This window comes from Rhyacophila brunnea, unplaced genomic scaffold (genome assembly GCF_057557595.1).
Source record: "Rhyacophila brunnea isolate RB1 unplaced genomic scaffold, BYU_Rbru_1.0 scaffold_9, whole genome shotgun sequence".
Taxonomy (NCBI): domain Eukaryota; kingdom Metazoa; phylum Arthropoda; class Insecta; order Trichoptera; family Rhyacophilidae; genus Rhyacophila; species Rhyacophila brunnea.
Genome location: NW_028233361.1, coordinates 10,233,655 through 10,305,743, shown reverse-complemented (window position 1 = coordinate 10,305,743; position 72,089 = coordinate 10,233,655). Strand labels below are relative to the sequence as shown.

General features: G+C 35.1%; 2 protein-coding genes and 1 long non-coding RNA gene across 5 annotated transcripts; 1 reads left to right on the top strand and 2 right to left on the bottom strand.

Moving 5' to 3' along the window:
- Window positions 1-22,884: 22,884 nt before the first annotated feature.
- Window positions 22,885-25,399, bottom strand: LOC147063254 (uncharacterized). The gene is made up of 3 exons (XR_015072147.1): window positions 25,201-25,399; window positions 23,692-23,799; window positions 22,885-22,961 (listed from the first exon to the last, which is right to left on the bottom strand). It is a non-coding gene; the product is annotated as an uncharacterized LOC147063254 (long non-coding RNA).
- A 275-nt stretch (window positions 25,400-25,674) lies between these two features.
- Alr (Evr1_Alr domain-containing protein Alr) lies at window positions 25,675-34,256 on the top strand. Of its 3 annotated transcripts, XR_015072121.1 has the most exons (6): window positions 25,773-26,162; window positions 27,094-27,281; window positions 28,296-28,786; window positions 31,231-31,766; window positions 32,116-32,209; window positions 32,248-34,256. XR_015072121.1 is itself a non-coding variant. In XM_085959778.1 (3 exons), the coding sequence occupies exons 1-3, from the start codon at window positions 26,004-26,006 to the stop codon at window positions 28,456-28,458; spliced, it is 510 nt and encodes a 169-aa protein (XP_085815904.1). In that variant the 5' UTR covers window positions 25,675-26,003; the 3' UTR covers window positions 28,459-29,026. The 3 variants fall into 3 exon arrangements, 1 of the variants encoding a protein (XP_085815904.1); XR_015072120.1 differs by having other exon boundaries at window positions 25,675-26,162; window positions 31,231-32,209; XM_085959778.1 differs by lacking the exons at window positions 31,231-31,766; window positions 32,116-32,209; window positions 32,248-34,256 and having other exon boundaries at window positions 25,675-26,162; window positions 28,296-29,026.
- Window positions 34,248-71,651, bottom strand: E(z) (histone-lysine N-methyltransferase E(z)). Its single transcript, XM_085959777.1, has 15 exons — window positions 71,347-71,651; window positions 68,612-68,870; window positions 62,356-62,559; window positions 61,300-61,663; window positions 60,429-60,592; window positions 55,756-55,856; window positions 52,927-53,083; window positions 48,704-48,790; window positions 46,851-46,981; window positions 46,202-46,359; window positions 46,008-46,114; window positions 45,077-45,251; window positions 42,649-42,839; window positions 41,650-41,815; window positions 34,248-36,555 (listed from the first exon to the last, which is right to left on the bottom strand). The coding sequence occupies exons 1-15, from the start codon at window positions 71,419-71,421 to the stop codon at window positions 36,495-36,497; spliced, it is 2,400 nt and encodes a 799-aa protein (XP_085815903.1). The 5' UTR covers window positions 71,422-71,651; the 3' UTR covers window positions 34,248-36,494.
- Between the last annotated feature and the right edge of the window lie 438 nt (window positions 71,652-72,089).

Sequence of the window (72,089 nt, the reverse complement as noted above, 5' to 3'; positions counted from 1 at the left end):
AAAGCTTTTTGCTTCAATATATCCTTCAATATAATGGTATACGAAATCGTTACCTGGACGTCAATGGAACGAATCATCGATATATTGGAAATTTTCGAGATGCGGTTAAAACGGGCTGTTAGACAACCAAATCAACCATATCATGATCCTCAGTCATGAGAAGAATAAGAAGTACGATCCGAAAACCATCCCCTTAACTACGCGTATACTGCAGCTCATATAATCCAGGCAAATATAATGGACAACAGAGGCGATGTTGATCTGATATGACTGGCTTATAAATGGTTGGGTCAATTATGGTGGCCCTCATTTCTTTCTTCCCATCTACCTCAAATCCCCAAATATCCTAATCTGTTCAAACTATGTTGCGCCAAATCTGATACGGTTTGAGCTAACGTCTATTATCCATCCTAAACTTGTCATCATCATTCATCCCAAAATAACAGTGAAACCGAGAGAGTGACATTCCGAACCGTCCGTTTACTAGTGCGTGAATACCGAACCAGCCCCAGCGCGCACCAGCCCTCTCAACACAAAAGTTCAGTATATGGCACCTGTTTACACCTCCCCCCTAGATCGTTATCCACCAGCATCTTCAAATTACAGTCTACTGCACAAAGCACAACCATAAAATTTAGTGGAAGTTCAACCTTTAATAGAAGATGGCACCAAGAGGGTTATTAAGGTCTATATTTCGCTTAGGTTCACTTCCTGCTGCCATATTTTGTAATCTAACCCTTGGTGTTCTAGTATGTTTCAATCAGGTAGGGTTTCTCGAGGATTTTATAAAATATCGCAATGGTTCCACTAATAATTTTAAAAAAAATGGGAATTTCTGGTTTAGTTTAAAAGTTATAAAAAAGTTTGCATGCGTTTTGTAAAGCCTAAAATTATATAAAAAAAAACACAATAACATGATAATTGGATAACCATACTGGATATCACGTCCTATGGACTTCCAACAACGTTTTAAAACATTTTTTCCTCCAAAAATATATAATTTGACACGTAACTTTTTATTATAATATATAAGTATATTAAAATAATTTAAATTTTATGGGTGGTAATTTGGAAAAAATAGCGGCCAATTTGATGAGGAGATAAATTTCAAGTGGCTTTCCTTCCCGTTTAAAATATGTGTAAACACGGTGTATGTCAAGTTTGGTGCTCTCCTCAAAGGGTGAAACTTTTTTCCATCACTCGTGTGACTACGGGAAAATATTAATGGAAACCATTAAAAAAATATACATATATTGTCTGATCATGGATGTGGTTTGGATCCCTACGTTCCATGTATATGTGCCTCTTTTTCCTCAGGCGTTTAACGTTTGGAATGATTTTAAGGCCCATTGCCAGGCATTTTGTTTTCTCTTGTTAGTTTCCAGCAAGTCGATTGTCGTCGCGATGCAAAATATGTAAATTCTAACTATACAAATGGAATGAAAATTTCCGTACAGATGAATAATTATTGTAATATTTCAAATATTATAATGAATTCAAAATACTATTTAATTCAATACTGAATGAACTCGCCTGAATGTTTTGAATGCATTTGCTAAATGGCTGGTAAGTATTTCGTTTCCATCTCATCTCCATAAGTATCAAGTGAAATGCCGGAAAATTTTATAAAACACAATTTAACGCTGTCATCTAGATGCTGCTATCTTTATGACACCATCTAGACGCTAGGACATTTGGACGATTGCCAGCTTGTCGCCGATAAATATTTATGAAATTCGTGAAGAAATTCACTATATTACAACATGAAAGACCACTTAGCGAACATAATAACATATTATATAAATAGGTATAGAGTGAGTACATAAACTCTACAAAGTGTTGTCAAGTTGTTGGACTTTTTCATAGTTTAATTTTATTGATGACGCCCTTTCTAGACGATGCAATAAAAACTGTTGTGCAATAATTTACTTTTATACGACACCACTCGGCGCTTCGAAGAATCTCGGTCACTCGCCGGACTTCTTGCATCTTCCCAGGTCTTGCCAACATCTGTAGTTCTAGCGTATATATTCAGTGGACGGTATTTAGCAGTCTACCAGGATGCTTGATGAATAGGCAAGCCAGGTTGAAATCCAGCCGACCTAAGTCCAGCGTCCAATCTTCTTCACTTTCAGTACGATGAGAGGCTGAATGCTTAGTATATAGTTATACCACAGTACCCTCAGTAAACATCCGTTCATGAAGCTGAGTATACTGTTGCTCTAAGCCTTTCTAAAGTGGCATGACCGGCTACCGTAAAACAACACCGTCAGAAGACTGGCGTTGAATAGGCGGCATTTGTTTTTTTAACCAAGAGTCCCAGACATTCTGCATCGAATTGAATATTGCTCTACCCATCCCCATTAGGATAACGAGCTTTCTTATCAAAGTGCCATTTCCCGCGATGTGTACGCCCAGATATTTAAAGCTGTCGACACTTGGAAAACTTGGATCTGGGCAGGTGCTATTACACACTTCTAGTATTAACAGGATATATCCATTTACTCAGTGGCGAAGGATGGAAGTAGGCTTTTAAGATCCATCATAGATAGTACAGACTAAACTTTGTCAGTCATACGTATTTGCTTCCATTGACCAAGCAATAATAAAATATTAGTCAAAAAAACTCATCTATAAATAAAATATATAAAATTATGCCATTAAATCATACATATTTTTTGATATTTAATTGATATAATAATATTTATAACTACTATGGTTTGGTTTAGGCAGGGTTTAATGAATTATAAAAAAACTAACTAACAATATGTGTAATAATATGTATTCTTAATTCAATAAAACAAAATAAGTGTGAATGAAAAAGTGTGCACTATTTTGTCGAATCACCCATAATATGCCAAAACTATTATGGTTTGGTTTAGGCAAGGTTTATTTGATTTTTAATAACTAACCACCATCAGTAAATTGTAGTCTTAGTTCAATAAAAACAAATACGAATGACTGACAAAGTTTAATGTGCACTATTTAGGTATGTTGGATTTAACTGCATGCCCTCCACCCTTCGCCACTACTGCCATTGTTCATGGTAATCAACAACTTCAGCATGGTGAAGGCAACCGATTTACAATAGTAGATAACACCTAATAGCATAGTTTCCGAATATTCCGTCGTATCGATTCAGTGCATGTTATCCAAAACACACATAAGAGTAGGTACACCCCGCTAAGTGTTGTACCAGTTAACCCCTAAGGAAAATACATTTTACATGTTATCGCATGAACCGCCATTTCCTTAATGTAGATGTTATACCCTAACACGGTTTTCTAATAGAATTTTGGCAATAATAGTATTCCATTAGACCACAAATTCTCAACCATTTTCAAATCACGACCTCTTTTTATAATAGCCAAGTACCTACCCTATTACTATAGCGTGTCTGAAAAATTGTACATAATATGCAGTTAACTATATCGCACTTCAACATGACATGTTGTATCTAAAACTGATGACCGTTTATAATTAAGATTGAATTCAAGTATAAATAAAATACGTAATAAAAACCACCGGAATACAAGGAAAGACAGAAAAATAGATACGTAAGTAAATTAGAAATACAATCATATCGTATATATTTATACACGTATATGTTTTTTTCTCGGTCAGGTCGGTCGGCCAGAAGAATTGCCATATTTCACAGTTTAAAAAAAATTTCTTCATGACAAAAAAAATTATATGAAAAATAGAAATGCACTCTGGGTGTCGAGACCCATGTGTTGGGGACCAATACATTCGACTATATCCACCACATGACCAAAATTGAAGTAGTTAGATAATAGTTTGGTTTTCTTTTGTAATATAATATTAGAGGCATTTTCTTATATTATAAAACAATCCAAGGACGTATTTATACAATGTTTTCCAAAAAATACAATAATTTTATAAACCTGTTTCTACTAATTTAATTGCTAAAAATAATGTAAATAATTAATTGTTGTTTTATTATTCCATTCGTAAGTTTAGTAGTGATATTACAATATGATAAACTAGTACTTATAGTATAAATAATTACAAGATAAAAAGAACTTTTCATATACCACGTTTTTAAATTTTCAGTTGAATCATGTAAACTTGACAATGCTATGTATTAATAAATACTTTTTTTGTAATTGATCGAAATACTGAATAAATATATAATACTTAAATGTCATTTTGAGATTTCATATTGATTTTCATAGTAACTCACGTATATATTAATAATTTAGTTGCTAGGACCCACTTAGCAACCAATAATAGTGTGTAGTAAATATTACTTTTAACGCATTTTTTTCCGAAACATACAAAACAGAATTAACTGAAAATGAATTCAATTCTGCTTAAGGATGGCCAAAAGTATTACAAGAATGCATTGCCGTCGTGTTCTGATATATTTTAAAAGTTTCAAATGTCTAGCTAGTCGGGAAGTTAGTAAAAAAAATTGTACTGCACAAGAAAAAACCTGTACCGGACAAAGAAGAATACGAGCTAATATAAACGTGATAAAATACATAATTTTGAAAACCTTATACATATTAGAAAAATTCATAGAAAAAAAAATGGACCGTGTGAGACTTAAACTCACATATTTTACTTTCCGGGTGTTAATAATAATTTCCAGAATCAAAAGGCGCTCATCTTTGTTTATTTTTAACAGGGCACGACGTTTACGCGTTTACTGTACGCGTGGTAAGTGCGGGGTCCATAGTGGAACCGACGAGGCACGGTAAGGTAGCAGGTGGAGTGACAATGGTGGCTTATCGCACCGGCTATCTGTAGATTTTCCGAATTCCGTTTATCAAAAACAACCTGCAAGTGCTTATTTTCTAAAAAAACAGTAGGTATCATAGTGGAGTGCGCAGATTGCGATTTCTACTAAACTGAACAAAAATTACATAAGGCTAATTTTATTATTGTTAACAGCAATCAATACAATAAAGTAGGTAAAAACTCCATTACCTACCTATCAAGTCAAGGGTATTAGGTTTTGACAATCTATTATAATATGCTTTAGAGTGTATTATTATTAATAAGATTGGGGTTTTTTTACTGACACTTCAACTATTCATAATTTTATTTGTTTGTTATATTTTTTATTTTGACTTGATATGTAGGTAATGGATTTTTACCTACTTTATTGTATTGATTGGTTATATAAGTTAATAATATTCGTGGTCGGTGTTTATTTGTCTTTTACTGAGTGTACACAGTGCCAGAGGATGCCAAAAGGCGAAACCCGGGTAGCAAAAAACGACTCAAATGGAATACCTAGTACAAAACTTAAATCCATTAGAATATAAATTCAAATTCCATCAAGTACCATCAGTCGATAGTATTAATTAATTTAATGATTATTATAATGTTTTTTTACCAAGGTATTCATTTGGGTACATTATTTTCACAAAAAAGTCCACTCTGCTGCTATATCATAATTCATTCATGATTCTTTAGCCAGCAAAACTCTTGGTTTTTTCCATAACGTTTCCAAGCTAAGATTTTACATACCATTTGCATACGCCGCCCCTACGTTGACTTTAAACCCTTATTTTATGATAATCGATTCTCTCGGTCAACTTTTGTGCCCAACAATAATATAGCGGTGAGCTGTTATTATTTTGGCTCTATGACTGTAATTACCCAGAAAGTTATCTCAAAATTGGGTAATTTTTCTTCGTGAGGTCCCTCTTCTACTAAATGTTGAATACCACCGTCGTGCAACCCCCAAAAAATGTATTTCATAATATAAATTCACCATTATTCATTTTTAATTGTTAACCAATTGAAAATATCCGTTACGCCGCGTTCTCGCATGTCGATTTTTGTTGCTCAACTTTGCGTTGAATGTTGAAAAATAAATTGATAAAAAATATTCCCATATTTCAATTTAAATTTAATCCGATAGTCGTAACGAATATGGCGTCGAGTGTATTTATTAGTTAAGTTATACTTATTCAGAATATAAAACAATAACACTTTGTGACACACGACAATCAACTATGTAATCGCATGCAAGTCGAAACAAATTTGACGTGAAGTTAACAAGGTTACGATAGGCATAAATAGGCGACTAGTTAAATCGACTAAATGTAGAAAGGTCCTCAACTTCGTTCAATTCAACTTAAAAGTTGATCAACTTCGTCGAAATATGGTTCCCATTTATCAGTTAACTTTCAACTGTCATTGAACATACAGTTGAACAACAAAAATCGTAACGTAAGACCATGGGATTAAGACGAAACCGGTATTGGGTATATTTATATATTTGGAATATAATGAAATTTATAAAAAAATTAAAGACTTTACTGGATGGTACACATAGAAAGGATTAACACGTCAGTATCAAACACTTATAAATAAATAGAATAACAATAAATGTATATTGTAACTTATAACTATAACGTTAGCAAGTTTTAAATGGTTCGACAGTAGTAAAATAAAAAGTCCGTAGTAGGTGGCAATATTTATTACTGAAAACTGAATTCTTTCATTCCTTGCTGCTACAACAATTCCCCTCCCAATTAAAACTCCTGCTACTGCAATACTATATAATATCAATATGATTTCTAATCAAGTTATATAGTATTCAAAATACCTCATTGCTTAAAAATAGTTCTTATTAAACAAAGTCTCGCGGAACCCCTGACGGAGCTCCGGTTGGGAATTACTGGCTTACATATTAGACTGCGAGGGATATATATACATTTTTTTACCATGTTCGATCCTAAGAAGACCATATTATGAACCTCCACAAAGTGGAGATTGTATTAACAGATTTTTGTTTTACACGAGATAAAGTTATTAGCTACTTCCTCAACCTATTAAGTCCATACTCTAGGTCTAAACATAGATTGAAAAATAAACATGTGAATTTTCCAAACCCGGGATTTCCACCCGGGACCCTCGACATTATAAACCAACGCGGTAACTTTACGGCTTTCGTGACCACCTCTTATTATATATTATACTTCACCTTGTTCGTCGATCCTGAGAGGATCGTGTGGGCGCCTCCCCAGAGTGGAGGTTGAGAAATAGATCCTAGCCACTATTGGTCAACCTATTAGGTCCATACTCTGACTCAAACACAAATTAAAAAATCGGTGCGTGTACTTATATACGCGCGTTAGAAGTTATACTTATTTGGCTTAACAAAACAAAAACAAAACTTGTGATAACCTAGATTCTTCGACTAGCTCTTAATTATTTTCTTAACTTGTTATTTCTCGTTGTTTTTATTTTTAAAGTAACAACTGTCACTCTGACGTTTAATGGTTTGTTTACGCAAGGAATAGCAAATGGCCGACAATAATAAATTCTTTGCCTGGAACAATTCTACTATCAAACTTTGCGTTTGTATACAGCTGACTGCTTCGCAGCTATTTTCATACTGTCGTAACGGTGTGCGCGCGCAGCTCTCAATTTCACTCTCGCCCCAAAAGAAGTATAACTTCAAAAACAGTTGAGGCACGGTCTAAAAAGATCGTGGCTAGGCGATGCGCAGATTGCGGGTCGCGGGTGCAAATGACGCATGCCAAACGAAATATAATTTGTCATATAAATCCAACATGCGTCCATTTCATGTTCTGTTTATTGTCATAGAAAGCGGCCGTGCATATCCATGGCTGTGCATATATGACGGGTGGTGGTGGGCACTTTAACGTATGTTCTATTAGTAACAATAATAATATATTCATTGACATATTTTCTTTTTCAAGTAAATGGGTAACGGTTTTAGTCATCTTTACACGATTTAAGAATTAATACCCCCGTCGCCATCACGAAACAAATTGACGTGTTCCCAGCTCGATGTTCTCTCTCCGAATGCCAGCGAGTCCAAAATTTCGTCGCGTCTATAGTTGAAAATTATTTGCCGTTTCACTGGTGTATCGTCTTAAGCCGCTCGGCCATCGTGGCATCTTATATACCGATTCATAATATACATATTTAGACTCCGTAGAGAAGGCTTACTTCGGCGTTTTTGATCGAGCCCAATTGTGGTGTTACGCGATACGACTTTTTTCATTGCCAATTTTCAGTCAGCGTGAGAAATAAAATAATGTGTTATTAAATTTACGCTGCGAAATATTTCGTTTTGTATTTAAATGTCAACGTTCAATGTACTCACGTTTCACTTTAAAAACGATTCACTTTAAACACTTAAATATTTTTTCAATGTCTTAAGAAAAACATGTACCTAGGTTCTGATCATTCATAATAGAAACTGGTACGTAAGTACAAATAATTACAAGATAAAAAGAACTATTTACAGTGGCGCACCCAGGAGGGGCAAGGGGCCTTGCCCCCCTCAAAAACATTGAAATTGAAAGCCAATAGATTAGACAAATAAAAATACGACAAAAAAATGATTTGAAATTATCCAGCACCCTCTTTCAACACAAAAATTTCGAAACACTAATGTCGGGTTTTTTTAGAAACTCAATCTCTAATGGAAATATCAAAAAATTCTCGGTGTCCACCCGAATTCCGGAGTGGTGTACACCAGTGGCGCAACCAGGGGGGGGCAAGGGGCCCTGGCACCTCCCAAACATGAAAATTATCAGAATGATTTTAAACATTGACATTGAAAGCCAATAAACTTTACCTTTGGGCTTAGACAAATAAAAACACGGCAAAAAATGATTTGTAATAATTCTCCAGCACCCTTTTTAGAAAAATTTCTTAGATTTTAATTTCTAACACAAAAATTTCGAAACACTTATGTCAGGTTTTTTTAGAAACCCTATACCTAAGGTAACTGTCAAAGTCCACCCGAATTCCGGTGTGGTGTAGTTCATGGCTGGGGAGGGCTGACAGGGCTCTAGCCTGGGGGCCCGGGCTGTGGGGGGGCCGGCGTGTCGGGTTGACCAGATAAGTGAGATAAACACACATCATAAATTAGCTTTAATAGTAAAAAAGTCACCTGCGGTGCTATTACACTTCATGGGCATGAACATTTTCAATTACTTTTATAATTGTGCAATATATTTTTTGATTATTACTTGTCGATACTCGACAGCTCCATTATTAAAGTAGATGTATTAAAAATCGCCAATAATTCACTGTATAAGTACCCTTAATTTGAACTAAAACACAATTTGAAAAAAGTTAATGTAGTGTTTCACACTGCATTTAATCTTAGCGGTAGGTAGGGGGCCCGCCAAATATCCTAGCCTGAGGGCCCGTTCCAGTATGTTGGGTCCATGGTATAGGTACACCGAGTGCAATAGACAAAAGACCGATAAACGAGAAATTAAGCTGTGAAGAAGAAAAAGAGCCTATGGGACTAATTTACATTCTCCTCCTCCCCCCCCCCCCCCCCAATATTAAATCCTGGGTGCGCCACTGACTATTTATATACAACGTTTTTAAATTTTCTGTTGAATTATTATGCTCAATATGCTCAAACTTGTACTTGATATGAAGTAAATAAAAAACAAACAAATAAACAAATATAGAATACTGAAATGTCATTTTGACATTTCATTTTGATTTCCATAGTAACGCACGTATATATTAATAATTTAGTTGTTAGGACCACTCCTTAGCAACCAATAATAGTCTTTTACTTTTTATGGATTTTTCTGAAATAACTTTCCATACAAAACAGAATTAACTGAAAATTAATTCAATTCTGCTTAAAGATGGCTAAAAGTATTAAAATAATGCATTGGCATAGTGTTCTGATATATTCTAAAAGTTTCAAATGTCTAGCTAGTCGGGAAGTTAGTTAAAAATCGATTGGAAGATTTGTACTGGACAAACAAGAATACCAGCTAATAAAAACGTTGTAAAATGACATGTGTTGGTTTAATCAATCATCGAAATTTTAATTATATCCGCCATATTGGTATTTAATAAGCTTTCAATTGAAAAATGTAAGAATTAACTTTTTAAAAAATTGTTTAATTCACTAGATATCAATAGTTATAGTTTCCCATCAAAATTTGAATTTATGGACATTTACTAAAAGAACATTAATTTATATTGCAAACAAACAGTAACATAATATTATATTACAGAGAAAAAATAATAATAATAAAAGGGTAAATAAAATAAGTGATTAAGGGTGTAAAAGTCCATATTGCACCCGCGGAATAATAGTGGCACAAGTCCAAATTTGTCATTTTTTAGTTAAGTATGCAGAAATGTTCCAAGATATCATTTCTATCCGCACAAATAGCGGCATAATTCTTTAAAATATAATGGTGGCCTTAAAAGCATTTTTTTTATTATCATATTATAATATTTTACTTGAATTCAAGCAGAAATAGTGGCACAATGATCATTGTGCCATTATTATTGCGGATAACATTCAAAATGAGATGACTCAAGTGTGCCAATTTTACGCTATTATAGAGTAAATTAAAAAAATAACTGATTTAACACACCAAAATAAAATGTTCAAACTGCTCTCCTGCAAAAACAATTTTTTCGAGTTGTGGCACTATTATTCCTCGGGTGCGTATATATATAAACCAATAAACTGATAAAACTATTGATATACTTACTAGGTTTCCCCGAGCATATAAAATACCTACTTCAGTCTTCTGGATGCCTAAACAGCGACTGCATTACCTCTTTGAATGTATATACTTATTCGCTGTCTCGGGTACCTACTCAGTTGAACGGCACTCACCTTTTTTACCAGTCAAGCGATGGCCGATGTCAGCCAGGTCTTCAAAGCAAATGGTCCTCTGGGTCCAAATGTCTCAGGGAACAGACAATTATAATTAGGTGACAGACAGTCGTATTTTTGGCTTTGTTAGACTCGGCTAAAAGAGCTACTGAATCTGACGATTGATTAAACTTCAAATTAGTATTCAGCACCATACAATACAATATGTCGATCGTGTTTAGGAAAAAGGGCGTAACCCACATAGAACAAATTTTACAGGAGAGGCAAAAAAGTTTTTTTGAATGATTTTGGTTTAATATTAATAAAAAAATAGGCACAGACATTGGGTTCATGATGATTGATGATTTGGTGTAATATATTTTCGATCTACTAATAATTAAAGAAGTTATTACAGAAAAATCATTAAAATTGAGATTAAATGCTTTTTTCCCTAAATGAAAACTTAATTAAAGCTCAATTAAAATCTGAATTTAGATAATAAATCAGCATTTGCGGCTTACTTCCTTTTTACAGATCGTGTATTTAGTTGTATACATTGTTAATACCTAATAAAAGCACTTTTCGAAAAATCGAGGGTTACGCCCTTTTTCCTAAACTGAAAATCAATCAAATCTGATAATAATTACAATCGATTTTTTTTTCTCCGCCATTTCGGAAATTGGCGGCTTCTGGGTAAATTTTTAAGCGGCTTCACCATGCAGAAAATTCATGCTTTTATGCAAAACTGCATATTTTTTAGCTATGCCACAGACCAATGATCTCTATAAATTTTCCGGTAACACCTACTATCAGTTGTACTAACTACTCGTATCTTAAAATGTTTTAATATACTATAATTATATTGACAACACATGTGTTGGGTTATATTTCTATCACATTCCTAGAGCTGGTCACCTGAGCGACACGATACGATGGAGTGATAGATTATGTGGCAGTTTGAGGACACATCCTGCGTATCTCACTAATATATCATTCGATTTTGAGTGACATCGTTCCAGTTCACTATTATAAATGAACACCAGTGGCGTATACGGCGAGGGGTCAGGGTCCAAATCACCCCTAGCGTATATATTCGTAGACGCCACTATTTTCGAAAAAAAATCATTCTATATAAGCATTGAAAAATTAGAAAAGGTCTGTTGGTACTTGGTTATTTAAACTCCACCATACGTTATTGACAACGTATTTTAAATATTAATTATCCCGTTAATATTCCAATGTAGTTAGTGTGACACCCCCGTATGGTCCCCATTTGGGGATGTCTTTGTGTATCTGAAGAGGCCCGAATCGGTATCGAAGCCAGCAAATAATAAAGCGCTGATTACGAAAATAAATAATGTTGAATATCTGCTGGCAACAATGCCATAACTTTGACCGTTGGAGATATGCAACGTCGCCCAAGAAAAAAGACCGTTGGGAATGAATTTCAAGATGGCGCGCAGATCACGACAAGCAGCAAAATCGCGAACGCGTACATTTCGCCCTCCGTAGAATTAAATTATTAAAAAATGTAACCATATAGTATAATAAACGTAAATAAACTCGCCGCTTCCATCACAATTCCGGTGTGTCAATTATCTACCTCCAAATCCTAAAACGCAGACGATAAACCAGAAACTAAAAATAAAAGTGACAGTTGAGAAATTCTCATACCAAAATGGAGGGGAGTGATATTAGCTTTGCCCTTTACGTAATCCTTGCTGAATAGTTTTGAGGTAAGGGATGGAGTGAGATGGGGTAGGTAGGTTCCAATGAGTAGAAGGATTTGTGCGTGATAAAGTAGTCCCAGTTTATTTCCCTTAACCATCAAGAAGATACAATCGTTAATACAGATTCGTACAATTAGATTAAAGAATTTTATAATTAATAATTATGTAGATGTGTTGCGACATTCGCAGACTGGCACTCACCGCGATCGCATACCTCAAGCTCCGATACGAGTAATAATATCGATACAGATTCGATTTTATTAACGCTTTCAAGACATTTCGATTACAAATAATTCCGATCCGAATTTCGACACAAAGAAAATTCAATACGAATTCCGCCACCTCCGCCACCTTTCTCGATTGGAATAACTCCGCCATCTTGCTCCGCCACCTTCGCCGATTGATTTCAATACGAAGCTGCCACCTTCGTTGAAATAATCCCGCCACTATCGCCGATCCAGTCCGCCACCTTTGGATGCTGCAGCGCCGTTATCATCGCCCATCTGGAGGACATCTAATGAACTTCTGCCGCCTCTGATTGTCTTTTTTGAGATAATTATCGACGGCCGAGTGAATTGGAACTTCTCTGAAGCCTTCATAGCGGCGAGCAGAGCAACACATACAGATAGTGTTACCGATACTTGCGCCGAAGTTGGACAAAGCAAACCAAGATGAGCAAGATACCATCGCTCGACGGTTTGCTGAATCCGGACTCACATGCACAGATCGATGACAACTTCAAAACCGATCTGACGCAGATCCATGCGCTGAAGAGGAAGCTGAGAGCGGCAGATTTTGCCTATATCTACGGCTTTCTCACCATCGCTTATGGGATTCCGCCACACGAGTCACTGCCAGATCTCCAAAAGCAGAAAAATAAGCCGGAGAGAACAAAGAAGAAAAAATCCAACATGCAGAGAGTCTTGGAGGAAATCGAAGCCATCAAGCTGGTGGCCTCTGATCACGCCGACACGGAGGACGACGCTGATTACGAAGGCCTGGACATCGATGACTCCGACTACTTTAATGACGAATCCCAGACTACGGAAGCTGATATACCCGCCCAGGCCCCCGCTGAGGCTACCCCCAAAGCCCCGGCCCCAGCCGTACCTTCAACATCCACCGCCATAACTACGACCAGCACCGCCAAAACCACGACCAGCTCCGAAAAGATGGACACCACTCCAGTGGGGCCATCAACTCCCAGCCTCAGAAAAGATACACCAAAAACATACGCAGCTGCAGCCAAAATAGACGCAGCCGCAGCCAAGACCAAGATGAGCAAGGACGAATACTACTATCAAAAACTCAAAGCCGTCAACGATCGCTTCGAACGAGAAGAAGACGAAGAAAAAGAAAGAAGAAAGATCAGGAGAGCTAGCAAACGCCTAGCTACCGAAAGCCCCGATCTCAAAATTGCAAAAAAACCAGCTAAACTGACACCGAAAAAGCCAGACATGTCAATCCTCAAAACGGCAGAACCAACAAATAACAAAAAAACAGACAGACCGAAAAAAATCCCGCCGATCATCCTGCATGATAAAAAAAGTATTCAGGAATACAATGGCTAAGCTGAAAGAGGCTGGTGTCACTATTTCTGATGCGAAAAATATCAAGGTAGGAATCCTACTCACCCTGCCAGACTCAGACTCCTACAGGCTAGCAGTACGGATCCTGGACGCAGACAAGACAGAATACCATTCATACAACCTCCAAGAGGAAAAACCACTAAAGATAGTGATCAGAGGTATCCCTGAAAAGACGACTGCCGAAGAAATTCGCAGTGAACTCATTGCACTGGGATACCCGATCAAGAACGCCTTCAGGATGACCCAAGGGAGCCAGAAGAGACAGATCCCGCTGATTCTCCTCGACGTCGAGAAGAGCGGCGACATGAACATTTTCAAACTCACCTCCATCTTCGGATTATCCATCCAGGTGGAGCCGCTACGCAGAAGAATGGCGGATGGACAGTGTCATCGCTGCCAAGGCTTTGCCCACTCCGCCTCCTGCTGCCACGCAACTCCGATGTGCGTCCGATGTGCCGGCAAACACCTCACCTTGGACTGCAAGAAGAAGAATACGACCGATCCAGCCAAATGCGCCAACTGTGGTGGCCCACACCCGGCCAACTACAGAGGTTGCCCAAGGCACCCCAAACACGCCAGATATGCGTTTACAAACGCCAACAAGCAATTCCAACAACAGCCCAGACAACGCGAAGAACCGCAAAACACATTCAGACCAGCTTGGATGAATACCACCACCAGAACCTCGGAGCCAGACCAAATCAATGAAGCGCTGATGGCGCTCAAGAACGCCATCGATATCGCCAACGAACTCATGAAAAGATTAACCAGCAAAAGGACCTAGATCCACACCAAAGTATAGATAGAAACGAACGAGCGCCGACAAGAGTGAAGAAAGAAGAAAGAAGAAAGAAGAAAAAGAAACATAATTCAATTCTAACCAACAAGCCAAGATGCAGACAACACAGAAAAACCCGCAAGGGAGGAGACTTCCATCACATGCCATCATACAGACGAAAGGGATATGGGGCTTGCCCCGGTGCCCTACACGCCAAACATACCACAACAAACAACCACAACAATGTGTTGCGAGAAAAATTACCAATCGTGAGATCGTAGATGCGACTGTAGGTTAGAACGGCGTTAGTACTTGTGTTATTTTGATCATCCGCCCCCTTGGTTTTTATATTGAATTGAGATAAAGGAAACGCTGCTCTCAACTACTTGAATATTTTGATAGTCATGCTTATGAAGTTTATTGTGCAATGCATGATTCTTTCGTAAATTATAAACAATTGATTTTAATTTGAACAATTATTTTGATTAAGATTGATTTTCATACAAACAACTTTTGTGCATATCATAGCAAACTTACATAGCATTATTTCTTAATTTGCGATATTATTGATTCATTAAATTATTTTATTATTTTGCTAAATTAGCTTTCTGTTGAAATTTGATTGACTCAAATAAATCACTTGTTTTGTAATTTTAACAATATTATGTTGCAAGATACATTGTAGTTTTAAATTAATGATTTCCTGCCAAGTCATGCTGGATGGTAGGGTATTAAAACAAACTTAAGATGCTAACTTAAAAGTACACTCTGTCTGAAGATCCGTGTAGTACCCACAGTTGTGTCTAATTTAGTAAAACTTTAATACAAAAATGTTGTTCTTTATAACTGTACTAACATAACCTTCGATATCCTATGATGACTATTGGAAATATGTTGATATTCTATGATCAGTCGTAATAATATCTGTACCTCGGAGGCAGACGGATGCAAGTGTCAAATACCCAATTGTTCAGGAGAGCCAAAAAACAACTTTTATTTTAAACGAATACTCATAACTTCCAAGAAAATATACATAGAATGATCATTATTTTTAGTATTTTAATTCAATTAAAGTACTTCTGGAATATGTAAGAAAGGAATAAATAATATACAATTTTATATCTAAAAAAATAAAGTAAAAAACGTAGTGTGGATTTGTATCCTTCTGCCTTTAAAGATATTTTGTTAATGTGGATTTGTATCTTATTTACCTAGCCAAAATAAAACAATTCATGACTTTAAAAAAATTATAGGTATAATTAAATTTAATAAATTAAATTTTATTATGTCATCATCATCATCATCAGCCTGAATCTATTCACTGCTGGATGAAGGCCTCGCTAATCTCCAAGCTGATTCCACTTCTCTCGTTCCTGTGCATTGCGTTGCCAAGTACTTCCGCAGAACTTTATCATTTCATCAATCCAGCGGCCTCTAGATCTACCTTGCGGACGTTTTGTACCTCTTGGATACCACTGGACATGGCCCCCACAAAGGGGGGGGCTGATAGAGCTCTAGCCTGGAGGCCCGGGCTCAGGAGGGGCCCGGTGTGGCGAGTCGACCAGATAAGTGAGATATACACACATCACAAATTCTCTCTGATAGTAAAAAAAGTCCCCCGTTGCGCTATTTTTCTTCTATAATGTTATTTAAAATAATGTGGTTGTACGATACAATTTTTCATTGTGTATCGATACTCGACAACTCCATAATTCAAAAGTATGTATTAAAGTATACAAAAAACACTACAACATAAACATTAGTTTTACCGCGTACACCATTTGGAAAACGCTACTGTCGAGCGTCACACTGCCTTTATCGTTAGCGATAGGTAGGGGGCCTAAATTTGTCCAACGATTGTCCTTTCTTCGAGCTATGTGTCCAGCCCATTTCCATCTGAGGTTTTTAGCAAACTCTATCACATCATAAATCCTTGTCTGTTCGCTTATCGACTCATTCCTCTTTTGTCCTTTTACGTTATGCCCAGCATGCACCTTTTCATATCACGTTGTGCTACTATAAGTTTCTGGATCTCTCTTTTACTTAGGGTCAATGTTTCACACGCATGTGAATACGGGAAGCACACACTGGTTGAACACTTTGCGCTTTAGGCACAGTGGGACGTCATTTTTGAAGAAATTATTCAGGCGGCCAAAAGCACTCCAGCCTAGCTTCACTCTGCGAACAATTTCATCAAATATACATCCATCTATAGACAGTTGTTGTGCCAGATAAATGTAGTTTTTCACCTGTTCGAGCTGAATGCCATTGATGAGGATCTCTTTTTGGCCCGCAAAGCAGTTGAACATGACTTTCTTCTTTGATAGGTACATTTATTTTCAAGCCTACTTTGTTGCTTAATTCAGCGAGTTCCCGCATTCTGCTTTGGAGGTCTTCTGAGTCTTGCAAACTACTGTGTATTGTCATCGGCAAAGCGCAGATGACTCACGTATTCTCCGTTTATGGGGACCCTTGTAATTCCAGTCAAGTTGCCTGAATAAGTCTTCAAGGGTAGCTGTAAATAGTTTAGGTGAGATTGTATCACCTTATCGGACTCCTTTGCTGATAGGAAATGCGCGATGGTTTATTGAGATGTTGTTGCGCTACTGTATATTATTATTGAAAATATTTATATAGCTCCCGGGGATTCCTTGATTTCTGAGTGCATCGAGTATTGAAAATTTCTTTATGGAATCGAACGCTTTCTCATAGTCTATAAAACCCATGGATAGCGGCAGCTTTTATTTCTGTTACCGCTCTGATTTCTCTGATGACTTGGATATGGTCCATAGTGCTGTATCCTCCTCCAAAGCTTGTTTTCCTGGCTGGTTCTCGTCTAGTACATATTGCAGACGGTTTGAGAGAATTTCATGCATTGCATCATTCTGCTTCTAAGGTATGTATGGCATTTGCATCTTTATGCTACGCCATATAGCAACTAGGACTTGCATCTCTCTGGCTCTAATAAATAAAGCCTTTAGCATGACGATTCTTAAAAAAACTCATTTTCCCTAAAAATGAAGTCGCATCTGTCTGCCTCTGAGGTACAGATATTAATATTACCATCATGACATTTCATCGGTGAGGTTTAAACCGATGCATTGAATAACTCCAAAAAATCTTTGAACCCACGTTGAAAAATGCGAACACAGAATAAAAATGAACCACGAGTTGGAAGAGCTGATTGAACAGCAAACAATCATAAGATACTCTAAGTCCCAAAGACTACTATGGGCGGGACATGAGGAGAGAATGCCTGAAGTTAGAGTGCCAAGGATCATGACAAAGTGGCTACCCCAACGGAAGAGACCCAGAGGCCGTCCAAGAAGGAGATGGGTTGACGCCGTAGAAAAGAACTGGCTTCATATAAGAAGACCCGGTAACTGGAGAAGTGTGGCGAGAGACCGGAGTGAGTGGAGAACGGTTGTGGAGGAGGCCAAATCCCATCCCGGGATGTAGCACCGTGGAAGAAGAATCAAAGTTCGTTAAATTTTATAAAATTTAAATGTCTCGCCAGTAATTGTGAACGGTCTTGGCTCTCGAACATAGTGCTTCTCGTCCACGTGACAGATTTTTGTTATTTTACCTACAACTGATAAATAACGATTTTTTATCGGTAAATATTAAAATAATTTAAATGTGTAGGTACTAAAAGACAACCAACTTAGGTACATTAATTTTGAGCGAATAAAACATTTAATTTTGAGTGTTTGACAATTTAGAGTTGAAAGCTATAATTATCATACTTTTATTTACTTCGACCCCTCAGGACCAAATAAAAGTATCTCATTTTTCTCTACTTTACAAAAGATACCAAACACTAGTTAATATATATTCCACTGACATAAACAATAAAGATTAACAACAAGTATTTTCAGATAATACGTATTGAACCATCTTTTATCTGTTGGATTGTGTGTTATTAATTAGTGTCTTTGCTATTTATACGCCATTCGGTTACGAATGTGCTATCTTGTATCCATGTATCCAATACCATAGATACGAAACTCGCTAAACACTTGTTTTTTCGTCCTAAAGTGCCGAATTTTGATTCCGCGAAAAATGTAAAATTGTAAGACATAGTATGTATTACAAGTATACTGAAAATACTATAATTTTGAAAGATCCAATACGAAATATATTTTTTACTAAAATCAATAAGTATAGAAAAGATGGCAACACGGATGGCAATATTATATTGGTAAAGAAAATAATATATAGATGAATCTTTCCTTGCGCCCACTTGGTATTTTTTCCCCGGTGGCGGGAAATCCTGCGCACGCCAATGGTGAAAATGTTGTATCTTATACATACAACTGTTTGATTGAAAGTTATAACAATGGTTTTGTAGGTGCTGTCAAATTTTCAACTGAAAACTGAGCGTCTTATCAATTTGATAGCATTCTACATATCTACTAGTACAAGAATTATTAACAATCAGGTAATATTCGCATTGAGATTTTTTCCAGTATATCGGCAACTAGTTGCCAAGCCAAATGGTCATTTACCAACATTAATTCAATACACTTGCTATGTTAACTTGAAATGTAAAATATATAATAGATTTTCCTCGTTTTGCGAACGAATTCTTACTGTGAATAGTGTTGTCAGCTATTCGCCCAAGCCCCTGAGCCCTTTCTCTGTATCAAACACACACTGCACACACAATCTAATAAAGTATTTTCGAACTGAGTTGATATATTTTTTTCACTTTCGTACGAGTGGGTAAACCAGTGAAGCACAATCTATTATTAATTATCAGTATTTTCTAAATGTGTGGGTCCGGATAATATTATTCTGAAACACAAATACTTATTGATTAGCCACATCAACAGTTGTGTTGTGGGCCCAGAGCATGCCGGATCGGCGTCCCAAGCCTTTTTCACAGGCCGGAGCATACTGCATAACATCTTTACAAGTTTCCATATATTATTTTTTTTAGAATTAATAATAACCAAGTCCTTGCTTTTTCGTACAAGGTGGTTGTTAGTAATTTTTGAACAATCACAGACACCCAGGCTCCTGTCCTGTGCTACCCCCCCCCCCCCCTAGAACCGTAATCCACCAACCACCATTACCGTCAAATTACAGTCTACTGCTAAAAGCGCCACCATATACTTTATTTAGTGTTCATGGAACAAGTTTTCAATAAAAGTACATGTAAGTGTAAAAATAAGAACGACAAAATAATAATATCAATATTTATTTTATGAAGTCGCCTCATGAAATGTAATGTCGTGTTGTGCATCACTGGAGTAGACTGATCTGTCTAGCCCCTTACATAAAAGTACAATGAAAGAGACTAACTTTTTTAATAAAGATATTGTAAAGAGATTTCCTGTTATAACGACAATAAAAAATAACTTTCCGAATTAAATTTTTCCTTCGCCGATTTGGTAAACATCACTAGGTACTTCACTTGAGCCATTTCAGAAGTCATTCGACTAGAAGTTGAAAATCTCTCAGGAAACTTTTTGTACACAACACAGGCGATGAAAAATATTTTACTGATTATAGCTATCGGCACTTTATGTACATTTGACTGTACTAAGACACTTTGGAGTGCTGCTATCTTTCTTGACATGGAAGTAAAAACCTGAATAAACAAGGCCAAATAAAATAACAAAATTGCATAAGTATACGATATTATAAATAAATTAGTTTAATGGCACTGTCAACTTTAAATAGAAAACCATGATCTTTATTATTCTTATCACAAATTAATCTATAAACAGGAGATTAATTAGTTTTATGTCTTGTTAAATAATTTTGTAGCGTTTATAGATATAGTTTTTAACCGGTTATAATATGCCTTCAGCGAGTGAGTATCTTGCTATTTGAGGCCGTGAGACATGCCGCACATACAAATTTCGCCAGTTATCTCGCCCGACTTTAAATTACTAGCCACTGTCGATTGGTTTGCATAATCTAAAAAAATAAACGCACAGTGACATCTGTTTTATCGTTTACTAAAGCCTCGCGAGTATTGGCATACATGGCAGAGTTCTCTCGCAAATATAATCTGTAAGAGATCTTGGAATTACGTTTGACTGACGTTTAGTGGTAATATAGATACCATTTGTAAAAAGGCGCTAAAGATGTTGGGCTTTGTCTTGCGTACTTCCCGGGTCGTTTCGGATGTTACGGTACTAAAAATTCTTTATAACTCCTTAGTTAGAAGCAGACTTGAGAGTGGGTCTATCGTTTGGGCCCCGCATCAGTTGAAGTACGGCCTTATGGTGGAGAGAGTCCAAAAGAAATTTTTGAGACACCTTTACTTTCGGGTGTATGGATATTATCCGTGGCTCTATCCGACTGATTTTCTCTTAGGTATGCTTACATACTGTAGCTTAAAATTTAGAAGGGATCTTTATTTAAATGTGAACTCTGCTATTCGTGGTGGTGTTGGCTTGTGTGTCGAGGGCATCCGTTGTTTGTTCTCCCAAGGTGCAGAACTAACCTGCCATTAGTAATGCCAATAATTGGGAGGGCCATAACCATGTTTAATGAAATCGCTTCGGATATTGATATATTCCACTTACGTGAGAGGTGAATTTAGGTGGACATTGTTTTATAAGTTTTTAAGATAGGGTCTATCAAAGTTCACTCAGTGTGTTTCCATCTACTTTTATTTTTGTTATTTTATTTTATTTCTTTTCGTATTTTATTTCCTATTTTATTACTTATTGTATTATCATTTCACATTTCTCTGTATTTTTATTTTTAAAAATTAATAACACCTATATTATGTCATGTCGTGAACGCTTTGAATTTATAATTTGTTATGTTCATTAGATGTAAAATAAATAAATTTGATTTGATTTGATTTGATCTGTTTGAATAATTATGAAATACTAAACCACAAATCATTGGTATTACAGCGATTTTTTTAAATAACCATGCCCTTGCTTTTTCATACAAGGTGGTTGGGTTGGGAGGGTTAGTTACATTGATGTGCAGTTAATTATGTTCCTCCATTTATATCTTTAATTTTTCTTATAGCCAGAATTAAATATTTTGTGTAGTGTTCTTGTGTTTTTTTGTTTTTTAGTATTTAGTACAGCGAGTGTAGTTAAGAGCTTCGCTCTACTTAACGTGTGTCGTTAAAAATCTGCGATACTGCTATTGTAATAAATCGTGAGTCATAGAAAAGGTTAACATTCTCTTTTGTTTGAAATTTTCTTCTCCCTTTTTTACTTTCTACGTCTTTTCCTTACAATTTCATACGTAAAAAGAAAAAAATCCATGACCTGGGAATACCTCACTGATGTTTGGGGAGAGGAATAATAAGGTACTGTAAAACTGCGTCCGATGCGGCTAAATCTATCACTCACACATCTTACGCTGCCCATATCTGTATTTTCATACATATATTATTTTAATAAGTTCTTTATTCAGCATTGATTCATTAGAAATCGGGTTTACCAACTCGGGGGTCTTAGCAAATTAATATCAAACAGATACAGTGTTTTAAATTATGTATTATTTTGAATTTTCAAAAAAAAAAATTTAACTCCCGTATAAAACCTATTATAGGCTATTACCTTGTCCACATGGCGCGTTTCGACTCGCGCACATTCCAGGTGCATGTGACCTCATTGAGCCGTCCACATACACTCGCGGTGAATCGCGGCAAGACACGCGTGGACAAGACAATGATGTATTGGGTCTTTGAATCCCAAGTCTGGCAGATTCACGTGTTGTTTTTCAATATTGAGTATTATTTTGGACCCAAAATATGACCCTATTAGGTTGAGCACGTGGCTAACATCGATTAATAAAACTAAAATCTATTAATCATCCACTCTGTGGAGCCCCATATGATCATCTGAGGATCGAACATGGCGTTGCAATGTAATATAAATAATATGTATTGCTATTGATAATTTGGGTATATGTTGTCAAGATCGGAGGTAAGTAATTGCATCACTACCTATTCCTTTAGCATCAATATCAATTTATAATCATGCTATGAACATTTTGAACTAATGCCAATAATATTTAAAAAGATTTTAAAGCAATAATTTAATTTATTAGATATTATTGGGTGCTCTAAATAATAATTAATGAATAAGTATTATAATCTTTTAGAAGCTTTATAATCCGAAACTCTATACGAGTATAATAGCACAAATAAAATAGCTGTTTCATTTTTTATACAATTTTATCATTACACAAAAATACACTAATACTAAACTAATTATACAAGTTGCTATTTAATTTTAACATCTCTATTGACCGAATCACGAAACATGCACCTGAAGATAAAAACACATTTTATTACAAATTATCTTCAAGGCATCTTGACTAGATGTCTCCATAATTATAATAATAAATTGAAATAAAACATGGTGTTTATTTTTCGTTATCTAAATTCTAAAGTTAGGTATATATTATAATAATGCTTGGTCAGCTTGGTGATAGTCGAGGTAACTAATACCTACAAGTTGTTGGCTCAATCTTCAAGACAGTGACGTCTCTAGACAAAATGCCGCCCCTAGGCAGCGTCAAAATGCCGCCCCATTTTTTTATCATCGTTTCATTACTCAAATACCTAAGAAATGTGTTGTATGGAGCATGCCCCCTCATCCTGAAGCGGGCCCCATGTTAGGATCTTTGCCCCCCCCCTGCAGTGTGACGCTATACAGTAATGTTTTCCAAATGAATTGTGGAGTTTTTGAGTATCGCTACACAATTATAAATTATTGTATTGTGTAACCACATAATTTTAAATAATATCATTATTGAAGTAAAATAGCGCCGCAGGCGAATTTTTTGCTATTAGAGCAAATTTGTGATAAGTGTTTATCTCACTTATCGAGCCCGAGCCCCAGGTTAGAGCCCTGTCAGCCCCCTCCTTGTGGGGGCCATGGTTTGGATACATTACTAACAAAATATACACCTACCACTAAGCTGAAACTTACAAAATTAAATTTAGATATCAATAAATAAATAAGCGAATAAATATAATATTAGTTAGACACTTACCCAAATCACCAGAGTCTGAGATGCCATTTGGTTGATATGTCTGACACATTTGGTTTGTATCGCAGATGTATTATTTTCACACCATTTTTTCTATGCTATTATTGTACCCTACAACATGTAAACAAAATAATTTTCCTCATAATTTTTTTAATATAAACCTAAATTTAATCATAAATACACTATTAATTAATAGTCTCAACATTCAACCGTTGATGATTGAAATAAACTACAAATCCACACTATTATCAGCAAAAAATTTGTTTACAAAAAAAAACGACTTAAAGGAAGGTATTGCACAGTATTGTATTCACAGCACGATAAATATGATATAATCTAGATAGATACCTACTAGTGTACATTTTTATTACAATTAGCTGGTACGTAACGTAAATACCTATTATATGCACGAATACTAATTGATTATGTCAAATGTCAATAAGGATTAATAATCATTATCAATAGGTATCAATTTGCAATAGGTACATCCGGCAACTTTTAAATCTCGCAAATGACTGGCAAAAATATTTGGATAAATTAAAAAATACGGTATGTACCTACCTATAAATCTCTACCATAAATTCTCCTTGTTTCGTTACCAACGTTGATAGAATATATAATATTATTTTCTTTTAATAACTATGGCGCGACATAATTATTGGCTTTTGCGCAGTATACCTACCATTGTTATGAAAAGAACTCTTTAATCTGAGTAAATGACATTATATTATTATGACTGATTTATTATTCGTTTGTGATGTTTTACATTTATAAAAATATTCATAATGTGTATAGGCGCCAAGTTTATTAGCATTTGTATACGAAACCGAGCAGTCAAAAATAAAATAAAAAAATCTCTAGCGGAGCGTGGTGACATCATACTAAAATCGCTGCGAGTACCGACTGGATAATAACAAAAAAATGCATCCGGAACAAAACATCTCCAAAGCTCTGGTTATTATAATATAACTAAGTTTAGGTAGCTATTTCTATATAATACCAAATGATTCTCCTCGATTTGCCGCCTTTCGAGTATCTGCCGCTCCCAAGCGACGCTCAATCTGCCTACCCCCCACGGGACGTCACTGCTTCATTCAAGATCATGTCGATCCAGCAATTACCACGAGTAATGAAAGGGTAGGGATTCATAGCATTGTCCCATACGCGCCTACAAGCATTAGCCGAGCCGAGCAAGGAACACCAATATCATAATTACCCACACTTTAGTGTACCTGCTGTATGATGTGTAGGAAGGTACAACAGATCAAATTATTAAGATATAAATTCTAAAGCATGTCATCATAGTATTATACCAAGGCTTTGCCGGAAGTTTTGGTTTACGGCGAGGAACAAAAACTCAATAAAATGCAAAACCCCTGAATAGTCTCATATTTTTAATATTGAATTCGCATTCCGTTACATAACATGATTCTTTAATGCATTAATTTATGATACATAATAATAAATAACCCACTTACAAAGAGATTCCATCCAATCTCTTTGCCTACTTACATATTCTTTAGCACTACATGATCCCATATTATTATTTATCCACAGTAGAGAAATCGTTCTTTTTATATTACACTCATAATATGGTAACGCAATTCACAATGTTATTGTTTTGTGTTCCCTGGTTGATCCGTACAGTGCGGAAATTGAAATTATTAATGTTTTCCAGTCTACCTTTATGACAAAACTTTTAATTCAGTCATACCACCTAGTATAAATTAATTTACTTTATCATTGACGAGAAATAATAACCATTACCTGCGGCGACTTCCTCGCACTAATTAAACTGGCCCATAATAATGACAGTGAAATAATTCAACTCCTGTAATTTTATTATGAATTTATTATAATGTAACCTATTAAAATGTTTATTCTTCAAATACCTATTCAAACGCGGCTCAAAAAAACTTTACAGAGTTTAAAATTTCCACAATTCAGCATTTTTTTCGTTTCTAGCTGGCGACACTGCTACAAGTGTAAATGAATTTAACCTCAAATTCTTATGTCATATTTAGCGCCGGTGTGAATACTGTGAATAAGTTATTGTAGATTATTTTGTATATTTTTTAAATTTGGACAACCAGTCACTAATTAAAATCTAATCCATTATTAAGACTTCAAAGCTTTCAAGTTATATTTTTCGCCGTTATTTGTACAGCTTTGTTTGTTATGATAATATTGATAAAACGCAAATAACTCTTCTGTTTTATATAATACAGATAGAGAAATGAATTTAAACCTTATTTGCACATAACTGAATTTTAAGAAACCTTTTAGATTGTATTTTTTCCGTGTAACTTCGTAATATGCCTGCCTTGGGGGTTGGTGGTTCAGAGGGAGAAATTGGTGCTGAGAAACCTTGTAGGGCTTGTAACGACTTCAAGTCCTGGGCAAAGATACAAAAGGGTGCATATGATGCTGGGACATTACCACAGAAAGCTGATAATGGTGAAACTATAAATGATGTAAGTCACATGAAATAATATATAAGTAGGTACTACGTTCATACAGTTACATTACTTCACTGATGCAATTCTGCTGAAACTTATATATAATTATCGTCGCTGCAAGCGAAATACCTCCAACGTGCCAATCTTTCGAGAATGAGTTTTTGGTGTCAAAAAATTCCTTGATTTTTTCTTTATCATTAACAAAAACATCCAATGTACTATGTAAAGCATGGGTAGTCAACCTTTTTATACCTACCGCCCACTTGTGTATCTCTGTTAGTACTAAAAATTTCTAACCGCCCACCGATTCCACAGTAATGGTGATTTATAAAGTAGGGAAGTATCTTTACTTTATAAAATTTATAAAACAGAGTTACAGCAAGACAAGTTAAAGTTAAAGCATATAAAAATAATTACTTACCAAATACTTTATGTCAGACTTTCGCTAAGGATTGGCAGAATAAATGTGAACAACCATAACAGCACAGAACAACAATAATTCAGAACAATTACTTACTGTAGTTAAATCTATATTTTTATTTATACTTTCCATACATAGAAGCATGAAGTCCTACCGCTCTCCATGAAAGCTGGAACGCCCACTAGTGGGCGGTAGTGACCAGGTTGACTACCCCTGATATAAAGCAATAGAAAATTATTGACAAAGCAGCGGATATGTGCCGCTTAATATAAGTCTATCATAAATGTTAAACAAACCCCCCCTCCTTCTTGGCTTGAAATTTTAAATTTAAACAGTACCCATTTAAAGTAATCATGAACTGCAATGTGTAAGTGCCCATACACACTTGCGGCAGGCCGCCTATCGTTTTTTGCATGCAAAGTGCGATATGTGGCAGGCCGCTGCGGTTAGCCAGCATACAAAAAACGATAGGCGGCCTGCCGCAAGTGCGTATGGGCACTAACAATAGCTTTTTGTTTTTTTAAGCACCGAAGAGGCGATTGTCCCCTCGATAAAGATGAACTGGGCCGAAAGACGTGGGGATTCCTTCATTCAATGGCAGCCTACTACCCCGACAAGGCTTCTCAGAAGCAGGCCACAGAGATGAGACAATTCTTCAACATATTTTCAAATTTTTACCCCTGCAACCATTGCGCTGCAGACTTTAGAGAAGAGTAAGTAAACATCTTTTCTACACATTTTACTGCGTCAAGGTGTCCTCCCAGCCATTTGGGTATACTCTATGCCCTTTCCACTCAAAGATTTTTATGGGATCATCCATCACTATCCTCCTTTAATGGTGTACAATATATGACAATAATTTCCAGCCACCATTCCGCCAGAATTTGGAAAAACTAATGAAAAAAGCACAATTTTTCAAGGTCAGCTATAAGTTGAAAATTAAGAATTTTGGAAAAGTTTGAGGTTAACCATAAAAAATATATAAACTTTGTAAAGAAGATATTTGTGTCATTATGATACCCTATCTTTTCTCATTTCATGAAATAGGATCATCATCAGCCGGGGTTGATCCACTCCAGGATGAAGACCTCCCCTAGCTCCCTCCGCTCCTCTCGGTCCCTAGTTCTTCACTGCTACGTACCCACCGAACTTTATGAGTTTGTCTATCCAGTGGATTTTAGAGTTTGTAGTCCCTCTTGGGTATGACGGCTTTTTTCCAGCAATTGTCCACTCGTTGAGCGACATATCCAGCCCATTGCCATTTCATGTGCTTAGCGACCTCTATCACATTGCGTACTCTTGTCTGCTTCATTTTTCATTAGTTTCTTTTGTGATCTTTTCGCGTTACGTCCAACAAGCTCCTTTCCATGCCACGTTGCACTACTCATAATTTTTAAAATATACATATATTATATTGATCAAATAAATTTGTTTAACGTAGGTTCTAAAATTTAGAATCAATTCATATTTGTTACCTCAGTTTTTGTTACTCCACATACAGTTTTATTTAATCAAACAACTTTTAAAAATACTATAATTATGTAGTAGTGAAAAGACCTAACGTCTGTTTTGATATACTTTTGTTTAAAAACATTATAATATGTGTAGAAGTTATTGTGTAAAAACATGTTTATTACAACATCATCTATGAATTTTATTAATGTGGTAGTCATTCACCACCAAAGCGACAAAATACTAATGTTTTTTCTATATATTTATTGTTTTAGCCTGAAAGTGAACCCACCAAAGACAGAAACACAGAGTGAGCTATCAAAATGGCTATGTGACATGCACAACATTGTTAATCTGAAATTAGGAAAACCAATATTTGACTGTTCAAAGGTCAACGAGAGATGGAGAGACGGTTGGCCAGATGGCTCATGTGATTAGATAGTGACTTATTATTAATCAATTAGTTTAGTTGTTACATGAATTTGATAAGAAATTATTAATGTCATTGACACCAATATTATATCATAAAATAATGACTATCTTTCTAACCGGACATTATTAAACCACAGTAAAACCTCGATTTAACCAAAGAATTTCGGGTCTATCTGTATTCCAGTCGTCAACAATATTCAAAGCATGATAAGCACTTGATCACACAGCATTACCAGTGGTAATTGGTTATATTATCGTGTGGATTAACTTTCTGCAGTAATTTTAACGTGTGCCCGCCGATAGTCTGACATTTAAAAAGAATTTTTTGTTTATTGTCCGGCAACTTCATCTTGGCTACGTGGCAAATCTGTGAACTACAATCCCATCCAGTACAGCTAATCGAACTTCCGGTTTCAAATTAGGAACGCCCCCAAATTATTCATTGCATTTTTGACACTTCGTATTGGACGCATCTATCAATTTGCGTAATTTGAAGCTTTTTATATTCAAAAGATGTCTAAAACAATACGAAATGATGTTTGAATTATTATCAGTAAACTTTTGATTTATTGCGAAGAAGAAAAAGAGTCGTATTTAAAAGGCGAGTCTATACAATACTTTCAACAAGCCCATTTTACGGGTTCCTGTCATGTCAGGTATGTCAAAATTCAGTGTTGTAATACTAGAAATATTTCCCCAAATACTGGAAATTATGTTTGTATATTATAAAGTTATGTGTATCGTAATCTATTTTATTAATATTTTTAGACGTATAATAATTAACCCTTTAACAGCCACTGACGAGTGGTTCTCGTCATGGGCGTCTACTTTCGTGCGCCCGTGACGAGCGAAACTCGTCGCGCCGTTTTTGAGCCTAATATGAGTCATATATTTATTTTTTCAATTTTAATACGTGTATTGACATCTATGGGCAAGCTCTGCAGGCAGAAACGTTTAAAAAGTCAAATACATCGCGAGAATAAAGGGGATTCCCGAGAGGCCCATTCAGGGTTATCGATTTCTTCCCATGTACTGAGAAATTGTTGACTCATTAGTTCGCCCCGCGATCGCGTAATAATTGGTCGTCGGGATGATAGTCTGATTTGCGTTCTAATTGAAAGATTTTGCATTTTTTCTAATTGAAATTTAATTTGTGTTGAGTTACGAAGTGTTGTGAGTATTTATATTTGTATTTTGCGTATACAAGTGTTATATTTACGAGTTTACTTTTAGATTGAATTGAAACATTTTCGATATTTTCAGATTGAAAATTTTATTTGTGTCGAATGACTAAGTACTGTGACTATTTTTATTTATATTTTGCATTCAATTTGGACAAACATAAGTGTTATATTTACGAGTTTAGTTTACCAATTTTTCCAATTCAAAATGGATGAATATCGTGAAGATGGTGAAATTGACAATCTTTTAGAAACGATTGAATCTGAAGACGATAGTGATGATTCCGAAGTTGGTGAAGTTGACGATACTTTGGAAGTTGAAGAAAATGAACCAACTACATCCGAAGCTACTGAAAGGCCGACATTTGAGTGGAAATCGGATTTATTTGACCCGCGCGCATTTTTATTCGATGATACTGAATCGGGATGCAAAGCAGATAGTTTAGCTTCGGATGGTTTTATCCACATTTCCTTTATTGAAATGATAGTGCGAGAGACAAATAAACAATTTAAATTTGCTACAAAAAATATCACGGTTCTGAGTGGGTAGACTGCACAACCGATGATATATACACATTTTTGGGAGTGTGCATGCTCATGTCACGTAATTCTCGCAACAAAATTACCGAACACTGGTCTATCAAAAATATAATATCAAAAATAATACCGATATTGCAAAAAAATGTGTATTTGTAAAATTTATAAATTTTATAATTTTTTTTTTTGAATTTTTTAAAAATATTTTTGAACTATTTCTTGTAAATTCGCAGTGTTGTGATAACCCTAACCTTGGTGCAAATTTTCCGACATTTTCATGAAATTATGAATGAAAAACGCTTTCGATGAACTTCAAATGATGTCTCATCATATGTAAGTGCTAGATATAAAATTTTCCACTGGTAATTTATTTTTTTATATATTATTTAATTCTTGGGCCCTGGAGATTATACCTAGTATTATCAGCTGGGCTGCTAAAAGGTTAAGTATAAATGATCATTAGTTAGTTAATGAATTGTCCTTGTATTTTTAAACCGATAAGTAGGTAGGTAGGTACATATTGTTTTAAAATTTATGTAAGGTGGATATAATTTAATTTATAGAAAATTATTTTCACAGTATGTGTTTCTACAAAAATTTTACTAAAAATACGATATAACGACATCATTTGTAAATTATAAAACATGTGATTGGGTCATCAATTTAATATTGAATATGTTATATCTTTCACTTCTACTTTTTTAGTCATAATTTGTGTTCTAGTTATTTAATTAATAAATACCTGCAGCAATATTATCAGTTAATGTGGGTTCAATGATACATTTCCTTCCAAATTCAATAATTATGCTGTATTAATTAACCTAATATAATATTAATAATTAAGAGGTGAAATTATTAGAAAAAAAAATTCTATTGATATTTATTGAACAATAATTAGACTTATAAATTAATGTACTTATAAACTTACTGAGAATAGAATTGATATAAACTTAAAACCTAATTTCGCGGGATATGTTTTCTCAAAAAATGACAACACTGAAATATTCTATTCGCGACAAGGGCGACTTCCTGTTGTCGCCTAAATAATGTTGTCGTACAGTACTTTTAAAATTTAAACTTTGTTCTGTTTTTAAAAACATTGTTCATTTGAATATACAAATAATTAAAAACAGGTAAACTACATAACTTATCTGTAAATCATTTAACTTACGCAATCAGAAAACCTACTTTATTATATAACACACTTTCGGCTTTAAAGGAGCACCCCCGTTGCCTGAATTAGTCCGTTACATCGAGGTTTTACTGTACCTATTATAATAGTTGGGGTAATACATTTTGTATTAGGTACCGTAGAATATACCGTAAATGATATTGCTATATGCTATATTTATAGACATGGTCTATCTTTTCACAAATTACACTTCGATTATATTGTGAATATTTGTTTCCGGTATGTGCTCGAAATACTCATATTATATGTCGTAATTAATAAAACAAATTATAACAAACACACATTTCAGGATGTATCTTAGCAATAACTGCACATTTAACCGGTTTTATGCCTTTAGCGAGTTTTCTCGCTCCATGTGTGGTCGACAGGCCGCACATACAACGAGTTATCTCAACCGACTTTAAGCTACTTTACAAGCTGCTTGTTGGCGAATTTAAAAGCGGGCGAGTCAGCTAGTGCGATTGTGATGATGACACTCAAAACTTTCCACTCGCTCAGAAGCCAACAAGCTAGCGAGTTGAAACCGTCATTTTTGGTACTATTTTGACAGGACGTATTGAGTAGTTTGTTTTTTTACCGGGAGGTCGCTACTATCGTTCTACTGTGCAGACGTAGTAAGCCCACACGCCCGGCGTGTAGCGTGTAAAGTTGACCGGCTTTCAACTTTTCTCGGTAGATTGTTTACAATCTGCTTGTTAGCTTGTTCGATGACACTGGGCAAGTTTACAAGCAGATTGTAAATTCGCCAACAAGCAGCTTGTAAAGTAGCTAAATGTCATTGAGGCTTTAAACTCAAATTACTGGCCACTGTCGATTGATTTGCATAATCTAAAAAATTAAATACACAGTGACATCTGTTTGAATAATTATAAATTAAATACACAGTGACATCTGTTTGAATAATTATGTACAAATACTAAGCCGCAAATTATCAATATTACAGCGATTTTAGTAAGAGCTTTGCTTTATATTCAACGTGTTGTTAAAAATCTGCGGCCTGTCAGATACTGCCATAGTAATATTGTGAGGCGTAGAAAAGGTTGATAACTTAAGGAATTGACCGTTTGAAACAAAAGTTGTCATGGATTTCAATAAATGAGATGACAGTTCTCGACAGACCTCGAATGATTTTGTTTCCCCATTTCAAACAAGTAATTAACATCCTATTTCAAATTGATCGTTCAAATTTATTTTTTAGTAATGTACCTACATAAATGTGATTTTGAAATAAATTGAATACAATTTCAACCAAAAACTTTTGAGATATTTTGTAAAATTGAAACCGATCGTATGGAAACAAATAATGGTTTGTTATACGGCATTTTTGTATATGGCTTACTCTCCAAGAATATAATATGGGATAACTGCCAAAAGTTAGTAAGTCTCGAAATCATATTATGGAGTAATTGCAATTTAAAGTTTGACATCCCCTCTAAAATTAGGCATAATACTAATTTCTTTGTGCTTTATGTGCATATGTGATATATTATATCGGATTACACTGATTTTTTTTTTCTAGCATACATATTTACCGTATTTCCTCGATTATACGATGCATTCTTATTTTTTATAAACCAATAATAAAAAATTAAAACGTAAACTTTATTATAACAGACAAAATCATACAATCACAATAAAAAGGATTTAAAAATAAGCATATTATTTATGTAGGTATTATCATCAGGGTCTGAAATTTCTTCCGATTCAATGTCCGATTTTTCTGAATCACTTTTCGACTTAAGAGTCATTGTCTGCACCTTCCCACAAAATCATCGCCCTAGTATTGGTTTTGTAAAAAAGCTCCATGTTTGGCGAAATTAACTTTTTAATGCAGTTCATTTTTTTTTATATCAACGCATCGAAATCGTGAAATAAAATATATTTTTCATTAGAAACAGAGGTATTTTAAATGTCCAAGAAACCACGGTACAGAACAATCATTCAGTATTGGTTTGTCCAATGTTTGGAATAAATGGCGCCTAGGGTTGTTATGCGGATACCGTTCCCTCTACTACTCGATTGGTCTCATATTAGCGTTGTCTAGACGTCCTCATTACACATTTAGATACATTATAATTTTTATAATAATTTTGTGAGAATTCGTAGCGATCGCTGCTAAAGTGCAGTACATATCTGCTGTTAAATAAATACAAATTCATCTTAATTAAATGAGTAATATGGCTGGATTACTCTGTTAATATATTCTAATATAATGTATCTCTCGCATGTCAAATAAATAAATATGAAAGATCTTCCAGCATTGAAATATAAGGTAATGAACTTTGTTTTTCGTCTCCTGAACATTTCACATATTGTTGCTTTGGACAAACCAATACTAGGGCGATGAAATATCGTCCTCTGCACCATCAAGAGCATTAGTGAAGCAGCATTTCTTGAAAGAATATTCCACTACTGTCTCCGGGATTTTCTTCCAAGCAGCCAACACTAGCAATCAGTGATGCTTCGTCACAACCGTGGAATTTTACAACAATTATAAAACACACCACGAATTCAGACACCAAAATAAGAAAAAACATGTGTCTTATAATCGAGGAAATACAGTACCTATATATAGACACATAATCCATTGTTAACTCTATATACCTAAATTATTGACTTACCAACTTTTGGCAGGAACCCCACAATATGTCAGTTATAAAATTAGGTATAAGTAGTGTATGTTAGTGCACATACTTTTATTGTTATTGGTGTGTTTGGCATTATGTATTTTTGTATTGCACCGGAATATTATTCCAAAATGAGACTATAAGTCTTATTTTTTGAAATGTAGTAGAATAATTATGGTGATAGTTGGGTATTTATAATATTTATATCTTTGTAAATAAAATGTGTAAAAACACGAGAAATGTTAAATAAAACAAGTTTTAATTACGAAAAATGCTTATTTATTATTTATGATAGACAATAATAATTAATGTATGTAATTGTAAATGCAGTAGACTTCCAAATATATGACTTTCGATTATCCGACCATAGTCAAAAACAGTCTATGAAGCAAATCAGACAGTTGCTTATAATCTCACATCTCTAAAATCGAAGCGTAAAAATGTACTGACAACACGACTGTACGACGGCGGTTTATTGTATAGCCAAACCTGTCATCTAAAAGTGTTACCGAATCAAAATGGAAAAATTATATTGGCACCTACATAAAAGAAAAGGTCAGAACTGCATTTTTGGCTATTTTGACTTTAATTGCCTTTTTATTAAATAATTTTAAAGATAAAAAAAATATTCAATCAATATTTTATGGGCATAACTAAAAAATTACAATTCGTCGTAGTGTCAATAAAATTGATTGAAATCGTACTACTGAAAAGTTACAATTTTGCAGTTTCGACCTTATACACAGGAGGTGTCGATACGTAATACCAATATTATGAGCACATTTCATAGACAATTTCAATCACAATGTTTAGTAGACACTTATTTTCTGGCAGTTCCTGTTTATCAGACCCTTCCACAATCCCAGTTCGGTCGGATAACCGTGACTCCACCGTATAAGTGACAAGAATAAAATGTGTAAAAATCATGGTAGCGGGTGTTCTCATATTTGACTGGCAATCGCCTTATGCAAAAAATGGACATGTAATCCCGCTGGAGAGAAGTTAAATGAAAAAAAACTCCCATTTTGTAAAAAAAAATGATTATAATAATCAGTCCAGTACGCATACCAACAAGTCAATGTTTCTAATAAAAATCATAAAAACTATGATCAATTCAATATTATGTCACATAGATTGTTTACAAAAAATAGTGTAATACATAATCATTAGGAAATTTTACAAAAAAATGTCTCATGTAAAAAATAAACATACATCAGCTTTATTAGCAACTAATTATTGTTTAAAACAATTCAAATCAAAAAATTTGAGATATGTATTCCCAGAATCTTAAACATAACATTATCAACTCAATTTAAAAAATGCTCATAGTATTAGAAAGATGATTCGATTAAGAGCCAGACCAGCACCGCGATTTCCTAACTATCGTCTCGTGTGGCACCAGATGACATGACGTAATTGTGACGTCACGCTCGAGGCATGCCGCCCACGCACAGTGTTCACCGCAGAAAATATTATGATGAAACACCTATATGTGTATGGTGACAATGAATAGCGCCGCTGTATGAGTAGCGTTATATTCTCGAGTGCTATTATCACTCCGGTAGTACGTCATAATGATGTCATATGACGTCATGTCGACCGGGCAGCTGGCACTCGCAAGTTCTAACATAGGGCCCCTGGCCAACACCAAATTTTTCATTGAATTCGACAAAATTCTAATTTCTTGTATACTAAGTTCTATCATGCAAATACATACATTTATATGTAATGCAATGAGTGGAGAGTGATTGGAGTAACTGATATGTAAATATTAAATTTAAAATAATAAAATGTATGTCTCGTCTAGTATAATAATTATATCATTATTTTCCAACACTTACTTAAATTGGCCTTTTTTTTAAATAGGTTCTGCACCACTGGTCAAAATAATCGAAACATAATAGACAGAAAAAGTAGTAAGTTTATGCATTTGCGACAAAGTAAAATTGTATCTAGTACTACTAATTCATTATCGGCACAAACGATTCATTTCTAAATGTCAGTTGTCAACGTAAAATATTGTTAAATATGAATACTGAATGATGCTTAACATGTTTAACATAGTGGTATCATTGCAATTATTATGCTCCAATACAAGGGTTACTACATCCGCAATGTGTGCGTGCATTTATTCAATAAAATCACTGGTAATGGACAACGACTCCAAACGCGGCAGTGTTAGCACTAAATGAGTTTTTGACCTGCGAAAAATATGAACTTTAAAGATGGGTAGCATTTTCTAAAAGCAACATTTTCATCCTAAGTCTAGTTTAACAGACAAGCGTAACTTTCGACAATTAGGTTAACTTTACGACAACACGACATCTATGCATCTGACCCCAAATTAATACACATATGCAATAAAATTATATTAATTAACCATTCAGCATTTGACACACTGTGATGTGCCCCTTTTACAAATTCAACTTGAGATTCAAAACACTAACGAAATGATATGGAAAATCAATCATTCAATACGCCATTATACAGAACCCATGACATATTTCAAAGAAATTCCATTTCCCTCTCAATACCGACGAATTTTAACTGCTCCGTTGGCCCGTATCTGTAAAGAGAAAAATACTATGTGTTATAATAAATAAATAAAGTCGTGGACCGCCTGTATACCTTATGAAGATACAAAACTTTGGCGGTCGTGTAAGGGACGAGAGCGCTGTAGTAGGGGGCCAGGAGTAGAGAGAAGAGACGAGAAGTCGAGATTTGGTGGTTGCTCCGATGAATGGAGGAGCGAGTTTTGTTTGCAGCATAAACAGTCAGTTAGTATATAAGTATATTTATGACACTGTTCCGAGGCTCAGTAAAATAAGATGCTGTGCGTAGCGATACAGAGACTGAGATACTAACAGACCGGGAAGTTATAATCGAGTGACCTGTCCAATCAATTACGATCCGGTATTTATTGATGGACGCAGTATTGAATAATATGTTGGAATGACTATTCAATAAATCGCAGATCAGCTATTTTATTGAGTGTGCGTTAATTGGACATTTCGCTGACTATCGTTGAAATGAATATTATAATTATTGAGATCAGTTATTCCGTTGAGTTTACGATAATTGAAGACTGGCTGATTCTACGTAAAAATAAATAAAGAATCCGATAACAGCCACAAAACTATCACCCTGTAGCTACACTTGACCACTCTAGCAATAAAGTTTTAGTACCACAAACAAACGTTTATGCCAAGATAAACAATGTTACCACTTTACCTGGGTTTCATTGACAATGAAAAGGCATTTAATTCAATTAAAAAAATCCTTAATTATAGACCTTGTACAACCAAGTAATCTCTAGATATCAGTGGCGAAGGCTCCATACTAGGTGATTATTTAAAGCCTAACTTCTAAGAAAAATAGTCCAAGACATAATAAAAAAACAGACCCTTCAGAACCAGAAACAGAATTTTCAAGTATTGAATTTAGAATTCTTATCAAAGGTAAAAAATATGGCAACAGAGCCATCCGTCTTTGTTTTTAACTATTGTATTTAAGATTCATATACACACAGTCATCATAGTGTATACAAATCGTCCACCAATACATGCTAACGGAGGCGTGCAGTCAGTGGTGGCTGATCTAACATGCAAGTGCACTGCATTCCTTCACATATTTAAAACATCACTCAATACTGTATGCCAGGGGTTCCAAACCTTTTTGTACTCTAGAGCACATTCTAAAATATCGTTAGGGTGGCGGGCACTACTTATTTTTAATCGACAAACTCCTTCCATAACTTCTCATTTTCCCATAATTTATTTTCTTATATTCATAATGTATTAACAAATAATAAACAAAAATGTTTCAAAATAATAATACTATTATTCAAATTGCATACACACAGAGAAATGTATTTACAAAACGTAAACAAAGTAAACAAAATCTGCAATACACGCGGCCATTTCCATTACATTTATTTGGTAAGTAAAAGGATTGATACAGAAGGAAACAATTGGCTCGATATCTGTAAACTGCAAAAATCTCTCTTCAAATTGTTTTTTTAACACTTGAAGATGCTTAATAAATAATGACCCGTTTAATTCATTGTTACCTAGCATTTTATTCATATGTGGGAAATGCACGAGAGAATTGATCTGCAGATGTGATATCAACAAATCCAATTTAGCTTTAAATGACTTTACAGAGCTTATCATTTCAGCTATGTTTTTGTCTTTCCCCTGCAACTCCAAATTTAAAGAATTCAATTTTTCTATGATGTCTGTGAGAAATCCCAAATCAATCAGCCAGCAAGAGTCGGCTAGTTCATCATAATTTTCCCTAGGCTCAGTTCGTGGCGTTCGTTCGCTTCGAGTTTTCTGCGTGTGTCAGGCTAGCGTGAAAATTCTGTCTCTGTCGAATAGTGGCGGGCACATACAAATCGTTGGCACCATGGCGCCCGCGGGCACGGGGTTGGGAACCCCTGCTGTATGCTATTGCTATTCATAAATTATCACTCACTTCTCACCATTCACGCCATATAAATTTGTACAAACAGCGTACAGCATACAGAATATTTGTAAAAACAGCGTACAGCATACAGAATAGTTATCAAAAAGTGCACACCGTAGTAGAGCACGGGCATAATTTCTGGTTTAGTTAAGAAAATCTATAAGGCAATTAAAATACATGCCGAATCGTGTATTCTTACTCGAATACTAACACTAGTAAGAATATTACGAGAATTCTGAGCTACACCCGTACTTTGTATGACAGAATGTGCGTACATTAACTTCTGCACAATAAAACTCACTATATCCATGGAAGAAAGCAGTATTTGAAAATTAGTACTAGCTAATTATCAATTAGCGTATGTTACATGTATTTGTTTAGGAAAATACATAATTTAAACTCATAACCTTAATTTTATATTGCCAGTGAGCTATTGAAATTTCATTGATTTAGTCAATTTAGTGTGTCGTTGTCATTAGTATGCACCTATTTATCAGTAGTAATATCGTATTATCTTCTCATTTCAATTGCCAGAGTGGTATGTGTGACGAGTCTGTTCGCAGAAACGTGTTTACTACCAAGGCTCACGTATGCGTGTGAAACATGGATCCTTAATGTAAGAGAACTCAAAAAAAACAACATAGCATAACATGAAAGAGATTACAGAAGAAACCAACGCATACGATGATTGAATTAGATCAGCGATACTCAACCTGCGGCCCTTTAAGCTTTTATGTGCGGCCCGAAACACATTTATAATCAGGAATTTCGTATATCTTGAGATTCGTTTCGACTTTGATGCACAGATAGTGACACCCGAAGAGGATTGTCATTATGGTCCACATCAGATCTGGTATAAGAGTGTTGCTATTGCGCACGATTAATTTAACCTGATCGCCGCGGATGGGACATATGTTGTTTTTTACATAAGCTCTGATACTGGGCGGATGTCGCAACTGTTGATATCGAAAATTGAAATGTCGGTAAAGTAGGAAATACTTCACGCATAGTATTGATTTTTGTATTGAAAGATGCTCTGATTCGTGTTCGTACCGCCATATCAATAACTTTGTCAAAAATATGTTGTTTTAATTTCATAAACATCGATCTTTCGAACCCCCTCGATCTATTGAGATTCGCCGCTACGATTGCATCAGTTCAAATCTACGCGGTATTTTTCGCGGCTGCGCAGTAGGTATACAAAATATATTTCATTCGAGTTGAGCGTGCGCCGAGTATTTACCGTGTAAAGTTGAATTCACCGCGATTTTTACATCATGTGCGGGAATACGAAAAAGACAACCAAAAAACGAAAAGAAATTTGTCGTAATATTTCTAAAAATGTACTTGAACTTGTGTTCTGGATTATGTCATTTATTACTCATGTGTCTCCCCAATTGTTTCAAAGTCATAAATCGAGCTCATTATTGAAAGTCATAAATATTTAGTAAAGATGCGTCCACACGGAATGAAAAAATATATATTATTATATTTTAAAGGATTGCAAGTTTTACCAATAAATTACGAATTACTATGAGGAATATATAAAACGAAAAAATTTTTGATAAAAAAACACACGGGTATGTATACAATATAATATAAAATATAAATCATGGAATATTGACTTTTCAACTATATTACATATTATCTTCGCGTACAATTTAATGCTTGTAAATTTTTAAAACCTTACCCAAAAAAAAGTTTTTATAGCACTTGGAAAAATTTACGCAATTTAAAAAATAAATATTGTTTTTTTTACAAAACATAAAATGACAATCACTAACATAACACAATGCTCAATAAAACTGAAAAGTAATCTACAAAATCCAAGTTTCACTAAAAAAAAAATAACAAAAAAATTATTATAATATTTTCAACCAGTGTGGACTCACCTTTAACGCTTAAATTAGGATGGCCCATAAAACATGTAAAATGCTGACACAGTCTATGCCACGAAATAAAACTGGGGACTAACATCCAATTTTAATGGATTTGTCATCAATAAAACTTACACTAATTAACAATAATTCATAAGTCACCAATAAAAGCTATTATTTTCAATAATTTTTATGGCATTTTTAAGTGTTTTTAACAAGAGTAAAATAAAATTAGTCAGTGATTAATTGTCTTCATCGGCGCACTTGTTTTGAAGTCGAGTGGTATGTCAACGAAAATGGCCACAGAGTTTATCGGAACAAAGCAATACAGTAGTTTTGTTAAGGCCATGCATTAGTTGAGGCACGGTCTAAAAAGATCGTAGCTAGGCGATGCGCGGATTGCGGGTGGCGGGTGAAAATGACGCCTGTCAAACGAAATATTAATTGTCATATAAATCCAACATACGTCCATTTTATGTTCTGTTTATTGTTATATTAGTAACAATAATAATATATTCATTGACATGTTTTCTTTTTAAAGTAAATGGGTAACGTTTTTAGTCATCTTTACACGATTTTAGAATTAATTGACCCGTCGCCATCACGCAGCAAAGTGACGTGTTCAAGGGTCAACATTCTCTCAGTGAATGGCAGCGAGTCCAAAATTTCGTCGCGCGTACAGTTGAAAATTATTTGGCGTTTCACTGATGCGTCACCTTAAAGTAAACACAGCTAAATTCAACACTCCATTATGTGTTTTAGTGTGGCACTTGGATCCTTATGTATCTAGGCATGATAACAGTTGTAGCCACAATTTTTAACTGCCGTATTTATTATAATACAGCGAAGAATAACATTTCGAAAAACCGACCGCGGACAGTACATCTTTTGTATGGAAACTTTACGCGCCGATCGGGTTAAAAAACACGCATAATTTTTAAAATCTCAAAAATATTTTGTAAAAAAGGGGAGGTTTCATGATTTTTTTCATCACACCAGTAGTGATGCGGCCCGCATTACTTTACAAATATATGTATTTGGCCCGAAGAAAAAAAAGGTTGAGTATCATTGAATTAGATGAAGAATGAGAGTCAGAGGTTGCTCATAAATTAGTCCATCATCATAGAACTTATGACACAAGAACGAATTGTAGAACCATGTAAAATCTAAACCATTGGCATGCAGAATGTCCTGGCCAACATAGCACCCAACGTTTTTCTTGCCAAATCTAGCGTTTTTTCGGCACCGAAAACAGCTTTAAATGTTACAGGAAAAGGCTAAAAAAATTTTAAGTAGAAATTCATCAGAATACATACCTGTAATCGAAGAAGAGTTCTTCTCCCGGTTGAATGGCCCGCTTGGCAAAGATACCAATGCGATGGTCTCCATTCACCATCATCACCTTGGCACAGCAGTTTGGATTGATGGAATGGTTCGCAAAGCGGATTTTATTTCCCTTTCTGGTTGCATCAACAACAAAATCTGTAATTGAACAACCACAATCAATATGACATCACATTAAGTTTTAAATTATAGTAAGGCCATAAACTGGTGGTTTTCAAACCTTCTCATTTCACAGTGCCTGAAAAAAATTTATGTTCTGAGCAACTAATTTAAATTTTTCAAGACCCTTTAATTTTTAGCTTTATTGAAAGGTGTCGATCGGTGACTGACCTTTTGGAAGTAAAGTCAGATTTTGTGTAATATTTACTATAAGGGAAGAACAGTTTAAATTTTGTAATCGCTTGAAGAAAAAGCTATTAAAGCTATAAATCTATGGCTTGGTTAACGCAGGGTTTAATTAAATTGCTCGCAATGCTCGCACATCTAAACTCGCCTTGTCTCCTGCACAGCCATAAATTCAACCTTCTAGGAACGTCGCATATGAAGGGCACACATAGGCGTCTAACGGCAGTAACCTCTCAAAACGTAGATGTGTATGGGATGCGGCGACCGACGAGCTTCGACTTATAAACAGGAATGACCAATTTGTAGTGTGTGAGTATGCGTATTGGCGGCTTTGACTCGCAGCCCGAGACGCATGCGATTTGTTGTTAGCAACATTAGATTATTTTTTCAAACTAAAAAGTCGCATTCCACCAATCTGTGGAGCTTCATTTGGCAACGTATGTTTTGTGAATAACAATGATGTCACATCGACATATTCGACATGTTGTAGACGAGACGAGATTAGATATGCGTGCCAGCTTAGTTCAATGAAAACAAATACATATGACTCGACAAAGTTTAGTATGCACTATTTATGTCGGATATCAACAGCCTACCTCCACCCTTCACCACTGCAATGCACTAACCATTATTGAGATTGAAGAGAAAGCTGCACATATATTTATCGTAGACTTTTCCTCGTCTGTCCGCCTCGTCCTGAGAGATGATCTCTCCGCAGTACTCTGAAATGAATTCATTCTTGGCGGCAGCCTCCTTCAGGAATATTCCCCAGCCGGCGACGTCACTCGGAGCCAGCAAAAGATGTTTGTGCAACCCTCTGCAAAAAAACATGCTCAATTTAAATTTTACATTCTTATTTATTCAATTTCAATTTATTCAATTTCAATTTCAATTTATTTATTTTTACATATTGTGGACATTACAAATTATAAGTTTAAGACGTTCACAACATGACATAAAAAAAGAGATAGATAATATGTTATTAAACAGTAGAAATATGTACATATAAAAATATTAATTATATAGGTACATGGAAATACACCGGATGAGTTAAGCAGACCCTATTTTAAAAATTTATAAAATAACGTCCACCTATACTCATCCTCACGTAGGTGGAATATATCAACACCCGAAGCAATTTCGTTGAACATAGTTATCGCCCTCGCAATTGGCATTACCAGTGGCAGGTTAGTTCTGCACCTTGGGAGAATAAACAACTGATGTTCTCTATTTCTAAGATAGTTATCAGGGACACACAGGTCAACACTGCCCAGAATGGCAGAGTTCTCATTTATACCTTGTATAAGTCGAAAAAAATACATAGCTAAATAAAGATTTCTTCTAAATTGCAAACTGCAGTATGTAAGCATGCCTAAGAGAAAGTCAGTTGGATAAAGCCACGGATAGTATCCGTACAACCTCAAATAAAGGAGTCTCAAGAATTTCTTCTGAACCCTCTCCACCATAAGGCCATACTTTAACTGATGCGGTGCCCAAACAATAGACCCACTCTCAAGTCTGCTTCGAACTAAAGAATTAAATAAAAGTTTAAATACCGTAACATCCGAAAAGACCCGGGAAGTACGCATGACGAAGCCCAACATTTTAAGCGCCTTGTTACAAATGGTAACTATATGGCTAATAAATGTCAGTTTACTCTCAAACGTAATGCCAAGATCCCTTACAGATGATATTCGTGACAGAACTCTGCCATGCATCGAGTATTGGAAAAACAACACTTTTGAGGCTCTGGTAAACGACAAAAGATTGCACGAAACAACAAAACATACTTGCACTTGTTAATAATTTAATAAACCATTTCTTTTAAATTCACAAGATTTGAGAATGTAACATATTATGTAGGTACATATTATATTAAACATAAATTAAATACTTGGAGCGATCCGTGACATCGGTTAGTAATTAAGACATTTAATTGATACCAACATTGATTTAATATATAAAAACTGATAGCCAACATTATTAACACAATTTAGTAGGATGCCCTTAGCTTCATACCACTCAACATTACAAGTGTGACACACTTTGATATTCACGTTTTGTTTTCAAAACAAATCGAGTGGCGGAAGCGATTGTCAGCAGTTTCCTCAACCATAACCTAGATTAACAGTCTCTATTATGATTTATTTTTATTGCAACAATGACCCTTGTAATTTATTGATTTCATGGGTATAAACAGCGAGGACGATCCATAATTTGTCACTCATCTCGAGTCCACAATCTGTTGTTCTCGACAATCGACATTCGACATGTCTCTTGACCACAGACTCCTGAGCTCGTCACCCGATCATCATCACTACCGGATCACGGCTCGGTCTGAGCACAAGCTCACCGCGATTACTCTGCACCATTAATCTTTACTCCGACCATTGTAACTCTGTGTAATCTGCATCAAGACAATAACCATCTATCCATCTACACTGCTGCTGCCTTTATCACCTTATCACCTTCTCCCACTCGATCCCCAAAGCTTAATTGGAAAAGCACACTAGCTCCACCGGGTTACAGGTTCAAGTACCGTTGGGTGTCGAATTTTTTTCTAGTAGGTATATGCATGAAATATTTTCAAATTATGTACAGTAGGCGCTCAGTAATCCGGCGTTCACCAATCAGGCACAATAGTCCGGCATTTTGCAACTAAGCTCTCCTGCTCTATAATCTGGCAGGTTTCAAATTAAACTACCGGATTACAGAGCGGAGAGCCGTTTGCTTGGCAGGTCGGTGCCCGACCTTGACAGATAAACACGTGTTTGTTTGTTTCTCTTGTACGTGAAAGCGTCACTTAACACATGAGTATAACTAAAAAGATGGATATCTGTGATAGAATTATTTCCTATAGAAATCCAATAATCTGGTATAGGTGAAAAAATATGGGTGCCGGATTACCAAGCGCCTACTGTATGTTCAATATATAGAATGTGACATTCTCAAATCTTGTAAATTATTCATTGAATAAAAGAACTGGTGTAAATAGTTGATATTACTCTATCAAAGTAACCTTTTTGACAATAACAATAGTATATCATTAATAACCGTTGCACGCAGACATTCTTGCAGGATACGCCTGAAGTGAGCGAGACATTGTACGGTAAATCGGCGCCGCATTGACCGCAGAGATCAGGGTCACACTCCCTCACGCCCAAATAGCAAGCACACTGTTTGGTGTTGCACTGTGCTTTACAACGACATCCCGGAAAACGGTTCTGACCTGTAAAACAAAGAAAATTAGTGACTCCAATTAAATAAACACCGCAAATGTGTGTAGAGTGCCTGAATTAAATATGTGTATAGAGGTCTTGTGTTGTTTAGTATTCCGTGAGATGTTTGAAGGTAAATTTCGTGATCTTGTCTACACAGAACTCCGAGAGCCCATCGCTCCTTTTCCAGCATTGGGCAGTCGTTGATGACATGCCACATAGTTTGAGATGTGTAGCACAAGTGTAGTGTAGTGTCACAAGGATAACAGTCATCATCCTTCAATTTAAATCTTTTTAGATAAGCTCTCAGTGCTCAATGGCCTGTTAGTATCTCGTCACGTCCTACGTAAAAGGTCGGAAGTGGGTTTTTGGCTATTTTGACTTAATTGCCATTATTAAATAATTTTAAAAATAATTGATATCGGGAAAAAAAACAAAAATTCAGTCAATATTTTATAAGCATAACTTAAAATATGATTCCGGCATATAAATTAACGCTGTGATGTTGTTAAATTTATTAAAATTGTACTACTGAAAAGTTAGGTGTCGATCTGTGTGAATTCATGTGAATTTTTTCTTCCTGACAAGAGTGATGGCAGATATTATGTTTGGAATAAATATTCTGTGATTAGTTTGGATTTAGTATGTAAAAAAATCATTATTGAACACCGTATCATGATATTGTGCATTCTTAATTTGCATTGGCAGGGGACAGTCTTAATATTCAAGTTACATTATGTAAATATCAACTCTATATGCATACTTACAATCACTACTGCATTGACAAAACTTCTCACAAAAGTTCCGAGTTTGTATGCAGTTGCATGAGCTATCACATGGCATGTTCGGATGGTCACACGGGGTGTAGTTAAATCTGAAATAAAATAATATAAATCGAACATTACAAACATTATTTTTCTGATCGAAATATACTCTAAGAGTGCATTACAAAATTACATACACATGGTTGGAAGCAGGTTCCTTCTTCAGTTGTATTTTCCGACAATGCATGGACCAGAGACGATGCTTCTTCTTCTTCTTACGCGGCGGAGTAGTGTAGTCTCTGCTCCAATCTTCAGTCGACACTTCATGCTCGGAGCGTTGGCAATATTCGTACACCTGCAAATTTATAAAAATATAATACACCAACTTATATCTTTTATAAGTTGCTAACTTTGCTCTCTGGCGTATGATGCTGCGTTGCGTGCAGACCTCCTCTCCCAAGGGCAGATAAACGCATTTGTTTTTTTTTCTTTCAAATATAAAGTAGCGTATAGAGATAACCAGATTGACTCCAGACCATTGGACCTCTGTTATAAACCTGATACAATGGTTTTACTTCCAAGCTCAGTTAGCTTGGCCTAATAGAATCTCCAACTTGCTTGTGCCAAGATTATTTTGATTGTATTTTTTTACACTAAGATTGTGAAAAGTACTTTCATATTATATTTAAAGATGTCGGTGTTTTTTGTCGAAGCAAAAACCTTCATAGAGCGTAGCTTCGCGTAGCCACTACCAATTTAATGAATCGAGATCCCGGTGCTTTTATCTGATAGCAATATGTAAAAGTTTTAAATAAATCTTGCAATATTATTTGACGAATTTATTACCTGCTTGCAAGTTTTGGTCAGAAGCACTTGGGCGATTGCACAATAGTTTGATAAAAATACTTTGTGCAAACTCCTGAAGAGCGATTGGTCAGATCCTGTCCATTCAGAATCAGTGTCTATGCCTGTCAACCCTGTAAAATACAACATCACCTAATGAAATACATTTCACATATATGGTGATAAACAACTCAATCCGTGTCAGCATATTAATCGGCGATATTAAATACCCATTTCCCGTAGTGTCCAATTATGGCAAACTCAGTAGATAGCTGATTGCAATGATTGTTTCCGCGATATTCATTTTTCCACATAATCAGCTATATCCGATGACGCAAACTCCATATAGTAGCTAGCTAGTAACATCCATCGGAGCAACCACCAAATCTCAACTTCTCATCTCTCCTTCTGACGATCTCTTCATCCATCACACCATGTCGATGTATTCCACCTACGTGTGGATGAGTATAGGTGGACGTTATTTTATATATTCTTAAAATAGGGTCTGTTTAACTTATCCGGTGTACTTCCTTGTACCAATCTAATTTATATTTTTTGTATTTACACATTTCTACTGTTTAATAACATACTACAGTATAACCTCGTTTTACGTGCCCGGAATTCACGTTTTCCCGGCAATTGCGTGTAATTTTTTCAGTCCCGATCATAGACTATAGATACATATAGACGCCATCCGTTGCATTGCTAAATGAACCTATGTGCCGTGCGTTTGGTTTGTGGGCGAGAGAACGCATTCGCCTACAAATTTTCGAGACCATAGACCATTTCGCTAGTGCTCGCCCGAAGTGCTCGCACTAGGCGCTCAGAATTAAAATATAATTTTCTATTTTTTTACGTTACACAGTATAACCCCTATTTTACGTTTTTTAAGGGACTGGAAAAAAAAAACCTAATTGGAGGGAAAATGTAAAAGGGGGGTATTGAAAAAAAAAACATTAAAATTTTATGTTTCTAAAAGATTAACGTTTTATTAAAAAACCACATTCAATTAAAATTTTTATTGAAAAAATCATGTACATGTATATTAGTTTGTTGCATTTTTGTTTTTTTGTTATGTAATTCTCTTTCAAGACTATATAAACATTTAAAAGTGTCATCTTGGATATCAGCAAAGTTTGTAAAGTAGGTTTTTAAACCCTCGGTGAACCTCATTGCTTTTTTTTTGTTGGAATATCTTCTTCTCGCTTCTGAAGAACTGTCTGTTGAAGAAGAAGTTGATATTTCAACAAAAGAAGAAGCAATGAGGTTCACCGAGGGTTTAAAAACCCACTTTACTAGCTTTGCTATATTCAAGATGACACTTTTAAATGTTTATATAGTCTTGAAAGAGAATTACATAACAAAAAAACAAAAATGCAACAAACTAATATACATGATTTTTTCAATAAAATTAATGTTGTTTTTTAATAAAACGTTATTTTTTTAGAAACATAAAATTTTAATGTTCTTTTTTTCCATACCCCTCCAATTAGGTTATTTTTTTCCAGTCTCTTAAAAAACGTAAAATAGGGGTTATACTGTATCTATCTCTATACTGATCTATCTCTTTTTTTATGTAATACTTTTTTATATTTCTTTGTTTCTAAATGTCATGTTGTGAACGTCTTAAACTTATAATATGTAATGTCCACAATATGTTAAAAAATAAATAAATTGAAATTGAAAATTGAATTGATATTGAAATGACACCCACACATTATTTTCCATTTTCCATTTTTATACATATTTTCCGTTTACCACCATTACATAGGTATCTATTATCTAAACCAAATTTCCGATATAATTGTTTCAAATTAAAATCAGTGCTAAATACCATTACCTTAATTTAATCTTACCTAGCAAAGAAAATGGAGAGTTCTGTTGAATTTGCTCTAGTGATTTTCCATTGGAGTTACTCCACACGCTGGAATTACTGTTGCTTCCTAATTGAAAAAAATATGTTTAGATTCACAAAAAAATTTGAGTATAAGTATGTAGTGATTAAGATTCTTGTAAGCACTGTATGGTTATTCCACTTAATAAGGGTGAAGAAAATAAGATAAAACAAACATTAAAACTGCCAAAAATAATAGTAGGTAGGTACATAGTGATACTAAATAATGTAATAAATGCCTAAATCCCCCATAAATAATCCTGTAATCGACAGAGTTAGAAAGAAAAGAACTTGTACATACTCGAAATGAGACAATAGAGGAATGCCAGACCGTGATGCACAACATTACAAAGAATTCCACGAATCATAAGATAAAGTAACTTCGCTTGACTCTGCGTGGCTGGAAGGATAGAGGGTAAGTAGTCGGGAAGTAGCCTTAAAACCGCGCAAACTAAATCGCCACCTTGTTTTCGCACCAAAGAACACATACAGTACTCTCAGTAATCCGCCACCCCAAAACCAGACAAGTGTCCAATTAGTGAAAGCGGCGGATTATAGTGCATACATACAAAATATGGTAAAAATTAAAACAGGTAATTTGTAAAAATAGTTTTTTTGAGAAATTTGTACTAGAAAATTACGGTTATACATATTTATAAGCTAAGTTTATTAACTAAATATTAAACAGGATCACTTGACACAACCAGTAGTTGTTCAGTGAGGCAGATATTCTTGAATGGCTTGGGACTGGCTTTCCCTATGACCGAAAGCTTCAGCTTGTGTGTCCCGGTTGCATTGGAGCACGGCATAATTGTGATGCTGTCCTTGGGCACTTTCCTCCCTGGTACATTACTTTCTTCGCGATGAACGCACGTTTTACGAAGGAGAAGTTTCCAAAATGAACCCGTCTTATCTGCGTTGTATACTTGTACGCGGCGGACTACTGAATTTGACAATCGAAAACCGGCGAATTATAGAGCTTGATTTTGTGCTTTCAACTAGTAAAAATAACGGCAGATTATAGTAGTTGTCGGATAATCGAGCGGCGGATTACTGGGAGTGTACTGTACCTAGTTTTAATAATAACATGTAATCCAAACATTTTGTTACTTATGTTTTATATCTTGTGTGAATAGCAAAACACACTTAATATTTAATTTCCGTGGTTTTTTAACCAAAGTGAAAACAAACCCTCCCACATAAACCTTTGGAAGCAAGCAGACGATCATGTGATGAGGAGTAATACCGGGAAGAATGACTCACATGTGTGGGCTGGTAGAAGCCTTAGTACTTCATGGGTAGCTGGTAGAAGCATTGCTTCGATTGGAGGTTATGTGTGACATCATAGCAGATAGGATAAATTACAACACGAAAAATTTTAATTTGACAGTTCCTCCGCGCGGAGAAGTTTAATCACACTAAATTATACAAACATCGATTGTATTACAGTAGGATTTTACAATAGTCTGCCGAGAACTTTCACTTCGCACGGCGCCGACATTTCAAGGGTGGGTTTGTTTTTGTCACATTTCACAGTATTTTTTTCCATGTGGACGTGTTTACACATTATTTAATTTAGTTTCACGGGCACTTTGTTATTTATTACAATATTTATTGATAACCGCGTGTTACTACAGACACAATAATTAGAAGGCGGGACGGTAGGTCGAAACTGATCTTCCAAGGGCATGTTTCATTTCGGCGGGATCTAGTCTGCTGAGGAGAGGGGCTAGGGGTGCGGTGGCTGGCCGTACCTTTTGCTTAGGGTTTGTAAAAATGACATTGGCCTCGACCGTCTCAGGTATAATGCGTTTTGCAATAATATTACTATGTTGTAGGTCAGGAAAGCCAAACCTTTGGTCGGGGCCTCCTCGTGAGGTTTTGTTGTTTTTAGATTACTGATTTGGAATTTTAAACGTTATCGCGCTAGGGTCTTTTCATTTGATGACAGGAGATGAGTGAAGAACTGAAGTATGATTGTTGACAGCGGTTGCGTGTTTATTTGACAGATTGACACAAGGACTGATACAATGATAACAGCGAGGTACATAGATATTTTAGCCCGAGGTGCGATGATAAAGAGTGACAGTTTTCTCCCAAGATAAAATGCGGAGCGAGATATTCATTCAATCGTGATAGCCTATTTATTAAACCCCTCAAGATTGAATAATCCTGACACTAAGTATCACATGCCTTCGGTGAGAAATGCATTTTAACATAATAAATATTACTGGGGTATAAGTTCTTATTTGCAATTGATAATTGGATTCGTGTTAAATTTGTATGCCAAGAATGCATTGTACTACACAATCTTACTTTCGCTGACAGTGTACCAAACCAATACCGCTGACGACCTGTAAAAAATGTATATTAGAATAATTAAATAATATTTCCGCGATTGATTCATATGTTACAGATTTTGCCGACAGTACTTGTTCTCACAGGAGAGGTTGATCGCCACAAACCCATCCATAATAAAGTTTTTACTAAAACCATCTCCAGTTTGCATCTAAAAAATATCTACTCCGACACCATTGATCTGAGTCGGCTAGCTACTCTTGTGGAAATGTGAAATAGTGTAAGGATAGTAAATACAGGAATGTAATTAAATATTTTCAAACATATCAAACCTATTTTCACAGCAGGTAACAGGTAACAGTAAAATTCACAATGAAATTTTAACACAAAAACTAATTATGTAAACATTTAAAATCATTTAATAGACAATTAGATGACATCGCAACGTAATATCATACATAAAAACGCTCCATCATGACTGTTATCAAAATTTATCACCCACGTAGTAGGTAATGGACGACAAACCTATGATACTTATTTTTACTAATTTTTCGATATTTTTTACTTAATTTGGCAATACTGGTGGCAATGGCGACCTTAAGCCCGAAAATGGGTAGGGCAATTTTGAATATATTATTTTAATTTGCCTTTTCGTTGTATACTTAAAAGACATATTGCAAATTGGCTTTTTATACATTATAGAAGAAGTGCTAGAAATTGTTATAGGTAGGTTACTTACCCTTAAAAAAATGTCCATTTTTCACGTTGTCAACCCATCGTTAACCGAAATTGCACCCAACACGTTATAATTTTTTGTAAATTAGGTCAAAAACCAAACTTTGTGTGTCTATTTATACACCTAATAACTGTTGTACTTAATACTATTTAAGTACATAAGATTAAAACAATCAAACACATTTAATAAAAACTCTGTTATAATACCTAGTGTTATGGAATGGCGGGATCATTTATATATAAACACTTTTTATATTTCCACTGATCTTATTAGAAGGTAACTTTTATGATTAATATAGCAGATTACATTTTAATCGGTAACTTGTATACAATGGTTTAATACAGAGAATGCAGTCAATGGGTTTTACTCAAAGCTTGGATTTAAACTGAACTACAATTAATAACATATGAAACTTTCAGACAACAATGGTCAGTTTGAAATAATAAGCGATAACAAATAAGAACAAAAAGGTTTGCCGCTCAAATGAGACCTTGAAACCACAAAACAAAACTCTTGAAACATTTAAGGAAAAAGTGTTGAGTAGTATGACGTTTTATATATCATTCTGTTTCATTTTACATATTGAAAATAGTAAAGCTATCTCGTTTTCAGCAATGACCAAAATTTTGTGTATGCAAGCGATAAAACAATATGAAAAAAAGGCGTGTTTTGTGCTTTCTTTCCGTCTCACATATGAAAAATGAGAGAGAAAGAAATATTATTAAGAAATATGAATCTTGGCATTCATAAAATTGACCGAGCAGCGAACGACTGTGAGAATTGAGATATGTGCGTGTGTATGGTGGTTAGATACATATACATATAAATTAGCGTGCGTCACGTTACAATCACTCGCCATAACGGAAAAAGGCGTAGGATAATAATATATAGGAGATAATTGAAATTGTATAATGTATTTAGATTGTAAGATATTTATTTTTGGGGGGGTAATTGACCATTTGACCAAAGGGGCCAGCCGCCACTGACTGGTGACTTGTTTTATTTGTGAATGGATTATGTGACATTTCTTATCGATACAAAAACAAATATTTCATTTTACCATTTATTAAGTACCTACTTATGTTTTATACTACTTAACATGAACTTCTTCAAGCAAAAAAATATCATAATATATCTTTCGGTATCCTTACCTTTTGCAAACTTGTTGCTATCATTACTATCCTCAGAGCTGGCTTCATTGCTAGAATCGTTGATTTGGCTTTTCTTCTCTTTCACTTTTGGATCACCCTCGCCTCCGCCTCCCTCTTCCTCTCTTTTTTCCAGCGCCAGTTTTTCTTTTATGCCTTCCTGTAATACAAACAAACATAATATATAATTTTAGCAACTTTTACCAAGATTCAAAACTACATGCCATTACAAAACTATTGATCAAGACTCATGGTCAAAAACTAATAAAAGACTTAAAATTCCATGCATACTATAATAAAAATAGCACACTTTACATATTACAAAATTAATAAAGGCGCTTGAAAATATGAAACACTTATCCAAAACATCTCCATTTTGTAAATGTCGCATACTTTTTTTTTTATAAAACAACATTAATACCAGGACTTCTTTTACATCAGAGCAATATGGATGCTGTCTTCGGGGTCCACGTGATCTCTGTATTAATATTATTTTTGAATTCTTGAGGGTAGAAAATACCATCTGAGTCGTCATTACCCGCAATATCATCATATTTAATTTACTCGAGCGTAAACAGCTTCAAATACCTGAGAGTACACATCACAGGAGATGGTATTTGGCATTGGAAATGACTTGAGCATCATTCAACTCGATGCAGTGTCTGGGACTCAAAACTCTACTCGGGTAAAACCAAATGCCGCCTTTTCGACTCTTACATTCTGACAGTGCTGTTTTAGGGTAGCGAATTGTGGCACCTTACGAAGGTTTAGAGCAGGGGAGGGCAAACTGTGGCCCGCCGGTTATTTTTTTGCGGCCCGCCATCATTAATTGTACTTCTGATTATGAATAACGTTTTTTATATTTTTTTTTTAAATATTGACAATAGATTAAAATTTGAAGAATTTGTTGTTTCGTTAATGTATTATCTCAGTACGTCTTCCTTGCGTCTCGTCTCACACTATGTAACCACTATTTTCTATGTTGAATATTGTGACACATTTAAATACTTTTAACTCTGCGTTGCAAGGAAAAAAAATATATGCCCACGATATGGTGAAGAACTTGAATGGATTTCAATTAAAACTCAAGTTGTTCCTTCGACAAATATCGAATAAGAACGTGGACCACTTTCCAACTTTGAAGTTGCTGAATATACCAGAATATAAATTTGAAGAATATGGTAAAATTATTAAAGCTCTGAATGACGATTTTTTACAAAGATTTGGTGACTTCCGAAAAATTGAGACAAGTTTAGCAACAGTACGCGATCCATTTTCAATAAATATTGATAGTGTACTGCCAGAGCTACAACTTGAGATTATTGGTCTGCAGTGTGACACTGATTTAAGAGAATTGCATCGTCGTGAAGATATATCCAAATTTTACAATGCCCTTAATTCAGACAAATTCGAACAACTTAAAGATTGTTTTAAGATGACTCAGATTCTTACAGGTCACGGAGTCATGCGAGCATATCTGCACCGGTTTAAGCAAACATCTGATGGAAAGTGTCCATGCGACGACGGAAGCGACCAGGACGTCCTACATTTACTCCTAGATTGCCAAATCTTTAGCGAGGAGCGGCACAACCTGAACTTTTTTTTACAGATGGCAGATGCGGACATTCGAGACCTTCCGGGGACCATGGCAAACGAGGCCAGAAGAGATGCACTTTGTAATTTCTGTATTGATGTAATAAAAAGAATAAAAATAATAAATGGTGACATGTAAAGATGATTCATGCCTTTCAGATCCAGTGACTGCAATCATATAAGATAGGATAAGTATATGCTCAGAATATCAGTCCTATGCGACATTTCTTTAACCACGGGAAAAAACTCGACTACAAATCGCAGTCCTCAGTTCCCAATGAATACGACAAAATATTCATCAGAATTTTCCAGGGTTTTTGCAAGGCGGTTTCATAGGCCCTGGCCGAATTCAAATTAGCAATACCCGATGCGGGTAGAAGAACAGTTTTCAATAAGGCATATTCTCTCAGCCGGCACAATTTTCATTTGACTAGCATCAAGTAGAGTAGTTTGCGTGCCAAAGTCCTTAAGAAACCTCGATAGTAAATGCGAGGTATCCATAAAGGCATCTAGAAAAAAAAAAAAAAAAATGCAAGAAAAATGTTCGTTGTTTTTGGATCAACCTATATATGTGAACAAACATTTTCGATCATGAACCTCAATAAAAATTCTTTACGATCAAATATCTCCGATGCCCATTTACAAAGCAGTTTTGAAAATATCAACCACAAAATTAACACCTGAATTTGAAAAAATGTACAACACTTTCATTCTTCTCATTAATTTTTTTGTAATGTTTATTTTTCGTGATAATAAATAGTGTATATCTAAAAATGGTATTTTACTTGCGGCCCGCCGCTCATTTTGAATTCTTGAATTTGGCCCTCCATCCAAAAAGTTTGCCCGCCCCTGGTTTAGAGCATCCGTATACTGAGCTTGGAGAACAGATGTTTATGATGGATACTGTGTGTACGGTGGTGGTATGACTTAATGAGTAACGAGGAGTTAAGAGAACGAACCAAGCAGTCTTTCAACACAGTGAGAGTGGAGAGAAGACGTTGGACCTGGCTCGGCCACATACTGCGGATGCCAGAAGAGAACCTCAACCTGGTTTGCCTGTTATTTAAGCTAACTAGATTCCGGCTTCCTGGAAAGCCGCTAAATATTATGCTTAAGAAAAAATTATTGCTTTATCATTATGAAATGTTATCAAATCACTTCAAGGTTTTAAGTATTACACCACATTTGAAGTGTTTCTATTACAAAATACTAGAAGATTGTCATAGTAAAATCACCCACCAAATGCATGAAACACTGTGATCCGCAGGGCTCTGAAAATGGCTTCAGATCTGGTCCTTTCCGCTTTTGTAGGTTAGGTCCGGGATGGCATGCTTGCAGTCCTACAAAATTACAATCAATTATAAAAATTCTAACTTCTGACATCAAAACAAATGTACGATATCTATAACAATGATAAAAAGAACATCTATTTAGTATGAATCATAATTAATAACAGCGATGATTGTGAATAATATGAATCATGCTTGTTTGTCGTATCGTAATAAAATCAGGCAAGATTAATTTACGATTAAAGATTTAATTACGAAAAAGAAACTGACACGAAATATAAAAAAATGATATAAATAAGAGTTAGAAAAATAACAGATAAAGCTAGGTACATATCACATTGATTTCTTTCAATTATTACGAGAATTATGATAATTTTAACATAATGCATGGTGATAAAAATGATTCATACAGGTGAAGGATTGCTGAAAATAAGCACTATGAAAAATGAAACTTGAATGTACATAATGAAACATTCAAAATGGAGAAGTTCTTGTGGATGGCAACTATCATGGTGGATGATTTATGATGACTGATTATTTGCCATCTTACCTGAAGACTGACTTCCTGTTTGCAACCAGAACAGAAAACCTGCATTAGCAGGACTTCATCATAAAAAAATACAGTATATTGTCAAATACGAGGGTGGGTCAATAATTCCTTAGAAAAAAGCATTAAAACAGTTTTTATTTTTGTATTTTTTTTTTATTTCATCTACAGTCACAAAGCGACGAAAAAATTCATCTGGATTGCGTTGCATGAGCGACAACAGGGCTTTAGAGGCCACCACCCTATTGCGTTTATTGTCGACTGTGAGCAAACGCGGCACCCATCTTGCAGAAATATTTTTCATGCCCAATTTGTCATGTAAAATAGAAATGACGCTACCTTTTGAGATCCCTGTAACCTCAATTATCTCACTCAACTTTAATCTTCGGTCACTTAACACCATATCGTGGATTTTATTGATCATTTCTGGTGTAGTCACCTCTACAGGACGTCCTGAGCGTGGTTCATCCTTTGTTGATGTACGACCACGTTTAAATTCATTTAACCAGTTATAAATAGTTGCAAGTGAAGGAGCAGATATGCCGTGAACTAAATCCAACTCATTTTTTATTTCCTTAGCTGTTAACCCTTTTATATTAAAATGTTTAATAACAGCTCTAAACTCAATTTTCTCCATTTTCCATTTTTCCATTTTCCACAAGCAAATTTTTTTTTTAAATGTACGAAAAACACACAACAACCCGACCAATCTGATTGAAACTTCGCAGCATACTGAATCGGTAGTGCCGCTGCATGAAAACAAACCGCTTACAGTACTAGTCGCGCCACTTGTCGGCTTTTCTAAGGACTTATTGACCCACCCTCGTACATCTAAATAGCAGTGGCAAAGGGTGGAGATAGGCTGTTAAGATTCGACATAAATAGTGCACACTAGAGGTGAGTTAGAAATACTGTCACCAGTTTGCGTACTCAAGTCTCGGCATGTACTATCCATACTCAGTATGTGTGGCCTAATAAACTTGTTCGAAGTTGAAATGCGGTGAGATCATCGCCACGACTCGCTAGTTGGTACTGTTGGTAAACTTTCAATATTATTAACATCAAATGCGCGCGAGCGAGATAGCATAATACACGTATGTCTAGCCGTGATATACTCAACTGTCATTGCTCTCCCTTTCTCCCCAGTTGTAAAGTTGGTATAGTGAAGGGCAGAAATGGTGACATATTCGTTTTATAGTAATAATATGAAGTTAGTTTAGTTGAGAATTATATCGAGTTGACGTCAGTCTCAAGTCCCGGAATAGGTACTAGTGCTCGAGTTCTGATAAGTATTTACGCGTTTATCTGGTTTTGTCACGTCGAGTTTCTCGATTTTTTAGTGTTATATTTGGAACTTATAAACTGAATTCAAATGTTATGTGTGATTGTGTAAATGGATAACAATTATATGTATAAACAATTTGTGTTAAAATGGCTTCTAAAAAGTCAAGTACGCCAAACGCTCTATATAATATCCCAAATACTAGTAAGTATTTTTAAACAAGTTTCGATACTAAGTATTTTATTATATTGGTAAAAAGTATACTTAGTCTTAAAAATCAACCAGTTTTCCCACCTCTAGTGCACACTAAACTTAATCAGTCATACGTATTTGTTTTCATTGAACTAAGACTACAACGTGCAGACAGTGTTGGTTAGTATTTATGATTCAATTAAACCCTGTGTAAACCAAGCCACAATAGATAATAGTCAAAAACTATACATATTTTATAGATAGAAGAATATGGTTTGATTTAGGCAAGGGTAGTATGAATTTTAAAAAACTAACCAACACCATCTGTAATAGATTATGCATTCTTAGTTCAATGAAAACAAATAAGTTGGTTTGACTGAAAAAGTGTGCACTATTTTTGTCGGATCGCCCATAGCGCACCAAAACTATTATCGTTTGGTTTTTTTTTTTACCATGTCCGATCCTAATAAGATCATATGGGCATCCACCAGAGTGTAGGTTTGTATTTAAAGCTTTTTTGTTTTTACGAGAAATGGATGTTGGCCACTTGCTCAACATATTAGGTCGATACTCTGACTAAAACACCAATCGATTCGAACCTGGGACCTACAACATTATAGGCTGACGCTTAATCCGCTCAGCCATTGTGGGCATAATTTAGTTTGGTTTAGGCAGAGTTTAATTGAATTTTAAAGTCTACCAAACACTATCTACTCATTGTAGTCTTAGTTCAATGAAAATAAATACGTTTAACTGACAACATTTAGTGTGTATTATTTATGTTGGACCTTAACAGCCTACCTCCACCCTTTGCCACTGCTATGTACTCTATCATGTGCTTTATTGTATCAAAAGTTATATTAAATTAAACTGTAATACTATCAACAGAAGGAATCTGATAACGTTTTGTACTATTCTATAAGCCTAGATTCAGATAAATAAACAGATGTAATGTTTCTATACATAAACACTACAAAATAATTTGAAATGAAATTTATGCCCATTCGAAAAATCGTAAATATTATGTGTCAGGGCACTAATTTTTCATAATGAACAATTCATCATACAACTCTACCAATCAGAGTAAAGTAAATAATTACCTCGTTTTCAATCGATTAATGTACCTAATCATGGCTTAATTTTAGTAACCCGGGTTTCGTCTTCTGGCATCATCATGCACAATGTATATAAGATAGGTAGATTAACCATAAGATGCCGAAAGGCGAAACTCGAGTCACTAAAACTGATTCCTGTATACAGTTTGTATACAAAACTACTTATTAGAACTTAAATATTAGATTAAATTTGTATCCACCACTTAACTTATAACCTTGTGCCCTTCATAGTGTCACACATGGGAATATTATGACACTTTACAGTTAATGTCAGAAAATATTACACAGTCCAAATTAACTTTATATACAATTGAGTCAAATAAATCTAATATGAAAAGTGTTAATTTGGACTTGTGTACATGACTGTGTAAGACCTGCAAAAGGCTAAGTTCAGGCGGGACGCTACACATACTTTCATGTTGAACACTAATAATTCATTATCACTTTATCACAATTTTATTACTATCTCCTTGGCGGTAATAAATATATAACAATTTTGTATCAAAATACATACATAACGGGTGTTTTTTATACAGGTTTGTTTTTCAAATTGCCAACACTTTTTCCAGCGACAGCCAATTTGACAGCTGACAGCTGGTTTGTGGTCAATTTGGTTTGCCATTTTACCATGAATAGACTTACGCCAGAACAACAGTTGCAAATTGTGCAAATCTATTTCGAAAACCATGTTTCAATTCGCGAAACATACCGTGCACCATGTCCATTGTACGGTCGACATAATGGTCCATCATGAGGATCATTTTTGGTTGAATGGCTACGTCAATAAGCAAAATTGCCACATTTGGAGTGAAGAAAATCCACAAGCCATTATTAAGACGCCGTTATATCCAGAAAAAGTCACTGTTTGGTGTGTTTTATGGGCTGGTGGAATCATTGGTCCATATTTCTTCAAAAATGATGCCGGCCAGAATGTTACAGTCAATGGAGAGCGCTATAGATCTATGATTACTAACTTTTCGTTCCCCAATTGAATGGCATTACTGTGGAAGAACTGTGGTTTCAACAAGACGGCGCAACATGCCACACAGCGCGCGCCACAATCAATTTATTGAAGAAAACATTAAATGAACGCATAATTTCGCGTTATGGACCTGTGAATTGGCCTCGAAGATCGGGTGATTTAACACCTTTAGATTATTTTCTGTGGGGATATGTGAAGTCGTTAGTCTACGCCAATAAACCAGAGACGATACACAATTTGGAAGCCAACATTCGCCGCGTTATTGCTGATATACGGCCCCAGCTGCTCGAAAATTGGACTTCCAGATTGCATATTTAAACACTAATGGCATAAAATTATCTTTCGAATAAAGCCAATAACATGTCCATTACCACAATTGTTATGTGTTATTTCATTTTAAAGTTCTACACCTCTAAAAAAAGCACCCTTTACTATGGTTAGATAGCCGTAAAAACTCTGAAGTTTATCATGGTGTATGTATTATAATTGTCATTCTTAAACTCACTGTGCAAGAAGCAATCGTATTTGAAGCACCGTCTGCAAAAGAGGGTGTGGAAGGAATGCATGGTATGCTCCCGGGACACGTTTTCAGCCATCGGTCCATCAATATTAGGGGTACACTCTGGGGGTAGTGCGTTCGGATCAGCCCTAGATGTCAGCTCAATGTACCTATAAATCAAAAATATTTATTACACAAAAATTAAATCAATCGATTAATTCAATCAAATATCACTAATCATGGTGTCATGGATCAAACATTGCCAAACTTATAAACCCTACAGATACTCTGATTTGGTTGGCCTGATATTATATAATAATATGTTTTAGTCTATTGTCAGCCCAACCAAATTGGGTATTGCCTACAAATGGCATGACTTTATTAGTTGATTCTTTCTTTGCCAACAGACCAGAATCCATGCATCCATTTTTAGAGAAAAACCAAAAATTTTGGATAAGTAAGCAGCAAAGAAAGGATGTACGCTATTAACATACAAATATGCAATGGCAATAAAAATGGCCAACGGAATGAAAAAATTTCAACATGTACCTACTCACTGTTTAATCCTGAAAACCACCTGACAATCCACAGGTGATCTGATTCAATCGGGCAATCAGGCGGTTGGATGGCATGGTCACCTAACAATCAACCCTGACAGTATGTTGTCATTTAACACCTACACGCATCGAATCTGACCAAATCAGAATGTCTGTAGAGCATTTTATTATGTTTTTTATCACAAATAAAGAATTTTAGGTACCTAAACAAAATGCCATTAAAAGCCAGTTTCAGATGCTCTATGATTTTTATACTAGCCTTCTCTTACCTCAAAAATCATTTTCAGCGCATTACTTTTTAATAAAACAAACATAATTACTTTTCTCGCAACTCTTGCGGAGTACCCTTGTCAGGAAACTGCGAGCTGATAGCATGAAATATTGCAAACACGGGAAACTTGTTATCATCTGGTTTATCATCAGTACTGCTTTTACGACTTTCCTTTTTGTCTTCTTCATTTATTTTAGAAATTCCGACTTCAACAGAGCTCAGAGACTTCTTGTCTTTCCCTGAGGCAATGGCATCGCTGTTATCTTTAGAGTTGCGCAGTTCGCGTGACGTTGACGCAGAAGACTCTTGGGCCGCTTTATCTTCGTTCAAGTCCTCTTTCGATTGAAAAGGCACCAAGGTATGGACCAAATCAACAAAGAGTTGATCATCAATGAAACCGTCCTCTTTGTCACCTAGAATGTCGACAAAATAAATTATAACATCAAGTGGATGGAACCTTCAGTGAAACTCAAAAAACTTTTTTGAATTTTGAATTGATTTTTTTTTCAGTACCTATTTGTACGAAAGTAGATAGTATAAAAACCATAGATAAAAACACACTCATAGAACAATATGTTTGAATAGATAAGTGAGTTTATATTTCTATGAATAGTAGAAATATTTTTAAATAAAAAAAAGGAAGAAGATGTCAAATCAAATATCAAATGTTGATATTAGATAGCTGATACATAAACTGTTTCAATTTGCCGGATTACTTACAACCAAAAAAATTACTCAGAGAAGTTTCTGTTTACACGTAATAATGCTGACTGTCTCGCCAATCTTATTCTTCAAGCGTAAGTGACACATATTATAAATAGTCATTGGATGGTGCTATTTGATAGGTTGTGAAAATTGGTAAACGTCAAAATGCGCTGCGTGGTGTAATTTGTGTTTTTTGTCAGCAAGCTCGCAACTATTGTTCTACTGTTCTTCTAATGGATTTTGTAGCTGTTTAGTTATGACGCATCCTTACAAGATTATGTATGACTGACTTACAAGGCAGATTGTGACTCACATGTTAAAATTCATACGTGAAATGTCTAGCGAAAAGACGAAACTCTGACTCCTTTCTTAGAATTAAACAGTCTGAATAAAAACCAACCATGAACTTTTCCATCGTAATTCTTGATCAGCTCTTCGATGAATGTGCCGTCCTGATCGAGGATTTCATCACCCATGTAAGGAATATTGTGCAGCACCGTCTCATCTTCCACCATGAAGTTCTGTTGAGTTGGCGCCCATGTGTACATGGTTGGTATCGGAGCCACAGCATAAATCACGCGCACCCTGACACTTTGAAAACTTCCTGGAAAGTGCATTTAGTTAGATTGATAATAATTCAATACATTATGATTACTATTAAGGACATGGTACTCCAAGAATAAATTGAAGGCATTCATCGAAAAGAGGTCTATGTATACGTAAATTTAAATTTTACAGGGTAACTTAAAAAAAGTGCTTAAGGTGATGTCTCTAGGTAAAGTTGTTATCGAAAAATAGCTAGAAAAGTTTATTAATCGGTAAATATATATTCAAAAGTAATGAGAAAAATAAAATAAAAAATTAAGAAGTATCATGGAGTTCTATATACCAAAAATAAGTGTCAAATTCGGTACATTTCTATCGGGTGGTAAGAATGAATGACATAAGATTTATTATCAAAATTACGATAAAAATGTACGTAAATCTATTACCCAGGGAAACGCTAAGCGAAAATTGGAATTTATTATATCCTTATATCTCTTTTTTCAAATTTAAAAAACATCGATTTAGAGGTTAGAAAGCACGCAATTAAAATCGAAAAATCTCGGCTTACACGCAATTTATCGCGAATAACGCTTAGCGTTTCTATTAAAAATATTATTTATTAATTTTTACGGCAGTTATTTAAATTTAATCTTGTATTTTTGTATATTAACGAATCGATAGAAATCGAAACCATAATAATTGCTCAAATTGGCAACATGTTTGTCTGTATGGTGCTGCCGTTGTGGAATTATTTGGAAACAAAATATCTCCATACAAAACACACATACCATAACATGACGTTGAAAATGAAACTCACACATAGACAAGACAAAATAACATTTCTCTGCATTTTGACAAAAATCAGTTTATCAGTTTGAGGCGAAATTGCCATATGAATAAAAATAACTTAATAATTGAAATTACAATATTAACTTAATTTACGTATAAACCTGCCTATATTCAAAATTTGAAACTGCGAATTATTTGCAATTAGTATTTGCTTAAATTACAACTGTTTTTTTATCATTATTTATGATAAAAATAATCAACAAAATAAACAAATCTCGCATTTTAACATATGGTAGCATTAGTCTATGGTAGCATTCGTGCTCTCGATCTAATATCGGATTTATGACAATTCTTTTTTATTTGGCCATTATTAGGTATATTGTTTGAAAACAGGAAGGAATCGACTCATCAGTAACATTTTTGTCAAGTAAGTAAACTTTTCAGTGTATAATAAATAATATTATTATCGTACATCAAAATGACAAACTATGTCACGCAGTTTTGATTGTCAAACAAACATTCAAAAATTATTGAAAAGAGTTACATATACTGTATTTTCAATCACCATCATGCATTTATCATCAATATATATTATTTTAGGCGTAGACTTATCGTTTTCGTAAAATTATAAATACTTTACGTTAGTTTGAGGTTATGTTTATGACAAATGTCATCGAGCCCATCTTGTACGTTTTGTAAATTATCTAATAGATAGTGAATTTCTTTCATTCGCATATTATGATTGTAGAACCGAATTTAATAAAATAAAATTTTAATTTCATTCAAAATTACTGAAACTTGTCTCGAAAATGTATCTCATAATCATCATTATAATTATTCACAATGCTACAGTGATAAGTTTGACACGAGTATATGAATGTAATTAGGTTATGTTTTTTTGTTTACATATAGATAAATCTTTTAATACTGATGAACTCGACGAAATATTGGACGACAGACTGCGAAGTCGGCGACGGTTACGAGTCCGACAACAGCGACGACATTTACATTCGACATTTACAACCTTCGACATCACAATCCAGGGTGCTTCCCTGGCTCACAAAATGGTAGGTTTACAATTTTCTTAATAATATATTTATTGGTTTTATATACCATCCGGTCATACACTAGATTCATTTTCATTACATGCTTTGGCATAAAAACAAGAATTCATTACATCTTGTACACATGATGTAGCGATTGTCTCGAATGAGGAGTTGATGGTTTGAATAGTAAACTTCAATCAAAACATATTATTACCCATCATTATTTGTATTTTTACTGCTAAATACTTGAATTAATGAGGAAATATGGATTATGTAATAATATTTTTTTCCTATTGTTTCAGTATGCCGAATGCTGGTCCGGAATTGGAGGAAGATTTGTTGGCGAGAGGGCATGTCGGCGATCGGATAATTGCTTATTACAGGACTGCGATGAAGACATGCAAATGGCCTGTGAGGGTTTTTAACCACTTTGTGGACTTGGCGGTAGTAAACTGTTGGCTAATGTATATGCGGAATTGTAAACTAGAAAATGTACCCCGAAAGGATATTATGAGACTGTTGTCGTACTGAATCAGATTAGCAAAAGCTATGATTCGGTATGAAGATCGGGTAGCCAACATTTTAACACTGCCAGCACGAGGTCGGCCAAGAAACATGTCGACATCGCAGGTAGACACAGAGCCACCAGCTCGCAGGAGAACGGTTTTCCCCCAACCGATCGCTGAGGTACGTTTGGACAGCGTTGGCCACCATTTAGCATCCGTGTGCAGATACCCTGGATGCAAGTCCCGCACCAGGTATATTTGCATAAAATGCAATATATACGTGTGCACAAAATTTTGCTTTGAGCTGTATCACACAGTATAGGATGCAGCTCAAAGCAATTTTAAAGTACATATCGTCGTTGAAACTAGAAAATTGTGTAACTCCAAAAACACTACTTTACAGGAGAGACAAAAAACATTATGGTTTCCTATACAAATGTATGGTTTTGGAGTGAAATCATCCATGATTTAACAATGATACAATTTTTCTGGAATTACAAAATTTGCAAGACGGATAGATATTATCAACGGCCACTAGATGGCATTCAAAGTGAATTTTCGATTAAAACGGAGTTACACAATTTTCTAGTTTCAACGACGATATTTAGGGTTTTATTTCATAATTTTAACTAATTTTAAGTGTAAATATATTTAATTATCCTATTTATAATGTTTTTGTATTGTTTTTATTGTGTAATGTTCTATTAAAATTGACCATTCCTATGACAAGTTGTTTTCTTTACCTTCCCTAAGTTTATAGAGTAGGTAATATTCATCTGCAGTGTTACCTGGTATGTGCATATAGTATATTTTACTTTACAAAATAAAAAAAACGTAAAAAAAAATTTTTTGTCAATAGACTAATACTTCTCTTCCATAAAATCAAAGAAATATTTTTTTTGATGGCTGGTTCTCCCTCGGGTCTCAAGTGGTTATATTAGAATATATTATTATATTCTTAAATAATAATATGTAAATGAATTTTTGTCTAGCAATTTTATTCATCTAGAATTCCATTCCATTGGCAACTTTAATTTACTTTTAAAATTAGTTATGGTAACTCACTGCCATCTGATTGAAACTGACCAAAGTTTTTAATAACAGATTTTTAGAAATTCATGGTAGATGCCTTTAAATATAAATAGATGGCGTAAAAGTCACATTATATGTGTTATTTAGGCCGAAGACATCGCCTTAACCGGATAACTGCCGCCAGCGTCTTAGCACGCTTTTCTATTCCGAGAACAGAGGGCCGGCCAAGCAAAATGCGCGTGCAAAGACGCTCCACTTGAAACGCAATATATCGGCCGAGGTCAATGTTTTGAATAATTCAATCACATTGCCCACACAGTGACATCTCTTAGGATCATGGTGTAATACTTACATTTCACAATTTCTATATTATCATCAACGAAACGTCAATTTTAAACAAAGCTTTCTTGGGTTAACAGAACGCGTCGCTAGTAGGGCTGTGCCACGGATCCGATATTTATCAAATCACACGCCGGGGTTCCCGTTTACTTATAGTAGAGGCAATCGAAATTATGGTTCGCTTATGCATACGAGAAACGGGGAATACTGTGATTCCTAAATATACACTAATACTCAATAGGAGTGACACATCTAGGAATACATACCAGTTGAATATTCGTAGTCGTATTTGACATATCTAATTCGGTTTCGCGGCTAAAATATTTTCACTTTATAATTCATTTCTTTTATGATAGTTTTATAATAATTACTTTTAAACTTTTTGCATTATTTTTTATTCGTAATTTACGGGTACGATTTCGTAATTTTTAAACCTTCGTAATCTGTGTTGTGTCGGTAATTGTTTATTTTATAAGATATTAGTGTCGGGACTTGCATAGTGTTTAACTTATTTGACTTTTTTGTTTTATATCTTTTTATAATAAGTCAATTTTCTGGGATATTTGAACTTTTTTACATATAAAATTTTTTATCTTCTTCCTAATCAAAATGGAAGGAACACAAAGTACATCGGATGACAGTGATTTTGATGTAGATTTTTATGAAGAGGAACAAGATGTTTTGATTCCCAGTGCATATGAAGCTGCATATTGCAGAATTACTTCTCCATAATCACGTTCTCATCTCTACTGTGTAAGTGTTGTGACAACCCTGACGTTTTGTGAAACATTAAGTTTGATTTATTTCGATAAATGACGGCGTAAATGGGCACATTGTGTATTAATTTGGTAAGTTTATATGATATAGTATTAATATAATGCAAAAAAAAGTATATTTACTAATGTTTTTTTTTTCAAAGACAATCGCGGCCCTCCGTATATGGCCATACTAATACCTCCTGGCATAGAACAGGTTAAATGCAGTTTTTGTTACATTTTTAAATTTCTTACAAGAAAACTCTGACAAAGCAAAGCATAATATGACTGCATTTGTTATACAGTCGAACTCTGTTATTACGATCACGGGTATAGCGAGATCTCGGATGTAACGAGGAAACATTCGTTGACATTTTAGTTTATGATTTTCTCCATACATTTATTCGAGCTACTTATCGGGTATACCGAGCTAAAATATCGTCAAAAATTTTCTTAACACTGTTAATGTGTCGATCGTTTAAAAACATTTCGACCCTAAGCAATAAAATCCGACCGGACAAGATGCCGCTGGGATCGGATTACGTATATTATGACACTAGTTAAGTGTCTAAGTACCTACCTAATTGGTGTTTTCGCCGACAATATTGAAAAAATATCCACGCATATGGTTGAAATTGCATGTAAAAAATCCAAGGTTTGTGAAGTCAGTAGGTACCTACCAGCGTTCATTACAATAAACAACTTCTTTTGTAGTTTATGAATGCCATGCTTGTTTCAGGGAAAAAATCTAATTGTGTATGTATTTCTGTTTGAATTGCAACTTCTTGTGTTATGTGACCGCTCAATTAAAAATACTGATTCTCTGATATAACGAGTAACGTTTATAACGAGCAAATTCAGTCGGTCCCATCTTCCTCGTAATAACCAAGTTCGACTGTATTTACTGAGCTGAAAAGATTTAGAAAAGCAATGTTTGTTATGAAATCAAAAGAATTTAAATACAATTAATGTAACATAAAACGAATCCTGCAGCTATCATTTTTCAATGTATTCAGGGCAATAATCTAATGCATTGAGTTAACGTAAAAACAACCATTCCTCATAATTAAAAAAAACTATGAGTGGCTTTCATGCTTGCCAGAAATAAAATTTAACGATGACCATTAAAGTGCAAATTAACCATTTGATAGCATATGAACAAAACCACAAATTAAAATGCCCATAACTTAATTGCGGGTATTGTGGCATAACTCGGGACCCTATGTTTGGATGTGAGGCACCAGTATTTTCTTAATGACTGAAAATGTCTCAGGAGCAGATACCCAAGACTGAGGTTGCCATGCACTCAAGTGTACTTTAAGAAAATTTACATGACATTAGGTTAAAAGTGCCCATGGGAGAGAGGAGCACATAGAAGTAATATTAAAAATTGTAGTAAATAACAAAAGCTAATAAAAAACTGCTGAACAATGAAAGTACATAAAAAGATCTTCACGTTGACAGTATGACGCTGCAAAATTTCTAAATAAAAAATAAAATTGGCCTTTGTGACGATTAGGTTGGACAGTCCAATGGGCCCAGCAACATTTGTATTATCAGTTCAATGAAAACAAATAAGTATGACTGACAATGTTTAGTGTGCACTTCCACCCTTCGCCACTGATATATATTATAAATATTACCATCTGAGCAGACCACTTCGGCGAGTTTCATGTGGTCTTTGTGAGGAGGGTCAGACCCGAGCGGGGGCCAAAAGGGAACGCATTTGTCTCTGTCGCCCTTCCGTTGACTCTCCTTGACTGCCGTAGCTTCCTTCCCTCCACCTTCTGAAGTGCTTTTACCAGGTGGCAAGCTATTCCACTGGTTACAATCAAGTGGACCAGATACGAGCCCAAGGTTTTTGGCCCATGCAACCTTTACCTCATCGGCTCTCTTGAAACGCTGAAAACAACACAATATCATCATTATTATATAATCATAATCCTCAATTATCTCAAAAACTACTGGTCCGATATTGGTGACACCTGCACAGCTTGCAGACTACATTGTTGGTACAAATTTAGTAAGTTTCTTCTTGATATCTCAATATTTCCGAAGTTAGACGATAAAACTTCTCGAAAATAATGCACTTCCAACATTATTCATCATGAGTAGGTAAAATGGTCTAATGGCAGGGGTCAACAGACTTGAGGAAATTCATAAAAAGACTAAACTTAATTTACGAATTCGTCACTGGAGTTATTTTTACATGTTATTATCAGCCGATATGAGGGAAGACTGTTTAGTATATATTTTTTAGTTTACTTATAATTATTGATAATACTGGCAACTGCGCGTATATTATGAACCGATCAAATCACGCATCAACATGATTAGCCCTGTCCACGTAAGGGCTTTTTTCGGTTTACAGTACACTCTCAGTAATCCGCCGCTCGATTATCCAACAACTACTATAATAATCCGCCGTTATTTTTACTAGTTGAAAGCATAAAATCAAGCTCGCCGGCATTCAATTGTCAAATTCAGTAGTCCGCCACGTACAAGTATGCAATGCAGATGAAACGGGTTTATTTTGGAAACTCCTCCTTCGTAAAACATACGTTTATCACGAAGAAAGTAATGTATCAAGGAGGAAAGTGCCCAAGGACCGCATCACAATTATGCCGTGCTCCAATGCAACCGGGACACACATAATGAAGCTTTTGGTCATAGGGAAAGCCAGAAATCCTAAGCCATTCAAGAATATCTGCCTCACTGAACAACCGGTTGTGTCAAGTGATTTACTGTATTTAGTTAAGGATGAGAGGCATGCCTAGAGAGAAGGAGAACATGAGAGTGGAACATGGAGCCTTGAGAGGGAGAACCTTGCAGAAAAATACGAAGCTTGCAATTTGAGATTTATTTTTTTTTAATTCAAAGATAAACTTACAATTGAAAAAAATTTAAACAAAATGTGAATTCGTTGCAGGGTTATATCTTATTATTACATTATATATTATGGTCATATTTATTATTAAAATTTAGTTTATTAAGTTTTCAATTTTTGACTGTTTAGATTTTTGACTAATTCATTGTTTTAATATTTTTTATATTCATTTTAAAAAACATTGATTTTTATAAAAATATAAATGTGTATAACTTGAAATCCTTTTTATTTATATCAAAATTTATTTTAGGTATGGTCCCAATATTGAAACTCGTGCCTCAAACCGGTTTCAAAATGGCCTAGTGATAGACAGTACCTAGCCTAGAAAATACTAGCGCAGGCAGATCCGACAGGCTTGTATTCCATCAACTTCATATTTTTTCGGGAAAGTTCGGGTTCTTCATGGAGATTTATTTTAATAGGTGATGTTTACGGCGGTGAATATTAATTCATACATATGTAATGTAATGCAAAGTACACTGACTAGATGGCAGTATACTAATTCCAAGACCAATTTTGTCGTTAGGACACACTCAATTATTCTTAATTGTTATAAATGTGATTCCTTGTAAAAATAAGTAAAAAATAATAACTAATATACTTAATTAAGTGTTTGTTATTCAACTTTACTGTTCATTTTCAACTTTTTTCAGTAGTTTTCCAAGCACGCTCTGTGATGGCGCTGTATTACCGAGAATAATATTGATTGTCACTTGCGAATCTATATACATGTATTATCTATGACTTGATAAAGTGAAAACTTTGATGAACCATGTAGACAGCGAGACGATTGCCTCGAATACTCAGTGTAAAACCAGAATTTAAAAGTTGAAGTGAAAATGGATGTCGACTATCGTGGCTATGGAGTTGGCAGTTGAACGTTTCATGTAATTGCTATTTAAAGTTGACCGACCTCGCTGTTTTCCCTGACTACGATTCCGTTACCTACTGTCTTCAGCTTGAATTTTGACACAACTCGGACGACGCCTATTTCGTACATCACAATACTGCCAGCTGGGAACCCTTCAATAGTGCCGTTAATTAAATGTATGGTTATAGTGCCACAGATCACCGCATGACCATTTATCATTTTCTTTTGCAGAAACAGTTTATAACGTGTAGACAATTACATTAAATACCTTTTTCTGTCAGGGAGATGCTTTTCGGTCCAATATTGTTAATTTAATGTTTGATATTTTCATATATTTCGATGCATCATTATCAGTTAGGTTAGGTTAGATTAGGTTGGCGTAGATTAGGTTAGGTTGGGTTAGGAGGAAAAAGAAAAGTTATAAAAGGTCATCCGGTCATCTACCATCTAACATTACCAAATGTATTATTGCTGGTAAATCAAAAAGCTTTTTCGGCCATGTATGTATTGACTATCAAAGAACAACATGACGTATGTAGTGCCTACCTACATACTTTAGATAGGTACACAAAGGATTGCGAAATCACACTTATTCCTCAAAAAGAAAGGAAGAACCATACCTTAAGTTGGCGAAGCTTCACATATTCAGACTTTACGCGCTTTTTCCACTCCGTCGATACTTTGGATTTAGACATGATCCTAACTGAAAATAAGTAATAGTGCCTTCTTTCAAAGTAAACACATTGTAAACAGTCGAGTTAAATGGGTTGTTCCCCAAATCCAATCATGTCCAAAAGTAAATAACTCCCGGATAATTAATAATTCACCACTAGTCAATTATAAATCTCAATCACGCTGTTAATGCACCCTTTTATTTCTCCCCAACCTCGCTTCGCTCATTTTGATTTTTGAAGCATTTAGCAATAGACTAATAATATGCTTTGAAGTTTCAGTTTGACGTTTTAGATGGCGGCATTAACCATAGAGAATATAGAGTTTGAGCGCTGAGCACCGATGAAGGGAGCACTAGACAGACATGGTTATGATCCATCGACGAGTAATAGTCTGAGTTCTTTGGTGAGACCTCACAATACTGCAATATTATATACTTAGGTACCTTTACGGCCGTGTCAGAAAAAAATACGTACATATTATGCAGGTTACCGTGAGCTGCTGTAAATAATAACATGCAAATACATGTCTAAATTTAATAAAACAATTCAAAGGAAAAATAGTAGAAAAAAAGTTTTGTTCACCAACATAACTCCACGCATCCCGCCGGTATCCCACAAGGTTCAGTACTCGGATACTCTAGTATAATTTGCATATCCACGACATTCCGGTCCCCAAATCCAGTTTTGGC

Excerpts from the sequence above, each read along its gene's own strand:
- Alr (XM_085959778.1), top strand. The coding sequence starts at position 26,004 with ATGCCTGCCTTGGGGGTTGGTGGTTCAGAGGGAGAAATTGGTGCTGAG. Across the intron at positions 26,163-27,093 it reads ATGGTGAAACTATAAATGAT|CACCGAAGAGGCGATTGTCC; the intron begins GTAAGTCACATG and ends TGTTTTTTTAAG. Across the intron at positions 27,282-28,295 it reads GCTGCAGACTTTAGAGAAGA|CCTGAAAGTGAACCCACCAA; the intron begins GTAAGTAAACAT and ends TTATTGTTTTAG.